Raw genomic sequence first — 72,089 nt, 5'->3', positions numbered from 1 at the left:
CTCTTGAATCTGGGAAGCAGAGGTTGCAGTGAGCCAAGATCATGACACTGCACTCCAGCCTGGGTGACAGAGTGAGATTCTCAAAAAAAAAAAAGAGAGAGAAAGAAAAATGTCCCAGGCAGAGGAAAGCTGCCTGTGGGTGAGGCTAGAAGGTGAAAGTATGGTCTGTTTGAAAATTTGAAAGTCAGTCAAGCTGCATGTGAGGTGGCAAACAACCATTCCAGACTCTTGGATTCAAGTTAGAGTAACTGTATTCAAACTAGTTTATATTGAAAGAGGAAATTTTGATTCATGCCAGTGGGAAGTTCAACATAGCACTGTCTTCAGGCACAGCTGGATCTAATGCTTGAAGTGAAAATGGGCTCTCTCTGTGTGTCTCTGTCTTTTTCTCTCTCCCCTTCTCTTTCTCTCTATCTCTCTCCCCTCCACTCCCCTTTCTCTCTCTTCTTTCTTCTCTCTCTACTCTTCCTCTATCTCTTTTCTATCTCCTCTCCCCCTGCCATCTCTCTGTTCTCTCTCTCTCTATCTCTCACTCTCTCTCTCCCCCCTCCCTCCCCCCACCTTTTTGATCCTCCCTTTATGTTTTGGCTTTGACTGATTCTGGACCTACCATCTCCTGCAGTATATAGGTTGTCTTCATTTGGAAGAGGAGATAGCTACCACATCTTCTCAATTCCAAGACCCTAAAGGCAACATACCACCTCCCCTTCCACCTCCTCCTGCAAAAAATAAAAAATTCCAATGAACAGCTGCCATTTTTAGTCATGTGCCCATTCCTGAGCTAACCACCATGACCAGAAGAAGGTGGGGTTATAATTGGCTGTGCTGGGGTCACAAGTGTCCCTGTGGTGATTGGGGCAGGATGTTTTAAGTGGCAGCCCACTGGAGCCACATAATTGATGTGAAGGTGGGGAGAAGTCCCTCAAAGGAATGTTCTGGATCAATAAAAACCACAGATATCCATTAAAGCCAGAGGTGAGCCTGGAGAGGTCAGCAGAACTGCTCAGGAGTCCTGCTCCTGTGTCCCGGCTGATGCTGCCAGCTGAGCTCTCCTCCATCCCACCAATGCTCACATGGCCCCTCAGAGCCAGCCTCCTGTGTGAGCTGCCATGCTCCTCTATGTCCACATCTCAGTTGTGCTTTGACTTCATGAACCAAACTCTGCTGGTCCCCAACTTCTCATGCTGCCCTGCCCTTGCCTGTGTTCCCATCTTGGCTCCACCTGCTTGAAACAGCGAGTTGATCTTGGGACCTGGATGAAACCACTGCCTCCTCTCCACCGTGAGGGTGTCACCAAGATCTGGGGTCAGGAGAATCAGGAGGTCAACTCTCCCAAGAACTGCCTATGGGTGGCAGGGCCTCAGACATGGTCCACGTGTGGAGAAAGACACCAAGGCTTGGAAGGACAGCAAGGATAGGACAGGGCCCCCAAGCTGGGCGTGGGAAACCAAAACAGAAGCCCAAAGCTTGGGAATAGACCAACTCAAGAGAGGGGATAGACAGGTAAGGGAAGAGACAAGCTTCAAACAACTAGGACTGGATACGACACGTCCTAGATTCTGTGGCAGTATCTTCACTGGGGTTCACATTTCTTCTTCCAATGCTTACTTGCTCTGTGGCCTTGGAAGTCACTTAACCTCTCTGAGCCTACTTTCTTATCTGTAAATATCAATTTCATGGGAATGTTGAGAGGATTAAATGAGATGATATATGTCAAGCTGTTATGACAATGACTGGCTGAGAGTAAGAGCTCTACAAATTTTGTAGTGTTGGTTAAGATAAAGCTAGGTGTCAGCAGGGTACAGTGGCTCACGCCTATCAACTGAGCACTTTGGGAGGCTAAGGAGGGTGAATTGCTTGAGCTCAGGAATTCGAGACCACCTTAGGAAAACTGGCAAAACTCAGACTCTACAAAAAATACAAAAATTAGCTGGGTGGTGGCACGTGCCTGTAGTCCCAGCTACCCAAGAGGCTGAGGTGGTAGGATCACTTAAGCCCAGGAGATAAAGGCTGCAGTGAGCCAAGATTGTGCCACTGCACTCCAGCCTGGGTGACAGTGCCAGACCCTGTCTTAAAAAAAATTAAAATTAAAATAAGATAAAGCTATGTGCTATAACAGACAGACCACAAAATCTCAGCAGCCTAGCATAAGAAAAGTTTGTCTCTCACTCAACATGGTGGCGCTCCTGGTCACATAGGGTTCCATGGGGTCACTCTGGGACCAAGGCTCCTTCAGGTCTCTCCTCCTCTAGAATCCTTCCATACTATGGGTGATAAAGAGGGCGCCTGCCTTGATCCAGAAGTGAGATGCACCACTTCTTCTCACATGCCATTGGCCAGGACTGGTCACCTGGTCCCCTTTGGTGCAAGGAAGGCTGGGAAATTGAGTTATTGGCTGGGCAGCCTCTTTTCAGCAACAATTCTCCACTGTAAGAAAGGGGAATATAATTCTTTGGATGGTCAGCCATCTGCCTCTGTCATAATTATTACTGTTTTCTCTCTCTTTCTCTCCTTCCCCAGAAATATTAGTTCTGCAACTGCATCGGGCATGAGCTTGGGAAATGGGCGTATGTGTATTCTAAGGCCAAGGGCTGGGGAGAGTTAAAAGCCTTAGATGCGAATGACAAGGAGATGACAGCTGGCCCCAACAGTCTCTTCCCCTGCCACAGAGACGTGCTGGTGAGGAACAGAAAGGAGAAGACCCCAACTGACAAGCCCAGCACGTTCCTACCAGTAAGCAAACACCAGATGCTACATTTCCCCATCAGTTTCACGGCAACTCCTCCTGAGCTGTAAAACAACTAGATTAAACAATTCCCAGGTATTGTTAATAGCGTGCTTAAAAATGAAGTCGATTTGACAGTCACTTTCCTCTGATGGAAAATATGGGGGAGACAATTATATCTGTTCATAACTCATTTAAACCCTCTTAATGCTTCTTGATGTGGGGCTCATGCCTCCTGCCAAGGTGGGCTGATCTTCCCTCCCATGTCAGCAGCCTCCTTCAGAGTCTGGGAACCAAGCCAATGAGAGCTCAGTTCCCAGCTGTGCTGTGTAGCAGCAGAGGTGGGTCACTTCATCTCTTTGAAGACCTATTTCACCTGGGAAAGGATATCTACTTCTCCACACTGTTGGAAGGAACCAGATGTAGCCCAGTGCCTTCTGCTAGAGAATAGTATCTATCATTATTTGGCATCACTGGGCCACTGAGTCATAGGTTTACATTCTGAGGCCATCTCACTGCTCTGAGTAGGACAGCCCTGTGGTGAAGAACACCAGATCTAGCATCAAACTGACCTGGGTTATAGCTCAGCTCTGACAATAAACAGCTGTGCAATCTTAAGCAAGTAACTCAAGCGCCTTGAGCCTCAGTTTCCTTGTCAGAGTTATGAAATAATAATAGGACCTGAGTCATGTGATCATTGTGAGAATAATGCGTACAGAGCACTTAGCACCGTGCCAATAAGCTCTAAACAAATGCCAGCCCTCGCTGTTGGTGTTGCTTTTCTAAGGACTAAGGAGGTTTTATCCCCCATCCACAGTCTCCCCTCCTACCAGTTAACTGTAATTCTCATTCTTGATTCTTCACTGAAGCTGCTGATTGGCAGGTTTGGGAGGTGGAGTTTGGAGGAAATCTTTATTTAAACCAGTGATGTCCAATCCAGGTTGCATCTTAGAATCACCTAGGGAGCTTTTTTTTTTTTTTTTGAGACAGACTCTCACTCTATTGCCCAGGCTGGAGTGCAGTGGTGATCTCAGCTCACTGCAAGCTCTGCCTCCCAGGTTCACACCATTCTCCTCCCTCAGCCTCCTGAGTAGCTGGGACTACAGTTGCCCACCACCACGGCCAGCTGATTTTTTTTTTTTTTTTTTTTTGTATTTTTAGTAGAGACAGGGTTTCACCTTGTTAGCCAGGATGGCCTTGATCTCCTGACCTCATGATCCGCCTGCCTCAGCCTCCCAAAGTGCTGGGATTACCGGCATAAGCCATCACGCCCAGCCTACCTAGGGAGCTTTTTAAAAATCCTTGTATTCAGGATGCAGCCCAGACCAACAACATCAGAATCTCCAGAAGCACAACCCATGGGTGTTTAAGCCCCGAAGTGTCCCAGTATGCAGAGTTGAGAACTGCTTAATAAGCATTATTTCATGCTAATTTGCATATACAACATCAACTGCTCCAACAATTGTTGGAAATAGACATGAACTTCCCCTTTCTGCCCCCATTTAATGCAGGAGGAAACTGAGGCACGTAGTGGTGAAGGTACATAAATGGTATGATTGAAATCACCTTTGCAAAGTTATAACAGTAAGAGGAATAAGACATAGCTGATTCCATCTTGCTTCTAACACCCAAGCTGTCCTTGTTTATTCCTAGGCATAGGCCAAGCTAACTTTGGGAATAATTTAGTTTATAGTTTAACCTTACAGCAAGGATGAAAACAGCCCTTCCCCAAACCACCACTGCTTGTTCAGGGACCAAACCATCTTTGTAAAACTAATGAAAAGCCACAAGGTTAGGACCATGGGAGGGTTCTGAACTCTGCTAAACTGTAGACATAGTTAAGTGATAACCAGCCATTGCTCCAGAGTTCACAAGATTCATAACTTCCCCATTTGCTCCTATGGATAACATTGCTATTGTAAAACCTAAAATTGGTGTTTGAGGTACATTTCAGACCCTGCACTTTGATGGACCAGCTGGTGCTAGACATTACCATCTAGACTGGTAAACTGACTCAACTAGTTTTGCAATCCTACCCAGGAAAGAAAAACAGCAAGAAGATAGCTTCAACCCCTTGTGATTTTATCCCTGACCCAACCAATCAGCATTCCCCATTCCCTAGCCCCACTACCTGCCAAATTATCCTTCAAAAACCCTGAATTTTCAGGGAGACAAATTTGAGTAATGACTCCCATCCTCCTGCTTGGCTGCCTTGTGATAATTAAACTCTTTCTCTACTGCAATAATGCTGTCTCAGTGAATTGGTTAATCTGTGCAGTGGGCAAGAAGAGCCTGTGAGGCAATTACACGATTGTCATCCCTATTCCGACAATGAGGAAACTAAGGCCTTCCAGAACTGTCCCCACACACCATGGAGAGGGAGCTGCATCATGGCATTTGTGGGCGAGTCACGGGGTAGCTGTCTTCCAGGGACCAGGAGCTTCCCATGGACAGCAGTGGCTTCAATGGAGGAAATACAAAAAGCTCCAGGGAATTCTTATGTGCAGCCTGGGAGGAAAACACAAAGGGGCTGGAGACCCACCTTTGCATGGGAAAACCTCAGCCAGGTCCTTCCTGCCTCTGTGCCTTGGGTTTGAAATCTAGCATGTGAAAGGGCAACTGCAAAGTGTGGCTCCAGCTTGGATTTTGGAACAGAAAAAAAAGAATGTTCGTGGGAAAATTGGTGAAATCTAAATAAAGTCTGTGGTTTTGTTGATACTATTGTACTGTAAGGGCCAGCACCCTCGGCCCCCTGAAGGTTCACTGAAAATCACTGACATGAGTCAGATTGATTAACAGAAAAAAAGGCATACACATTTATTTGATGTTGTATTAGTCAGGGTTCTCTAGACAAACAGGACTAATTGGATAGATGAATATATAAAGGGGAGTTTATTAGGAGAATTGACTCACACAGTCACAAGGTGAGTCCCGCAATAGGCCATCTGCAAGCTGAGGAGCAAGGGAGCCAGTCCCAGTTCCAAAACCTCAAAAGTAGGGAAGCCCACAGTGCAGCCTCCAGTCTGTGGCTAAAGGCCCAACAGCCCCCAGCAAACCACTGGTGTAGGCCCAATAGCCCAAAAGCTGAAGATCTTGGAATCTGATGTTCAAGGGCAGGAAGCATTCAGCACGGGAGAAAGATGGAGGCCAGAAGACTCAGCAATCAAGTCCTTCCACGTTCCTCTGCCTGCTTTTATCCTAGCTGTCCTGGTAGCTGATTAGATGGTGCCCACCCAGATGGAGGGTGAGTCTGTCTCTCCCAGCTCACTGACTCAAATGTTAATCTCCTTTGGCAACACTCTCATAGATATACTCAGGAACAACACTTTGCATCCCTCAATCCAGTCAAGATGGTTAATCCAATATTAACCATCATATTTGTGCATACAGATGAGCCCTCAGAGTGAAGACCCAAACACCCGGTCCCTGTGAGATTGTAACAGTGAAAAGCAGGCCTACCATGGCTAACTCCATGCTACTCCTAACCTCCCCATTTTCCCTACAGTGATATCTTTTAAGTTAATTGCTTGTGCTTATCTCTGCCTATAGGCCAAGCTATCTATGGGAGGAATTTAGTTTATAGTTTAACTTTACAGCAAGGATGATACTATTCCCTTCCAAAAACTAACCCCCAAGGAGATAAGGAGGGTGTACACACAAGTGTCAACGTTACATTAAAGATTTATAGGAGAATTGTGACCTAACCTAAGACAAAGAAATTTCACAACCCCTTGGATCCTTGCTGCCACCCAGATGTCTGTGATCATCAGTCACCTCTTAACCTCAAACCCCTCCCTCTTCCCCCTTCCCCTAACATGAAAGGAGCCCGAGATTGGTATAAACTTAAGGTGGTTCTTTATGGCACTGGTCCACCATCTTCTTGGTTTGCTGGCTCTCTGAAATAAAGTCCCCTTCCTTGCCACAATGCTGTGTCTCTTGACTTACTGGCTGTTGTGCCATGAGCAGGATGAGATTTGGGTTTGGTTACAGGATGAAGAAGTTTTATATCATCCTAAAGTTATAGAAAGAAAGTGGGCTTATCAGAAGTGTGTGAACCAGAACAAATCCATCTTCTATAGGAGCTGGATAAAATTAGGCTGAAACCTACTGGGCTGCATTTCCAAACGATTAAGGCATTCTAAGTCATAGGATGAGATAGGAGGACATCACAAAATGTAGGTCATGAAGACCTTGCTGATGAAACAATGTGCAGTAAAGAAGCCGGCCAAAACCCACCAAAACCAAGATGGCGATGAGAGTGACCTCTGGTCATCCTCACTGCTGCACTCCCACCAGCACCATGACAGTTTACAAATGCCATGGCAATGTCAGGAAGTTACCCTATACGGTCTAAACAGGGAAGGCATGAATAATCCACCCCTTGTTTAGCATATCATCAAGAAATAACAATAAAAATGGGCATCCAGCAGCCTTCAGGGCTGCTCTGTCTATGGAGTAGCCATTCTTTTATTCCTTTACTTTCTTAATTAACTTGCTTTCATTTTACTCTATGGACTCGCCCTGAATTCTTTCTTGCGCGAGATACAAGAACCCTCTCTTGGGGTCCCAATCGGAACCTCTTTCCTGTAACAGGCTCAGAGCATGGCAGAAAACAGGCTATGGTGGTAAATCAGGTTTCAGTGGCAAGGCAGATTATGGAAGGAGAAGTGGAGGAGGCATGGCTAGCAAAGGTGGCCTTGTTATATAGATGAAACCACACAGACAGCAGCCCCCACAGAGAATAAATGGTAAATGTTTCTTCTTTTTTTTTTTTTTTTAAGATGGAGTCTCACTCTGTCGCCAGGCTGGAGTGCAGTGGCGCGATCTGGGCTCACTGCAGCCTCCGCCTCCCAGGTTCAAGCGATTCTCCTGCCTCAGCCTCCTGAGTAGCTGGGAATACACGTGTGCACCACCATTCCTGGCTGGTTTTTTCTTTTTTTTTTTTTTTTAATTTTAGAAGAGACGGGGTTTCACCATGTTGGCCAGGATGGTCTTGATCTCCTGACCTTGTGATCCGCCCGCCGCCTCGGCCTCCCAAAGTGCTGAGATTACAGTCGTGAGCCACCGCGCAGGCCAGATGCTTCTTTCAGATCTTTAAGGTGTCAGATTCAGTTGCTCTCTCCTAGATCCAAACCCGGAAAGACCTGGTTGCACGAATGGGGACCCTCTACAGATGCAAATTTCCACCACAAAAGACAGCTTTGCAGGGTCATTTCAGTCTGCTGATCCTGCATTAATAGCTCTCAGCTGCTATACTAAGACCTTCCTTTTGTAATATCTCTGAACACTCAGAACTCCTTCCAAAACGGTGAGAAAATAAGTTTCTGTTGTTAAAGCCACCCAGTCTATGATACTCTGTTCTAGTGGCCTGAGCTAACTAAGACATGCTCTTACCTGTAGGGGGTGGGGGGGCTTCTGGAGGAGGAGGAAAAGGAAGACAAAGGCGGAAAAGAGGGAAAAAGCAGAAAGGGAAAAGGAGAAGAGAGCAACGGAAGAGAAAGAAGAGGAGGAGAAAACACAAGAAGAAAAGAAAGAGGGGAGACCAGAGCTTCAGCCCCACCAGGACTGGCTCTGAAAGTTGTTAAAACATTGAAAACCTCCTATAATAGTTGGTCAAACAGTTGTCTCAAATGCCCCCCCTCCTCCCTGGCCAGCCTGTCCTCACTCCAGGCCCCACAGTTCTTCCCTCAAGAGAGCTCCAGGCCAGGTGCGGCGGCTCACGTCTGTAATCCCAGCACTTTGGGAGGCTGAGGCCAGCAGATCACCTGAGGTCAGGAGTTCGAGACCAGCCTGACCAACTTGGAGAAACCCCATCTCTACTAAAAATACAAAATTGGCCAGGCATGGTGGCACATGCCTGTAATCCCAGCTAACTCGAGAGGCTGAGGGAGGAGAATCACTTGAATCCGGGAGGCAGAGGTCGTGTTGAGCCGAGGTCTTGCCACTGCACACTCCAGCCTGGGCAACAAAAGCAAAAAGCCTTCTAAAAAAAAAAAGAGAGAGAGAGAGTTCCAGACCCTGCCCAACCTCATAGTTGTCTTTCTCCTGTTATGGGCATATACTGTGCCAGTTATAAATATTGAGACTGTCACACCTGGCCTGACTCATCACCCAGAACTCCTTAGGTTGCAGCCTTAGGTTGTCTGACTTTCTTGGTCCTCTGGTTTCTTGTCTCTAAAATCCTGGAGTTCTGAGTGTTCAGAGATTTTACAAAAGTAAAGGTCTTAGTATAGTGGCTGAGGGCTATCAATGCTGCTGGTGGTGGCTGAGTGCAGTCGTGGCCACCAGGGAATAAATAGTTAATCTGTGCCTCCTGGCTGCTGTGCTGATTAACACTGGCATTTGTTATAACCAGGTATAACCAGGAGGAGCTGGGTAAGGGAGCAGCCCCTAGGGCGGGGGAGCAGGATGCCCAATGGCAACATGAATGGACCCGTCCCATCCGGAGCACCATAGAGTCTAGGGGTCTCAGCCTCCATCAGGGCTCTTCACGTCGGAGGTTGGGGTCTGGTGATCAGAGGGGAACTAGCACTGGGTCACAGGGCAGAATGTGGTCCACCAGGACGACGGGTCATGGGAGGCTGAGGTCAAAGCTGGAATGAGGAACACTGGCCAAAAAAACTGAGTCAGTGTCCAGTGATGGGGAAAATATAAACACAGGAAAGTTTAGGGGAATGTTTAGGGCCAGGGTTCCCCAGACCCTCTAGATTCAAAGTCCAGAGCTACATATCGTGTGCCTCCCTCCCTCATGATATTAGCCATTTACCAAGCATGTTCTAAGTGCCAGGTGCCATGTGGCTGTTCTGCCTTCATGTATATCTCAGCCGGTTCTTATAGAAGATCTGGATCTGTAAAATGAGCTTTGACTCATTTTACAGGTGCAGAAAGTTGGGTAGACGGGATAAAGAGTAACTTCCTTGAGACCAAGTAGAGGAGCCGAGATGGAAACCCAAGTCTGTCTGACTCCCAAGCCCAAGCTGCTCGCTTAAAAATCCTAAAATCTTCCCTGCTGAGGGCTAACCTGGTTCAGGGTGTGGGCAGGCCTGCTGGGAAGCTGGAAGATCATCAGTTTGGGCAGCTGGAAAGGGCTGGACAAGGTGGGGGTGGGGCTGCTGGTCCTGGTGTCTATCCTGGCACCTGGAGATGGACTGCCGACTTCTCCAAGCTCTGGATACCAGGTGGTGGGGGCGGAGGAGAGGGGCAGGTGAGAAATGGCAGGGGGCCACATGAGGGGTGCTGGCCCCTGGAGACAGTTGGGTTGACAAACGTCATGACAATGTGACAATGTCAACAGTCATTTTGTCTGCCACCCTGAGTTCCAGGCTATACCATGACTAACAGGGCTACAGGTGGCATGACAAGTCAGAAAATTGTTAAAGATTGAAAATCACCGTAGCTGGAGTGGCAGTGTTCTGAAATCATTACTTCTCCATTGTGGGAGTAAAGAGAAAGCTTGTGCCCAGGTCCTGCACCCAGGACCCACCAAGGGCATCAGCCCCTTCCCCCGCTCCCCCACCTCCTCATCCACCCTATTGCCTCCAAAACCCTGAAGAGGCCTGAGCCCCTGACATTCTTTGAGGCTCCTGACATATATTTAAATATTAAAAAATAAAAGGGTGCCCAAACAATCTCACAAGAGTCATGGCACATCTTGAATGAACATATTAACATTTTAACCCCCTCAGGGGAAAAAAGGCAAAGCAATATAATTATACTTTTCATAAGATAATTATGAGGGTGCTAAAATATTACCAATCGTGTGTTCCCTATGGGCAGTGAGGTCCAGGGATGGGACATAAATTTTAGGTTTTAGAAAAAATGACTCTTTCAAACCTGTGAGTGGATCTCTGAATATAATGATGTGCAAAGCTTGTTTGGACATGAGGTCAGACATCTAAATTGTATTTCTTTAACATAATATGTGTGTCTATTCGCACATCCACATCAGTATTTATTATGTGCCAGAACTATGTGGCACATGATAGAGGTATTTAAATTGTAATGTATTAGGCAGGGTACAATGGCTCATGCCTGTAATCTTAGCACTTTGGGAGGCTGAGGCAGGAGGACCACTTGAGCCTCAGAGTTCAAGACCAGCCTGCACAATATAGAGAGACCTTGTTTCTGCAAAAAAAAAAAAAAAAAAAAAATTAAAATTGGTAGGGTATAATGCTGTGTGCCTGTAGTCTCAGCAACTCAGGAGGCTGAGGTGGGAGGATCATTTGAGCCTCAGAGTTGGAGGCTGCAGTGAGCCATGATCGCACCACTGCACTAGAGCGAGACCATGTCTCTGAAATAAATGAATAAGTAATTAAAACTTTTTAAAAATCCACTAGATGACATGTGGAGAAAAAAAAATCAGTGACACATTTACATCTTATAACCAACTTAAGGATAGGTATTGTCTTCACCCCCATTTTCCAGATAAGAAAACCAAGGCAGAAAAGGGCTGAATAACCCTGCTGGAGCCGCTGAATGGTGGAGCTGGATGTGAACGCAGGGTATCTGGCTGTAGGTGTGTGTTCATATCCCTTATGCTCAGTGCACCTTTCGGTCCTTTGGGAAGGCAAGATCTAAGCCACATGGGCCTCCTGTTCTCCCATCTCCATTACAAATAGAAATAGGCCCTACGGGTGAAAAGTATGCCTCCAAAAAATGCTTGCTTCATTTTGGCATCTCTATCAGCAGCACACCCTGAATTCATCTTTACCCCGCCTTCCTCTTCCTCATCCTGGTGAGAGAATATTCCAAGCTGTTCCCAGGGAAGGCAGTTTTCCAATCACCCCAGTCCGTTAAGAGCTCCTGGCTGTTTGTTGTGCTTTAAATGCACATGCCAGGCTGAGCTAGGACTCTACAAATTCCTGTTCACTCACCAGATGGGCCCTGTGGATGAGAACTAATTTGGCTTGTCACAGCCCCCAACTTGGGGACCCACCCAGAGGACCTCCATCCACCTCACTGCCTTCCTTCAGGGACCCAGGTCAACATCCTCCACGGAGAGCTCTGTCTCCCTCAGTCATGCCTATTCTGTCATTCCGTTGTTTTCTTTGTAACACTTACTGAAATCTAAAATGTCCCTATGTGGTCAGGTACAGTGGCTCATGTCTATAATCCCAGCACTTTGGGAGGCTGAGGCAGGCAGATCACTTGAGCTCAGGAGTTCGAGACCAGCCTGGCCAACATGGTGAAACCCCGTCTCTACTAAAAATACAGAATTTAGCTGGGCACGGTGGCACATGCCTGTATTCCCAGCTACTTGGGAGGCTGAGGCACGAGAATCGCTTGAACCTGGGAGGTGGAAGTTGCGGTGAGCCGAGATTGTGCCACTGCACTCCAGCCTGGGCAACAGAGTGAGACTCTGTTTAAAAAAAAAAAAATTAAATAAAGAATAAATAAAATGTTTCTATGTATTTACTTACCTCCTTAGATATCTATTGTCAGTCTCTCTCCATTAGAATGTAAGCTCAAAAAAAAAAAATTAAAATAAAAAAAGCTGTACCGCAGCCCCTTGTAGGTACTCAATATTTGTTGAATGAATGAATGCTGAGGTCTCAGTGTCAGTGACATTTCTGGGGAAAACAAGAGGTAGTCGTTCTCTGGGCCCACACTCTCCAAAAATGCCACCTCTCCAACAAGTTTTAAGTGATTATGTTGATACAACTGTTGCTAAGACTGCAGTGAAAAAACCTTAGGGCAGTCACTATGGAAACAAGAATAAGTCTATTTAACACTGAATTGGAACTTCAGTGGTCAGACCATGAGAAAGGAGGCTAATAAAATCAATCTTTGGGTTTTTGTTTGTTTTTTAGAGACAGGGTCTCACTCTGTTGCCCAGGCTGGACTGCAGTCGTGCGATCATAGCTCACTGCAGCCTCAAACTCCTGGGCTTAAGCCATTCTCCTGCCTGAGCCTCTGAGTGGCTAGGTCTACAGGCACATGCCATGATGCCTGGCTAATTTTTAAACTTTTTGTAGAGACAGAGTCTCACTATGTTGCCCAGGCTGGTCTCAAACTCCTGGCCTCAAGCCATCCTCCTGCCCTGGCCTCCCAAAGTGCTGGGATTGCAGGCATGAGCCACAGCACCTGGCCAGAATAAGCTTCTTGACATGCTCACTTCCCATCAAATAATAGCCCAGGCCCTGGACTCCTGGCCCTTAACACACCCTTACCCCTCATGCAGGCCCATGCTAGATTCTGCCCATATGCCCCACTGTCAGAAATGACCAAATAGCCAAGGGAAAGGTGAGCTCTGTTTATGCTGGGCTGGATGGATGTGGGGAGGAAAGAGCCAATCTCCTGAGTGGCTACTATATGCCAGGCTCTGTCTGACTTAGAAGTCTGTGCCTTCAGCATTTTGGACTTTCGTCCCCGTAACCATTGTAATCTCCACTGTACAGATGAGAAAACCAAGCTCAGAGAAGCCTCAGAATTCACCCAACTCACACAGCGAGACTGGGGGGACCCTGGCCCTCCTGGTGCCCAGGGCTGCCTCACACTACAATTGCCGAGAGAGAAGAGGTAGATCTCCCTTTTTGTTACACGACCGTATTCATTTTGAATCACTGCTATCACAAATTACCACAAATGTGGTGGCCTAAAACAACACAATTGGATTGTTTTATAGTTCTCAGGGTCAGAAACTCTGAAGTCACCTGTGCTCTAAAGAAATTCTGAAGGCACCTGTGTTCCTAGAGGAGGTTCCAGGAAAGAATCTGTTTCCTTGTCTCTCCAGCATCCACAGGCTACGTGCCTGAGCTCATGGCCTCTTCCTTCATCTTCAGGAGCTGCTGTGCAACATCTTCAGCCTCTCTCTCTCTCTCTCTCTCTCTCTCCCTCCCTCCCTTCCTCCACTTCTGTCCTCAAATCTCCAACTCTGACTCTCCTTTCTCCCACTTATAAGGACCTCTGTGATTACACCTTCTGTGTAATCAATTATCAATTATTTGATAATCCTGGATTATCAAATAATCCAGGATAATCTCCTCATCTCAAGATCCTTAATGTAATCACACCTGCAAAGTCTCTTTAGCCTCATAAAATAACACATTCATAGGTTCCAGGGACTGGGAGATGCACATCCCTGGAAGACCATTATTCTTTCTACCACAACGATTTTGCACATCCATCATCCCAATCCCGATCACAGACGGGGAGGTGAAACATAGGGGTAAATATTGGTCCTACTCTATTAAAAAAAGGATCCACACCTAAGAGTGGATCAGATAAAGCACAGGCATGGGGCTGGAGCGGGGAGCCTTAAATGACATCCGAGACCATTACGGAGTGCTGGCAACATACAAGGCACTGTTTTAAGCTCTCTCTGTTAGCTCAGTGCACTGTCAAAACAACTCTTTGAGGTAGGTGCTATTGTTATCCCATTTTACAGATGTGTCAACCAAGGCACAAAGCAACTAAGGAACTTGCCTAAGAACCAAGGAGCAGCTGGAGAGTGGTAGAGCTGGGATTTGAACACAGGCTCAGAGTCTGACCCACTATGCCTCGGAACTGGGACCTCCCACAAATATCAACCCACACCTGCAGACAGTATTTATTTTCACAAAGCGCTTTTTGTGATACTGCAGCTTCCATTTATTGACGGCTTATCATGTGCTGCCTGTAGGGCTGTGCTAAGTTCTTTTCATGCACTGTGTCACCTAATCCTCCCCTACAATCCTGGCTACTAGGATCCACCCCTCCTTGTACTAAGGAGATAATAGATGATCACAGGGTGAAATAAGCCATAAAAGCCTCAGACTCTAAAACCCGGGCTGTTACCACCACAGCTCCCCTGACAAGCAGTGGGTTGCCAAGCATCAGGACAGGCCCCAGGCTGGTAGGACTGTAGACCCCCACCCCACCCCTAGAGGCTGCATTGCCCTTCAGCAGTCATCAAGGGGGCAGGGGAGGCAGCTTCAATAATGTATGACACCCGAGAGATAAAGCCTGTCCATAAACGCTGCTGGCAGAGCTCATCAATGGTGCATGGGGGTTTTATGTTTCCCAGCTCTGATGAAGGCAGTTCCTGCCTTGCCTCGGGCCAGCATAAAGATGTGACCTGCAAAGGTTGCATTTATCTCCAGGGAGGGCCTCCCCCCACCTCAGTGGATGGGGCTGGGAGTGCCACAGAGGCATGTAAGCAGTTTCTCCACCGGCACTCCCTACCCACGCTCAGCCAAGCCAGCACAGCCTCATGTCAGTTTCCCATCCTGGGCCCTACACGCCCTAGTGATTTAAAACTCTGAATAGAGGCTTCAGCTTCTGGGATGGAGTCCCATGGCCTTTGGTTTGGAGGTCCCTGGGGGATTAGGATTAGGGTCCCCTGCTTTTCAGAACAACAGTTCTAACCCAGACCTTCCTTTATTCCTTCATTCACCACAAATGCATTGAACCCCTACGGGTGCCATACATTGCTCTAGGTACTAACGATGAATGGTAACCGAGACTAGGAGCTTCCCTTAGAGAACAGGCCAGAGATGAGATGCACAGCACCAGAATCTTGGTGCCAATTTTCAGATGAAGAAATTTAGGAGCAGAGACAGGGCATCCCCAATCAGGGTCACATAGTTGATGAATCACAGAGCTCGTCTCAAAACCAAGATCCTTGCTCTCTCAGCCCGGGCATCTTTTCTTTTAAAGGTGATTGATTTGAAACTCCTCCAATGATTGAGAGCCAAGTTTGGACATCACAAAATGCCTTAAAAATAGATCTTAGGAGGGAATTACATGCGAAGGGAAAAAACAAACTCAGCATGGGTCCTGGAACATGGTAAGCGCTCAAAAAGCTGTTTATGGAAGGAAAAGTAAGAGGAAGGGAAGGAGGGAGAGAGGCGACTTAATTTCAGATGTGATCATGTTTCCCCGCTGAAAGAGACAGTGAGGCTGACAGTTTTATTGTTCAATTGTTTCGTATGGATTTTGAATAAAAAATAAATTGGCTTCTTTTAAAGAGGACAATCCTGAAAGCTTTGAGGACGGTGGTGAATCATGTGTGACTGCTCTTGGCTTTCTTCCTGCAATGGGAACTGTTTGCAGCCAGTGAGGACTCAGAGCATTTCCAGGGAAGGCGGAGGGGATGATACTAGATCTTCAGGCCTGGATCTGGAGTCCCAGGGGAGGAAAGCTATGCTAGGGGAACTTCTTTACTCTCTCTAGGTTGCTCCTTTGCAAATAACTGCCCTGAACTGAGGATGCCTATCGAGTTGACATCCCCTCTGTCTGATCCTTTCTGAGACCTACTGCCCACTGGGATCCCGGGCCAGTTGCTTCCTCCCATCTATAAAATGGGTATCATAAAACCTCCCTCCCTGGACTGCTGTGAGAATTAAATGAGATGTTTGCATGGAGTGTGCCTGCCTCAAACTAGGTGCTCAACATCACAGACACATGATGTAGCAAACACGAATTCAATGGTTCTCCGTGGAAAGCAATCATCTTTACCAAGAATAAGAAGGAATAAATAAAGGTTGTGGGGACTCCGGGAGTACTGAAGGAAACTAGCTCACCCTGAAAGTGATGGAAGCTATGAATTCCCTTCTCAGGAAAATCCTTCCCATAAAGAGCCATTTATAATGTTTTTGGGGGGAAGGAGGTCAAAAGTAAGCCCCAGAAGTGGGCCAGAAGTGGTGGTTCATGCCTGTAATCCCAGCACTTTGGGAGGCCAGGGCGGGAGGATCACTTGAGGCTAAAGTTCAGTACCAAACTGGACAACATAGCAAGATTCTGTCTCTACAAAAAATTCAAAAAACTAGCCTGGTGCAGTGGCACATGCCTGTAATCCCAGCTACTCAGGAGGCTGAGGAAGGATTGCTTGAGCTCAGGAGTTTGAGGCTGCAGTGAGTTATGATTGTGCCACTGCACTCCAGCCTGGGTGACAGAGCAAGAGCGCCATCTCTTAAAAAAAGAGAAGTAAGGCCGAGCACGGTGGCTCACGCCTCTAATCCCAGCACTTTGGGAGGCCAAGGCTGGTGGATCACTTGAGGTTAGGAGTTTGAGACCAGCCTGGCCAACATGGTGAAACTCGTCTCTACTAAAATTACAAAAATTAGGCGGGTGTGGTGGCACATGCGTATAATCCCAGCTACTGGGGAGGCTGTGGCAGGAGAATCGCTTGAACCTGGGAGACGAAGGTTTCAGTGAGCCGAGATCATGCCACTGCACTCCAGCCTGGGCAACAGAGCAAGACTCTGTTTCAGAAAAAAAAAAAAAAAGAAAAAAGAAAAAAAAAAGTAAGCCCCAAGAGACACCAGGAGCTAGAATAGGAAACACAGAACTCAGGATTCTTTCAGTTGTACTTAAACCAAGTTAAAAATGTTTAATATATTAGGGGTAATTGATTGGCACATGTAACTTTCAAGTCTGCCTTCAAGCATAACTGTATCCAGATACCAAAGGATAGTGTCAAAGACCTGTGTCTCTGTGTTGCAGTCACACTCACGCAACTTCTCCTCTCTCAGCGTGGCCTACAGCATCTCCAAGCTTTTTTCCTACCTGCCCAGCAACCACAATGGGAAGAGAACCTCTTTTCCCATAGGTCCAATACAAATCCCAGCACTGGCTTTTATTGGCCTGACTCGGGTCACATGCCCATCCCTGAATCAATCACTTCAGCTAAGATGGGTGCTTTGTGCTAACTGGTCAAGCACAGGTCACTCCCCATCTCTTGAGACCTGGAGGCGCCCCACCTGGGCCAATAGGATTTAGCGATAAAGCAAATTTCTCAAAGGAAAATCAGGGCACTGTTTCAGAAGGTGGAGAAATGGCTGCTGGCAGGCAGCGATGGCAGAGAGGGACCGCACCTCGAAAAAGCTGTCAGCCCCAGACCGCAGTGCACAGGACCTTCTTGCCTCCTTGCCTTCTTGCCTGCTGCTACCAGCTTTCAATTCATTCTCCAGCTCCAGGTCCTGACGTGGAGGACGCCAGCCTCTCCTCTATTTCCCATCCACCTGTGGAGGAGATACTGATCATCGTCCGTTTCTGTGCCTTGGAGACAAGCTCCCCTTTCACCCCCCAATTAATTCAATTGTGTCACCCTGTCCCTGTTGATCTCAGGTGCTCTGGCTTCATCCCTGCCCAACTGCGGGATTGTCCTTCTTGCCTTTGTCCTCCACTTCTGACACATCCATGTTCCTTGGACTTGATGATGTTTGACCTCAGCATTCCCTCCACCTCTGGCACTTACTGACCACTTTGGGAGATCATTCCCCCAAACATGCACTGAGATGCCACCTTGGCCAAACACAACACTCTCCTCACCCAGCCCCCGAGGAAGACTGATGACCAGCCCCTCCTCACCCAGCCCCTGATGACCAGCGTTGGCTCAGGGTGTTTGGAGGCCCCAGGAAACAGCCTTACTCAGAGCAGCAGCTCTGCTCCAAGTCATTGCTTTTCTCTTCTTCCATTTGTCACTGGGAACATCCTCACCCAACTTATTTTAAAAATTTCTGATAAGCTGATGTATTAGTGAGGGTAACACTAGCTGAGGCAACAAATAAATCCCAAAACTTTAGTGGCTTACTATAATAGAAGTTTTGTTTTTCCTCCTATATTTAACAGTCTGACGTGAGTGACACTGGACATTGGTGACACTGCATTCCAGATGTCAGTAACCTAGGCTCCTTCCACCATCTCCAGGGACCTCAGACTCCTCCACATCCCATAGGACATGCAGAAAGATGAAATAGACAGCCTACCTCTTAAAGGTCCTAACCCCAATGTGACCACTATCAGGTCCAATGGTGAATTTGTTGCCGAACACCAGAGGTTCTGCCTAGGTCTATTTGCTTGCCACACAGAAAGTCAATCACTGAGACAACAAATATTGCCAGGGAAAAAAGGCTTTAGTGGGGGTGACACCAGCCAGGAGACGGGAGACCAGTTTCAAATCCATCTCTCCAACTAACTAAAGTTAGGGATTTATATAGGAGCCAGTCAACAGGCAGCAGGTCAGATGAGGGGTCTGGCGTATCATAGTGCCCACATGTAAGAAAACAGAAATTAGGGAGGGGTAAGAAAGAGGAGTTGGTCAACAGGCAGCAGGTGCATCTCATTGTCTGGATGCTGTGATAGGGGAAGTTTCTGTTCCTTGATACTATCTAGGAGGCCTAATGGTCACTTTCCTGAGAAAGGAACTCAGATAAAACAAATGTAAGTTTTCAGGCTTCAGTTCTATGAGGAAATTGAGCTTGTTTCATATCTAGTTGTATGACCATACCTGGAGCAAGGGAGCCTGCAGAATGAAACAGTCACTTGCTATCATACCACATGATGCAGAAGAAGCGCATGTTTTCAAAAAGTAGCTGGCTATCTCTGCTGTAGTATCACCATTTTATTATTAGTCATTCACCACAGGTAAATTGCTTTTTAAATTGATTTGTGTTGTGCAGAGTCTCCGTGTGTCAACACCCACTGTTCAGTTTCCCAGTTATGATCATGGTATGAACCAACAACGAGTAGCCTGCAGCAAATCAGAGCATTGCCAGGCTCCAGCGGGATGAATCCCCTTGAGTTTTGAGTGGTTGGACTCTGAGGCATCCCCACACACAAAGAGTTTTTGCAATGAAGCCAGGTCAAGAGAGATTTCAATTCTACATGGCACACAAAAGACTTCAGTTGACATTAGTGAGTGTCCAGAACATCCCTTTCAATGGCTCATGAAAATTAAAACTCTGAAACCCAGTCTCCCATTTACAAAGTCTGGTAAAAGTGTCATTCTGAGTGTACAGATTATAGAGGCTACACTGTGGGGATGCAGAAAGAGCATGCCCACATTCAATGATCACACAAAGCCAAGCATCTCACAGGTTTCCCCTAAAAGTGTAAGGTCATGGAGATGGCCTTCCTTCTCTGGCCAGACTTTAGACGGTCACCTAGAAAAAGTAGCAGTAGTACACAGAGGTCAGGAAGCCAAGCTCTAGATTCCCAGATCTATCTTTTGTTCCTTCTTTGACCTTGAACAAATTACCTAGCCATGCTGAGCTTCAGTTTCCTCAACCAACAAGTTGGAATGATAACGTCATGTACCTCCTGAGATTGTCGTAATTATCCAATGCTTGCAAAGTGCTTAGCACAGTGCCTGGCACATAGAGGGTGTTCAGTAAACATTAGCTGTCGTTATCAGGAAGAGTTCACCTTCTGAAACAATGTTATCTACTGATGACACCACCTGGCTTTGCAAGGTGGTGGTTCAGGATCCGTTAAAGGATCCAGTTTTGGAGGACACTGGAAGACTCATTTCTGAGGTCCTGAATGGAGAGAGGCCAGGGAGCCGATGGCGCTGACTGAACCCTATTCCAAAGAGTACAAGCACCTAGCCATGGAAAACGCCAATCCTGACTGCGATGAAGTCAGAACCAGTCTTGGTATGAGGACAGGGCAGGGACAACTCCCTTTAGACCTCCAAACTAGATCTTGAGACAATAAGTCAAACAGGAACGGGAAACGTGCAACTTACATATCTGTCCCAGAGCTCGCTCGCTTGCTGTCTCTCTCTCTCTCACACACACACACACGCACACACACACGCACACACTCACATGCACACACACATGTGCAAGCATGCACACACACACACACACACACACAGCAAGCACTATTGTAGCAATTCCACTCCTGGGAATTTGTCCATGGAAAAATCACTGGCACCGGGTGCAGTGGCTCACGCCTGTAACTCTAGCAGTTTGGGTGGCCTAGGTGGACGGATCACTTGAGCTCAGGAGTTTGACACCAGCCTGGGCAATAGGGCGATACCCCATGTCTACAAAACATACAAAAGTTAGCCAGGCATGGTGGCGCATGCCTGTAGTCCGAACTACTTGGGGGGCTGAGGCAGGAGAATCACTTGAGCATGGGAAGTGGAGACTGCAGTGAGCCGAGATTGTGCTATTGCACTCCAGCCTGGGCAACAGAGCAGGACCCTGAAAAAAAAAGAAGAAAGAAAGAGAGAGAGAAAAAGAAATCGATCATGAGCTCACATTTTGGCTAAATAAAGAAAAAGAAAAATTATTAGATTAGTGCACAAAGATTTCTGAATAAGGGTATTTACAATGATGGAAAACTGGAAGCAATCTAGCTATCCAACAATAGAGGATCTGTTAAACAATAATGCTAAGCCCATAGTATTATGCACCCATTAAAAAACATGATGCTGATCTCTATTAATATGGAAAAACATTTCTGATTCAGTATTTAGGGGGAAATCAGATTGAAACAAGGCTCTTGGTTTAAAAAGCATGTATGCAGCATTTACTAGGTACTAAGAACTATACCAAGGACTTTGCATGTATTACCTTAATTTAATCCTCACAACCCTGTGATGCAGAAGCCACGTAATGATAAGGCCTATGAGGGAAGAGGGTGGAAACAGGTCCTCGATGGCATCTTTGAGCTGTGCACTACCTGAGAATGCCTATATGTTTTTATTACAAATAAAAAGGAAATAAATAAATCCCTATCTCTTTAAGTGAGTGTTAGGTTTTCCTGTTCATTGCAGCCAGACACAATCCTAATTCATACAATTTGTAAGTGGCAAGGATAGGATCGAACTACTCCTACAAAGGTGACAATCTGGGGCTGATAGCACAAAAGGAGATAGGAGAAGACCCGACTTTTCTCTGGGCTGCGTTGGTCCAATGCATTCTTCCGCAAGCATGCAATGTCTCCACTCCGCCTTGCTCTGTCATAAATACCCTGTTGTTGCCTTCTCTCACTCCAGTTGTGCTACTTGGCCTGTTCCCTGGACTAGACCCAGGAGTCTAGGGGAAGCCAGGACACTCCCCGGGGTCATCATTCCTCTCTGAACTCATGGCTCAGTCAGGTTCATTGCCAGAAAGACACTTTGCATCTCTTCTGCTCATTGCAATTCAGTCACGTCAGAGCAGCCCACAGGATCTGAATGCAATTTTCTCATTGAATTACGCTAAATCCTTCAGGGAAGGAGGCAAAATTATTTAAAACCTATAAAAACTAAAGCAACATTCTGGCTCTATATTTTAACTTTCTGATTATTATTTAGAGTTAACCTTTTCTGCTGCTAAATCACAAACCCATTTTGCTGTATATCAGGCAGCATGGGCCATAAGGCATGGGGAAAAAAAAAAAAACAGCCAGGCAAAGAATAGACCTGGGGGTTGCTCCTTGGCGCAGGCAGATAATAGAAATCGAGGTGGCATTTTGCTCTTAGAAATCAAAAGTATCAGGAGGTGATTCATTGAAGCAGCAAAAGAAATGAGTTGTAGCAGCGTTGTTATAAATATTAGAGCAATAGATTAGGGATGAGGTGTGTTTCTGTAGAATAATGCACTGACTGGGAAGTGAGAATTTATGAGTCGGGCAGATGCGGGATGGAACCCTGTGCCTGGGATCTCAGCAAATTATTTATTCCCTTTGAGCTTTAATCTCTCCATATATAAAATGAAGAAAAAAATAACTTATTCAATTAGGAGGTAAGTACTATTGTTTATTCTCTCTTTTTTTTTTTTTTTTTTTTTTTTTGAGACACAGTTTCGCTCTTGTTGCCCAGGCTGGAGCACAATGGCACGATCTCAGCTCATTGCAACCTCTGCCTCCCAGGTTCAAGCGATTCTCCTACCTCATCCTCCTGAGTAGCTGGGATTACAAGCATGTGCCACAACGCCCAGCTAATTTTTGTATTTTTAGTAAAGACAGGGTTTCACCATGTTGGCCAGGCTGGTCTCGAATTCCTGACCTCATGTGAGCCGCCCGCCTCAGCCTCCCAAAGTGCTGGGATTACAGGCGTGAGCCACCGTGCCCGGCCTATTCTCATTTTTTAAATGATGAAGGCAAGGCATAGGGGAGTTAAGTGACTTACCCGAGCAGTCAGAAATGGCAAAGCTGAGGTCTGACCTAAGGCAGGCAGCTGCAGAAACAACGTACCTGTGCACGGTAAATAAAGTAATAAATAGAAAGCACTTATGATGGTGTGTGACATATAGCAGGCACTCAATACATGCTGGATGGATAATTTGTATAAATTGGTATTTATAGTCAAGTGTAGATGTAATTTTTATAAATATGTTTTATCAATAATTTTATCAGTAACCAGCCTAATTCCTATTTATCATTTTTCCAAAGAAGCCTATAATAAATCCCAAAAATAGGTTGGATGCCCCTGTGATGCTCTTATAGCACCCTGTATTTTTTCTTCATAGGCATTTAAAGGCAATTAATTATTCTTGTGATTAACTATTTCAAATGCAACTTCCACTCCAGTACTGTGGGTTTCATGAGGGCAGAGACTGGGCCTCTCCAGCAACTAGCATGGTGCCTGGTATATGAAGTATTTGTTCACTCAACAATAACTAACAACTGTTTACTGTTCTACGCACTGGAAACAAAGTCCCTGCCCTCTTGACTCTAGTGAAGGGAAACAGACAGTAAATAAACAAACTAGTAAGCACCTGGTATATCAAATGGTGTCTTTACCAAAGGCTGCAATAACAAGAGTACTATAGACTCACTGGCTTAAACAACAACCATTTATTTCTTCTGGTTCTGGAGGCTGGGAAGTCCAACACCAAGGTGCCAGGAGACCCAGTGTCTGGTGAGGACTCTCTTCCTAGTTTGCAGAGGACCATCTTCTTCTTGTATTCTCACATGACCAAAAGAAAAATTATCCCTCTTGTTTCTCCTCTTACAAGGTCACTAATCCCATTCAAGAGGTCTTCACCCTCATGACTTAATTACCTCCTAACTCCTAATACAATCACAGTAAGGGTTAGGATTCCAACATTTAAATTTGAGGGGACAAAAACATTCAGTCCATAACAAATGGTACAAGTTTTGAAGAACTATAAATTAGGGGAAGGGAAAGAGATATTCGGGAGCAGGGGAACATTTTATACAGAGATGGCAGAGAAGTTCTTTTGATAAGATGGCCTGGTTAGGCAGACAGATGAGAGAGATGGTGAAAATATCTGCAGAAAGAGTTTTTCAGGCAGAGGAAACAGCAAGTTCAAAGGCCCTAAGGCAGAAAAGTGTTTGGCATGTTGAAGGTCAGTGTGACTGGAAGAGAATAGGTTTTGATTTAAAGAGTGGAGGAGATGAAGTCAGAAGGGAAACTAGGGACAGACAATAGATGAATAATTGTATGAAAGAACATTCACAGACAAACATCAGGAGACCTAGACAGTGCAGGGTTGGTGGGCTTTGGAACACTGATGAGCTATAAGCAATTACTGCGAAAACAGAGCCTCTGGCCTGAAGAGGGATAGGACATGGCCACAGTCTCCCAATATTCAAAGGGCTGCCAGGGAGGATATCATCTCACTTCATTTGGGACAATTCCAGGGCTAGGCGGGGATCAATGATGGCTCTAACATGAAGGCAGATTTCAGTTCAAGAAAGAGACAAATATTTAAAAGTCACGGCAGCCAGATTTTTGCTTCTGAAAAGAGGTGGTAGATACACTTTTCCCTTTTCTTTCCACTAAGTACAAATAAAAACCCTGGATATCATACATAAAACAAATATGAGTAGACTTTGAAAGGCAGGAAAAGGAAAAGCAGACCAGCTGGGAAACTTGGGGCCCAAAGAACAACACAGTAGTTAGTTCCCTGGGTGTTTCCATTCTGCTTTTTTTGTTTGTTCGTTTGTTTGTTTTTCTGTTTGTTTTTGCCTTGTATATCTCAGGCTTAGAGTTAAAGGATAGAAACCCAGAAAAACCAACAGTCACAGAAAAGAACAAGCACTAACAAAAGCTTGATCTCTCCAGCAAAAGAACCAGAAACAGGGCAGCCTCATATGAGAGAAAACTTTTAGACAATAACCACTCTATTGCAGCAAAACACAACAGAAAATAAACAAACAAACAAAAAACATGACTGCACCACCACCCATACCAGCAAACACCAAGTGGGGAGCCTACACATACATGCTTGCAAAGATAGAAAAAGGCACCCAGCCCCAACATTAGGGTGGTATCAGAAAAGTCTGAATGAGGATCCAGGACTTTCATTCTTGCTGGCCAGTTTAGTGAAGCTGTCCCCTCCATGATGTCGGTGGAGGTCACTGAGGGAGCCTAGACTTCCACTCACACCACACAGTAACCAGGCATCTCTCCCTTTACCTACCGGAATGTTGTCCCAAGAGGCTGAATGAAAAGTCAAGTCATTTCTGTCAGGAACAAGAACATTCCCACAGCTGTGTCCATAGAGACCACATAGGGAACCAGAATTCCACTTCCAGGCAGCAAATACAGTGAAATCCTGCCCTCCCACCAGGTGTCAACAGAGGCCAAGTGGGGAACCTAAACTTCTGCTTCCACCTGGTAGTAATTGGGCAGCAACCTCACCTCTGCTGCTGGAGAAGTGTCAGGTAAAGCAAATGAAAACAGAAGGCCTACGTAAGATCCAGAGCCTCTCATATTACATACAATAAAATTGTCTAGGATTCCAAAGAAAGTTATACATCTTACCAGGAATTCGGAAGATCTCAAACTAAATGAAAAAAGGACAATCGAAAGATGCCAACACCAAGATGACATAGATAATAGAATTATTTGACAAAGATTTTAAAGCAGCCATGATAAAAATGCCTCAGTGAGAAATTACAAGCACAAAGGAAACAAATGAAAAAAATAGATAGCCTATGCAAGGAAATAGAAGATATGAAGAAGAACCAAGTAGAATTTTTACAACTGAAAAAATGCAATAACCAAAATGAAAAGCTCAGTGGATATCCCCAACTGCAGAATGAAGGGAACAAAGAATTAGTAACTGGGAGATAAAAACAATAGAAATTATTCATCTGGACAACAGAGAGAAAATAGACTGAAAGGAAATTAACAGAGCCTCAGGGACTTGTGGAACCATAACAAAAGATCTAACATTTATGCCTTTGGTGATCTGCAAGGACAAAGGGGAAAGAACAGGGTTAAAAAACTATCTGAAGAAAAATGACTGAAAACTTCCCAAATTTGACACACAGGAAAAAAAAAAGATAAATTTACAGATCCAAAAAGCTGACGGAATCCCAAACAAGATAAATCTTTAAAAATCTATGTGAAGATATATCACAATTAAAATACTGAAAACTAAATCAAAAAAAAAAAATCTTGAAAGCGGCAAGAGGAAAACTATGCCTTACATATAGAGGAAAAACAAATTGAATGATGCTAGATTTCTCATTAAAAACTATGAAGACCAGAAAGAAGTGGCACAATAATTTTCAAGAGCTGGAACAAAGATTTATCAACCCAGGGAATATGCCCTTCAGGTGTAAAGGAGAAATCAAGATATTCTCCAATGAAGAAAAAGTAAGGAAATTTGTCAACAGCAGACCTGCCTTAAATGAATGACTGAAGGAAGTTCTCCAAGCCGAAACGGAATAAATGAATCTTAGAATATTCTAAAAAAAGAGAACCCACAAGAAGCAAATATTGTAACACTGATATGAATCCAAATGTATGTGCAGGAAATATTGAAGATTGTATTATGTTATAGATTGTATTATAAACAGAGAAGGCAAAAAGATGTTTAAAAAAGGACAGGTTTGGCAGGCACAGTGGCTTATGCCTGTGATCCCAGCACTTTGGGAGGCCAAGGCGGGTGGATCACCTGAGCTCAAGAGTTCGAGACCAGCCTGACCAACATGGTGAAAGCCCATCTCTACTAAAAAATATCAAAATTAGACGGGCATGATGCTGGGTGCCTGTAATCCCAGCTACTCAGGAGGCCAAGGCAGGAGAATTGCTTGAACCCAGGAGGCGGAGGTTGCTGTGGGCCAAATGGCACCATTGCACTCCAGCCTGGGTGACAGAGCAACACTCTGTCTCAAAAACAAAGAAACAAACAAATAACAAAAAAAAAAACAAACAAAAAAAGGACAGGTTTCTATACTTTACTCAGACTGGTAAAATTATGATTCCACTGGTAGATTGTGATAAATTATGTGTATATAAATTAATACCTAGAGCAACAACTAAAAATGCTACCCAAAGATACTCTCAAAAAGACTGTACTTCAATCAAAATGGAATTCTGAATATTATTAAAGTAACCTACAGAAAGGCAGGAAAAACATATAAGACAGAATGAAAAATATAAAACAAAACCTAAAATGGCAGACGTAAGCCCTAACATATCAACAATTAAATTAATGTAAATGGAATAAACATACCAGTTACAATACAGAGATTGGAAGGGTGGATTGAAAAATATAACCCAGTTATATGCTGCCTACAAGAAACTTGCTTTGAACATAATGATATAGGTAGGTTGAAAGTAAAAGGTTAGAAAAAGATATATCATACAATCATTAACCAAAAGAAAAGAGCAGTGGCTACATTAATTTCAGTCATATAAAGTAAGATTTCAGAACAAAAAAAAATTACCAGAGACAGAAAGAGGCATCATATAATGACAAAAGGGCAATCCACCAAGAAGACATAGCAATCCTAAATGTGTATGTACCAAACAAGAGTTACAAAATATATGCAATAAAATCTAATAGAACTGAAAGGAAAAATAGAAAAATGCACAATCATAGTTGGAGACTTCAACACCCCCTCTCAAGAACTGATAAGAAACAACTAGACAGAAAATCAGCAAGCCTGTAATAAAACTCAAAACCACAATCAACCAATGTGATTTAATTGACAGTTATGGAACATTCCACGTAAACATAAGAGTACATGTTCTTTTCAAATGCCCATTAAAAAAACACACCCAAATAGACCACATTCTCAATACAGAATATGTTCAAAGAGTTCATATACAGAATATGTTCAAACTAGAAATCAGTAACAGAAAGAAAACAAGAAAATCTCCAAACACTTGGAAACTAAACAACACACTTCTAAATAACCCATGAATCAAAGAGAAAGTCTCAAAGGAAATCAAATAGTACAGTGAACTAAAAGAAAATGAAAATACAGCATCTAAAAATTTGTGGAACACAGTTACAGCAGTGCCTACATTAGAAAAGAAGAAAGGTATCAAATCATTAATCCAATTTTCTATACCAAGAAACTAAAAAGAAAAAGAAGAAGAAGAGCAAAATAAATTGAGAGAAAGCAGAGGTAGAGAAATAATTGCTATGGTTTGAATGCTTGTGTCCCCTCCAAATCTCATGTTGAAACTTAATCCCCACTGCACCAGCATTATCAGGTGGGGCCATTAGGAGGTGACTGGGCCACGAGGCAGAGCCCTCATGAATAAAATTAGTGACCTTATAAAAGGGCTGGAGGAAGCTAGCTACTAAGCCCTTTTTGGACCTTCCACCATTCCACCATGTGTGAACACAGCATTCATCCCCTCCAGAAGACACAGCAAAAAAGCCAGTTGGGAAGTGGAGATAGGGCCCTCACCAGCTCGCCAGGCACCAATCTGCTGGCACTTAAATTGATCTTGGATTTCTAGCCTCCAGAACTGTGAGGGATAAATTTCTGTTTTCTATAAATTAGTCAGTCTCAGTTATCTTGTTATAGCAGCCCAAACAGACTAAGGCAATAATGATGAGCAGAAATCTTAAAAATTGAAAGCAGAAACGCAATAGAGAAAATCAATGAAACAAAAAGCTGATTCTTTGAACAAAGATCAGTAATTTTGACAAACCTCTAACAAGACTGATAAAGTAACATGAGAGAGAAGACACAAGTTACAAAGATCAGGAGAGAAAGAGGAGATATTATTACAGATCCTGCAAACATCAAAAAGATAATAAAGTAATACTACAAACAACTATACATACACAAGGTTGGCAACTTAGATGAAATGGATCAATTCCTCAAAAAGTAAAACTAGCACAGCTCACCCAATATGAAATAGATAATCTGAATAGCCCTATAACTATCAAGAATATTAAATTTACAATTTTAAAACACCAAAGAAAAAGAGTCTCCAGGCACCAATGGTTTTAATGGAGAATTCTATCAAATGCTTAAAGGAAACTAACACCAATTCTACACAGTCTCCTCAAGAACACAGAAGAGAAGAGAACACTTCCCAATTCATTTAAAGCAGTTAATATTAGCTTGGAACCATCACCAGGTGGGGTTTATTCCAAGGATGCAAAGTTGACTTAATATTCAGAAATCAATGAGCATAATCCACCATATTAACAGACTAAAGAAAAATTGCATGGTCATTTCAAATGATACAGAATTTGACAAATACATAGTAATTTGTTAAATATCAAATAATAAGTATTAGACAAAATTCAACAACCATTCATAAAACCTCTCAGAAACATAAGAATAGAAGGAAATTTCCTCCAAGATAGAGTTTCTTCAAAAAAAATCTAGAACTAAAATTGTAATGGCAAAATACCAAATACTTTTCTCTTAAGATATTACTCAACATAGTGCTGGAAGTTCTAGCCAGACCAATAAAGCAAAAAAAAAAAAAAAACAAACAAACAAAATAAATGGCAGACAGATCAAAAAGAAAGAGGTAAAACAGTCCCTATTGGCGTATAACATGACTTGTCTACATCAAAAATATCAAGAAATTTACCAAAAAACTCCCAGAACTAGTAAGTGGATTCAGCAAGTTCATAAGATGCAAGAAAATTTTCCAAAGTCAACTATATGTCTATATAAATATGCGGACACCACAGTCAAAAATACAACACCATTTGCAATCATTCAACAACAACAAAACTATTGGGTATACATCTAACAAAATATGTATAGGATTTGTATGCTGAAAATTGTAAAACACTGATGAAAAGAGTCAAAGAAGATGTAAATAAATGAAGAGATACACCATATCTTATTCATGGATTGGAAGATTCAGTGTATAAAGATGCCTATTCTGCCCAAATTGATACATAGGTTTTGTAATTCCTATCAAAATCCCAGAAATACTTTTTTGCAAACATGGTATATACAAGACTATTTTAAAAGTCTCATGGAAAAACATAAGGAATTAGAATAGCTAAAACAATTTTGAAAGAAGAAGAAAGTGAGACCAAACAGTGTACATGATTTCAAGACTTATTCTGTAGTTCCAGTAATCAAGACTGTGCATTACCGGTGGAGGATTACAAACAGGGAACAATAAAACAGAAGAGAGAACTCAGAAATAGACCCTCACAAGTTTGCCCAACTTGTTTCAACAAAGGTACAAAAGCAAGACAATAAGGAAAGATAGCTTTTTCAACAAATAGTGCTAGAGCAACTGAATATTCATAGGTTAAAAAAAAAAAAGAATCTTGACCTAAGTCACAATTTATACAAAAATGAATTCAGAATGGATCGTAGACTTCAAGGTAAAATGTAAAGCTATTAAATATATAAAACAGGAGAAAATCTTCAGGATCTAGAGCTATGCAAAGAGGTCCAAAAGCACAATCCATAAAAGGAAAATTGATAAATTGGTCTTAACAAAATTAAAAACTTTTTCTCTGCAAAATATCCTGTTAAGAAGATGAAATGACAAGCTACAGACTGGAAGAAAATATTTGCAAACCACATATCTGACAAAGAACCAGCATCTAGAATGTATAAAGGGCTCTCAACATTCAAGAATAAAAAAGTATGCATCCAATTACAACATGGGCAAAAGGCATGAACCATTTCATCAAAGAGGATATGGAAATGGCAACAAGCACTGGAAAGATGGTCAAAATAGTCAACTACTAGAGAAATGAGAAACCCACAATGAGATATTATGACACATCTGCATGAATGACTGAAAAAAATATGATGACAACACAAAATGTTGGCAAGAATGCAGAAAACTTCAACTATGCCTATATAGTTGGTAGGACTGTAAAATGGTACAACCACTGTGGAAAGCAGTCTGACATTTTCTTACAAAAGTAAACGTGTAACTACCAGATGACCTGGAACTTCTCTAGGCATTCGTCTCAGAGAAATGAAGACATATGTTCACACAAAAACCTGAGCATGAATGTTTGTAACAGCTTTATTTGTAATAACCCAAAACTGGAAATAACCCAGATGTCCTTCAACTGACGAATGGTTAAACAAACTGTGGTACATCCATAACTTGCAAAACTACTTAACAAAAATAAATAAATAAATGAATATATGAACAAATAAACTTTTTTTTTTTTTTGAGACACAGCCTCACTCTCACCCAGGCTGGAGTGCAGTGGCTCAATCTCAGCTTACTGCAAACTTCGCCTCCCAGGTTCCACCAATTCTCCTGCCTCAGCCTCCTGAGTAGCTGGGATTACAGGCGCCCACCACCACACCCGGCTAATTTTTGTATTTTTAGTAGAGACGGGGTTTCACCATGTTGGCCAGGCTGGTCTCGAACTCCTGACCTCAGGTGATCAGCCCTCCTTCGGCCTCTCAAAGTGCTGGGTTTACAGGTATGAGCCACAATGCCCAACCATAAATGAACTATTGATCCACTCTGTTGAATCTCCCAGATGAATCGCCAGAGAACTATGCTGGGTGAAAAAAAGCCAACCCAAAAGTTACATACTGAATGATTATACATATACATAACGTCCTTGAAATGACAAAATTATAGAAATAGAGAACACATTAGTGACTTCCAGGAGGTAAGGAGGGAGTGGAGGTGAGAGGGAAGTGGATGTGGCCATAAAAGGGCAGAAGAGACATCCTTGTGGTGATAATAATATTCTGTGTCTTGACTGTATCAACGTCAATATCCTAGTTGTGATACTGTGCTATGGTTTTGCCACTGGGAAAGTGGGGTAAAGGGGACATAGCATCTTTGTATTATTTCTTACAACTGTGTGTGAATCTACAGTTATCTCAAAATTTAAACATTTAATTTAAAAAACGGATGGGCCAGCTGTGGTGCTTTGTGCCTGTATCCCAGCAACTTGGGAGGCTGAGATGAGAGGTTCACTTGAGCCCAGGAGTTTAAGGCTGCAGTGAGCTATGAGCACACCACCGCACTCCATCCTGGGTAACAGAGTGAGACCCTGTCTCTTTTTTTTTTTTTTTTTTTTTTTTTGAGACAGAGTCTCGCTCTGTTGCCCGGGCTGGAGTGCAGTGGCGCAATCTCGGCTCACTGCAAGCTCCGCCTCCCGGGTTCACGCCATTCTCCTGCCTCAGCCTCTCCGAGTAGCTGGGACTACAGGCGCCCGCCACCGCGCCCGGCTAATTTTTTGTATTTTTTTAGTAGAGACGGGGTTTCACCGTGGTCTCGATCTCCTGACCTCGTGATCCGCCCGCCGCGGCCTCCCAAAGTGCTGGGATTACAAGCGTGAGCCACCGCGCCCGGCCGACCCTGTCTCTTTAAAAAAATAGAAAAACTGTCCAGGCACAGTGGCTCATGCCTGTAATCCCAGCACTTTGGGAAGCCAAGGCAAGCGGATCACTTGAGGTCAAGAGTTCAGGACCAGCCTGGCCAACATGGTAAAATACCATCTCTATTAAAAAAAATATATATATATACAAAAATACAAAAATTGTCCAGGCATGGTGGCAGGTACCTGTAATCCTAGCTACTCAGGAGGCTGAGGCAGGAGAATCACTTGAACCCGGGAGGCAGAGGCTGCAGTGAGCTGAGATCATGCCACTGCACTCCAGCCTGGGTGACAGACCAAGACTCCATCTCAAAAAAAAAAAAAAAAAATGAAATGAAATGAAAAATTTAAAAAAACTGATAGTAGCCAAACCTTGAACTAGTGTAAGAGAACATCAGAACACAGACACCCAAGCTATGGATAAAACCAAAATAAACTTGAACGTTCCCCAGATGCTCCCTCCACCCAGTAGAAAAGAAAAGATAAAGTGGAGTGCAAAGAAGAGGTGTTCTAGCCCCAGGGGCCATAAACAGTTGTTATAATCTCTCACTTGTCCAGGCAAAATGAAATAAATGACAATGGCGGTGAAGAAGAGTGGACAGCATTTAGAACGTACTGGCCCCCAGGGAGACTGAGTGTCACCTCATCTCATCAGGTGGGGCACTGCAATCCCTCCAGTGAGTTTCAGCAAGGGGCATCAGCCACAGCCATGCCTTGTGATGTCCAGGTCTTCAGCACCGCCCCCCCCAGAGATAAACAACATTGGCCTACACCTTCAGGAGCCAGCTGGATGTAGTTCTGACTCTTATCAAAACACCTAAGCTGGCAGGGTGCAGTGGTTCATACCTGTAATCCCAGCACTTTGGGAGGCCAAGGCAGGTGGGTCACCTGAGGTCAGGAGTTTGAGACCAGCCTGGGCAACATGGTGAAACCCCATCTCTACTAAAAATACAAAATTAGCCAGGTGTGGTGGGAGTGCCTGTAGTCCCAGCTACTTGGGAGGCTGAGGCAGGAGAATCGCTTGAACCCAGGAGGTGGAATTTGCAGTGAGCCAAGATGGCACCACTGCACTCCAGCCTGGACAACAAGAGCGAAACTCCATCTCAAAAAAAAAAAAAAATTAAATTTAAAAAACAAAACACCTGAAGTGCAACTCTAGCCTCAGTAACCTACGAACTCTCTAAAATAATATTGCTGTAAGTCAATCACACTCTTCTTTTTCAAACCTAGCATTTGTACTTAAATCAAGATAGCAATCATACAAGCAAGATCTATCCACCTGGTAACTGAAAGAAGAAATCCCTGTTACACTGTAAGAGAGTGAAAGGGCCCAGGACTCTCAATTAATTCTGTGGTCACTGCAATTGGTTCAGGGATGTGCATATGGCCCAAATTGTTCAGAAACAGGCTTTCATTCAAATGTTAAGCCAGGTGCGGAGGCTCACACCTGTAATCCCAGCATTTTGGGAGGCTGAGGCAGATGGATCACTTGACGTCAGGAGTTCAAGACCAGCCTGGCCAACATGAAACCCCGTCTCTACTAAAAATACAAAAATTAGCCAGCCTGCAGTCCCAGATACTTGGGAGGCTGAGGCAGGAGGATTGCTTGAACCCAGGAGGCAGAAGTTGCAGTGAGCCAAGATTGCGTCACTGCACTCCAGTCTGGGAGACAGAGCAAGACTCTATCTTGGAAAAAAATAAAAATAATAAAATGTTGCCTAAGAGCTTTTTTATTCTGCTCCAAGAGAGTTTGTCTGAAGACTAAACCAAAACAGAGAAAGCAGAGCTCAGTGACAGAGACAGACACTGAATCTAAACATCATCTGGGATCTGGATCAAGATGTGCCCGAAGCTATCCCTTGACTTTTCTGTTACATCAGCCAACAGACTCCCTTTCTATCTAAGCTGCTTTGGTTTCTTTCCTGTCACTTGCAACCAAAACAGTCCTAAATGACAGAAATGGGCTGTCACATGGTTTCCCGTTGCTGTAGGTGTGCAAGCCCAGGTGGAATGACCATCTATGAGGGATGCAGTAGCAAAGTTCTGACTCTAATAGGAGGTGGGAGAGCAGACTTCCTGTAGTGTATTTTCTTATTATTAGAGATAACCTTCCACGACCTTCTTGGTGTGGCTTTAGAACTATTTATTACATAGCTAAGGAGAGTGCCGCCATCGCCCAGAAGGATAAATCACCCCAGAAGCATTTGCTTTTCCTGGCCAAGTAAGATCCTGCCTGACAGCTGATCGTGGCCTGTGGCATCCTGCATGACCCAGCCACTGCTCACCTTTCTGACCTCACCTTCTCCCCCTGTTGCCCACAGTCATCTTTCTTCTGCTAGTCCTTGAATAGAACAAGTGTGTTCCCACCTCAGGGCCTTTGCAGTCACTGTTCCTTCTGCCTGAAATGCTTTTTCCAGAGACCTTCCCATGGCTGGTTCCCTCTCACGTAAGCCTGAAGTTTACCTCCTCAAAGAGGCTGTCCCTGATTGCAAAATCTGAATTACCCGCCTGGATACTCTCATGCCAGGCACTCTCTAGTCCATTACCATGTCTTTTCTTGTTCTCTTTTTTCATTTTTTTTTTTCGAGACAAGTCTTGTTCTGTTGCCCAGGCTAGAGTGCAGTGATGCGATCATGACTCACTGCAACCTCCTCCTGCCCGCAGGCTCAAGTGATCCTCCAACCTCACCTTCCCAAGTAGCTGGGACAACAGATGCATGCCCAGCTAATTTTTTTTTAATGTTTTTGTAGAGACAGGGTCTTGCTATGTTGCCCAGGTTAGTCTCTAACTCCTGGGCTCAACTGATCCTCTTGCTTTGTCCTCCCAAAGTGCTGGGATCTTATTTTCTTCACAGCACATAACAGTCTGAAATTACCTTAAATTTCACTTGTTGATTATCAGTATCTCCCCACTCCCCCAGAAGAATATAATCTCCATGAGAGCAGGAGGCATCTGTTGTGTTCACTGCCATGTCCTCAGAACATAGTGGAAGAAAGAAAAGAGGGAGGGAGAACAGGCTGCGTGCAGTGGCTCACACATGTAATCCCAGCACTTTGGGAGGCTGAGGCGGGTGGATCACTTGAGGTCTGGAGTCTGAGACCAGCCTGGTCAACATTGTAAAACCCCATCTCTACTAAATATAAAAAAATTAGCCGGGCGTGGTGGCAGGCCCCCAGGGAAACTGAGTTTCACCTCGTCTCATCAGGTGAGGCACTGCAATTCCTCCAGTGAGTTTCAGCAGGGCATCAGCCATCAGTAGTAGTTCCAACTACTCAGGAGGCTGAGGCAGGAGAGTCTCTTGAACCCAGGAGGCGAAGGTTGCAGTGAGCCGAGATCACACCACTGCACTCCAGCCTGGGGGACAGAGTGAGACCCTGTCTCAAAAAGAGAAGAAAAAAGAAGAAAGAAATGAGAGAGAACAGAAGCAAGGGAAAGGTGCTTGGATTGGGACCTCTGCCCAGCAATGCCTCTCTTTCCCCTGGGGACCCACTAAAGCAACCTGCAGTGGTTAGAGGTTCCCGGGTGGTGCTAAGCCTCAGTGGGCCACATAGGTAAGCAGCTCATTAAAGCACGTTTCGTTGACATCTGCATTCCTTCTCTCATTTTCCCTATTCCTTCACTATGCTTCTGGAATCACCTCCTAAATGAAGTGACTGCTCCCAAGTCTTTGTCTCAGGTGTCGCTTTCCAGCCAACCTAAATGAAGACACACTTAGGCAGAGCAATAACAAGGACACGAGTGAGAATGCTCACGGCAGCCTTCCAATTGGTAGCATGAGGTGCGAGCTGACCAAGGTGCCCTAAACAAGGGGAATACGTGCTAAGAAGGAGTCAGATGGAGTCAAATAAAGCGGCAAAAAGCAGCATAGAAAAAATTCCTAACACATAGCAGGGGAAAGAGTAAAAGCAGGTTGAGAGCTACAGCATGACACCATTTTTGTAATTAAACACACAAGCGTGTGCCTAAAAATCAACATTCTGTATTTCTCCAAAGTACACACTTATTTCAAAACACATTTAAAATATGTTAGAGCGGCTGCCTCTAGGGGAGCAATGAAATGGGAAGAGAGATGGGAGATTAAAAAGTATATATAATTAATCGTTGCCTGGACTGCTGCTGTCAGCGTGCCACAAGCGAAGGAGTGTGGCTAAGTGGCCTCTGTGTAACTGACGTCCGAATATAAAAATTAAAAACTATTGATAACTCGACTGGGTGCAGTGGCTCATGCCTGTAATCCCAGCACTTTGGGAGGCCGAGGCGGGCGGATCACGAGGTCAGGAGATCAAGACCATCCTGGCTAACACGGTGAAACCCCGTCTCTACTAAAAATACAAAAAATTAGCAGGGCGTGGTGGCGGGTGCCTGTAGTCCCAGCTACTAGGGAGGCTGAGGCAGGAGAATGGCGTGAACCCGGGGGGCAGAGCTTGCAGTGAGCCGAGATTGCGCCACTGCACTCCAGCCTGGGCGACAGAGCGAGACTCCATCTCAAAAAAAAAAAAAAAAAAAAAAAATTGGTAACTCAAACCCATCCTCTCTTCAGATAAATAACTCCCACTCACCTTTGGCATCTCAAAACACGGACCGCATCCTGGTGGAAATTGTCTCTGGCCTCCCTGACTCAGGCACAGCCCTGCTGTGTGTCCCTCCCATGCCATGCATCTCTGCTTCAGAGCCACCATCACAACTGCAGCTTCATATTTGCTCCTGTCATTTCTTGGTCTGTGTCTGTCTCCTCAACTCAACTCTAGCTCCAGGAGGGCAGCAAACACATTTTCTCTCTCTCTCTCTTCTCTTTTCCTATCCTCCAATTTCCCAGCACCTGCAGTAGCACTGGACACCCGCAGATTGTAGAGCACATAAGTGCGTGCGTGAAGACAGTCATGAGAAATCCAATCATCATGGCCACATACATGCTGTGCACACAAGAGAGTCACACAAATCAAACCACATATACAGTCAGAAAACATGTGACGGGCCAGGCATGGTGGCTCACGTCTGTAATCCCAACACTTTGGGTGGATCACTTGAGGTCAGAAGTTCGAGACCAGCCTGGCCAACATGGTGAAACCCCATCTCTACTAAAAGTACAAAAAATGAGCCATGTGTGGTGATGTGCACCTGTAATTCCCAGCTACTTGGGAGGCTGAGCCAGGAGAATCACTGGAACCCAGGAGGTGGAGGTTGCATTGAGCTGAGATCACACCACTGCACTCTAGCCTGTGTGACAGAGCAAAACCCTGTCTCAAAAAATAATAATTTTTTTTAAAAAACATGTGGGAGCCACATCCACAACACACACTTAAGGCATAAAAATACGCAGGAAATATGCCCAGGTGGTCGTGTGCTTGGGGATCTATACCCAGATCTTGGGGATCTGGGCAGATGCCCAGACACAGTTTCCACCCCCCGTCAACTAACTCCGGTCCTGCCCACCTCCTCCCAATTTCTGGACCTTCCCCAGGGGTCCCAGCCAGCACCCCCTCCCTGGGCAACAAGCTCCCTCCAAACTTCTAAAGACCAATTTCACTTTGCATCCTGACTGGTCTTTCCCTTTATGAAAATTCCTTTCCAACTCAGGCCCATTTTGCAGGTATCCTCTGGGAACCCGTCCTTCCCTCCTGAGAATGTGCCCACAAAGTTTCCAGCTTAGCTGGAAAATGAATGGAGCTGCCTCCAGCCCACGCACCCCCACATCAAAGGCCAGCCTGCTAGTACCTATGGGGCTTTGGCAGGATAAACAGATAAAAGGCAGACTGCTTTGTCATTTCAGAAAATGAAAACGAAGGGAGCTGGTAAGGAAGGGACAGTGGATAAAGCTGGAGGCGTTAGAGAGAGGCTCTCAGGAAAGCCATGGTCCAGAGAGCTGGAAGCTTCCCTCTCCCACCTTGGAAAAAGAGCTCACATGCAATTGTTGTATATATGTTAGAGGGTTGTAACTATGCATTTAATTAGAGCCCACACCCTAAACAGTAAGCACTAAGGGGGCAGAATCTTATTTGCTGTGTCCCCAATGCTTTGCAGTATCTAGAAACACAAAGAGTGCTCAAGGACTTGACCAGGACAGAAGCCTGTGGACATACGTACCTTGTCATCAGTGTTAACACCCAACGTGACAAGGCAAGGGCATTAATGTTTTTATCCTATTTAACCTTCACAACTCTGTTGTGAAGGATCAGAGAGGTTTGTTCATTTGCCAGAGGTTACACAGCTCGCAGGAGGCAGATGCGGAATTGGAAAGCAAATATTTTCTTCCTCCTCCTCCTTCTCCTCCTCCTCCTGCTTCTCCTCCTCCCCCCTCCTCCTCCTCTTCCTCCTTCTTCTTCTTCTCCTTCTTCTTCGTCGTCATCTTTGCCTTCTTCTTCTTCTTTCTTCTTCCCCTTCCCCTTCTTCTTCTAGCATTCACTGGGCATCTACTAGGTGCCAGGCTCCGTGTTAGAGAAAAAATGTTGAGGCTGGGTGTGGTGGCTCACGCCTGTAATCCCAGTACTTTGGGAGACCAAGGTGGGTGGATCACCTGAGGTCAGCAGTTCGAGACCAGCCCGGCAAACATGGTGAAACTCCGTCTACTAAAAATACGAAAATTAGCCAGGCGTAGTGGCAGGCCCCTGTAATCCCAGCTACTCAGGAGGCTGGGACAGGAGAATCACTTGAACCTGGGAGGCAGATGCTTCAGTGAGCCGAAATCGCACCACTGCACTCCAGCCTGGGCGACAAAGTGAGACTCCATCTCAAAAAAGAAAAAAAAAACAATTGCACACAAAGAGCATTCGCCTGTGATCTGAATGAGGTGGTATTTGAAGAATTGGAAATCCAGTCATCACTTGGTATCGGCAGGATACCAAAAGCCATGGATGCTCAAGTTCCTTATATAAAGTGTGGTAGTATTTGCATGTAACCCTTGCATGTCTTACCATATACTTTAAATCCTCTCTAGATTCCTTATAATACCTAACACAATGTAAATGCTGCTTAAATAGTTGTTATACTGTACTCCTTTTTGTTTATATTATTTGCTATTGCTGTACTGTTATTTTGTATTTTTTTCTGAATATTTTGTTGCTCTTCTTGTTATTGTTGCTGTTGTTGTTGTTGTGTTGTTGTTTTGAGATGGAGTCTTGCTCTGTCATCCAGGCTGGAGTGCAGGGACGCGATCTCGGCTCACTGCAACCTCTGCCTCCCAGACTCAAGCGATTCTTCTGCCTCAGCCTCCCAAGTAGCTGGGATTGCAGGCGCCCATCACCATGCCCAGCTAATTTTTGCAGTTTTAGTAGAGACAGGGTTTCACCATGTTGGACCAGGCTGGTCTCGAACTCCTGGACTCAAGTGATCCTCCTGTCCCATCCTTCCAAAGTGCTGGGATTACAGGTATGAGACACCGCGCCTCGCCTTTTTCTGGATATTTCTGATCCACACTTCGTTGGATCCACAGATGTGGCACCATGGATACAGAGGGTCAAATGTATGTAAAATGACTGAAAGAAAATTGGATACGTACATGTGATGGGATTAGGGATTGGGTACATATGTAGGGGAGCATGTAGGCAGTGAGAATGAAGAGAGAGAAATTTTAATTATTATAATTATTATTAGCAAATACTTATATCATGTTTACTATGTGTCAGATGCTGTTCTGTGAACTCAATTATGCAGTTAATAGTTTCCCAGCAACCCTGTGAGGCAGGAATCATTGTTGTGCTAATATACAGAGGAGAAAACTGAGGCAGGAAGAGGCTGAGCAACTTAGGGCAGTGGCTGCCTAACGCTTTTGGGCTTTAACTGTGCCTTACAGACATGAATATAGACACACTCAGAGAACTTCTACTTGTCTAAACCTGAGTTCCCATCTACCCCAACAGGTTGAGAAGGAGGGAAGAGAAAGGCAGGCTAACAAAACTGGTGCTTGCCTGTTTCCTTGGCTACAGCAAAGCATCCAAGAGGCCCAGGGATCCAGCGGACCTCAGCTCGACGTGAGCTCAACATGATGTGCCTGGATGCAGAGAGTCACAGGGGAGATAGGAACCCAAACCTGCCTTTGCCATGTGCTTGAGGTGATGGCCTGTTCTGGTCAGAACAAAGGGGAAGTTCCTTGGTGCTGGCCTGTTTAACTCCTTGGGGAAGCTCTGAGGTGTTCATGTACTTATCCCATAAAGATGAAGATTGTGGTCAAGAATTATAGATAGAAACAATCACCTTTACTAATTTCCAAGCTGCACCTTCTCCAATCAATACCATTCATGTTGATACTCACTCAAAGTATGGTCCTGGGATCTTGATAGAAATGCAGACTTGGCCGGGTGCGGTGGGGCACACCTATAATTCTAGCATTCTGGGAGGCTGAGAAGGCAGATCATGTAAGCCCAAGAGTTCGAGACCAGCCTGGGCAACATAGTGAGACCTGATCTTTACAAAAAACATTTTAAAATTAGCCAGGTATGGTGGCACACGCCTGTGGTACCAATTACTTAGGAGGCTGAGGCACAAGAATCACTTGAGCCCAGGATAAGCAGGTGGCAGTGAGCAGAGATCATGCCACTGCACTCCAGCCTGGGTGATAGAGTAAGACTTTATCTCAAAAAAGAAGGAAGGAAGGAAAGAAGGAAGGAAAGAAGGAAGGAGGGATGGAAGGAAGGAAGGAAGGAAGGAAGGAAGGAAGGAAGGAAGAAGGAAGGAAAGAAGGAAGGAAGGAAGGAAGGAAGGAAGGAAGGAAGGAAGGAAAGAAAGAAAGAAAGAAAGAAAGAAAGAAAGAAAGAAAGAAAGAAAGAAAGAAAGAAAGAAAACATGAGGAATCTCAGGCCTCATCCATAACCCATGGAAGCAGACTCTGCATTCTAAGCGAGTTCCTCATGTGATTGTCTACACATCAAAGTTTGAGAAACTCTGGTTCAATGAAGGGGTTCTGACACCATTGAAACAGGAGCCCCATGTTGTTATTCATTAACCCAATTACACCTGAATATTCGAACTATTTCCAACATACCAAACAACTTGATTGAACTGTGAATAAAGTACTGACAAAATCAAGAATGCCCATGGTCTTCCTAAATCCTCCATGGAGTATTTCAGTGTTTTTTATTTCTTCTTATGGGGCATGCTAAAGGAATTCCCAGAATTTTCCAGGGTAAGCCAGAGAGAGCATTCAAGAAGGAGGGCGTGGCTTTCAGTGACATGAACAAATGTCCAGTAGTTGCTGAACCATGTCCATTTGAATATTTATTTATTTTTATGAGATGGGGTCTCACTATAGTCCTCTGGCTGATCCTGGACTCCTGGCCTCATGTGATTCTCCTACGTCAGTCTCCCAAGTAGCTGGAACTACAGGCACACACCACTGTGACCTGCTGTCCACTGGACTTTTGAGCAGAGAGTCACTGGTAAGAGCAGGCAAGAGACAGATGGAGTAGGAACAAAAGGGAGAGGATGTAAAGACCTTTTTCCAGAAGTACAAGTGACCAGGCAAAGTTAAGGAAGAAGGGATGATGGGCAGTTTGAGGGCTGTTGTTGTTGTTGCTTCATTTTTGGTGGGCTTTGTGAGATGGAAGGGGCTTGAGCGTGCATATGTGTTGACTGGACAATCCCTATGAGGAACAGCGTGGTTCAACTCAGCAACATTACAAATGCAGGTGCCTTGTGACCAGGAAATTTGACTTCTGAGGCTTTAGCTACAAACACAATGGCACATAGGAAAGGTGATGTGCATGCATCGGGATATGCACAGCCACCTCCTTCAAAATTACAAAAGGGCCGGGTGCGGTGGCTCACGCCTGTAATCCCAGCACTTTGGGAGGCCAAGGTGGGCTGACCACTTTAGTTCAGGAGTTCGAGACCAGCCTGGCCAACATGACGAAACTGCGTCTCTACTAAAATACAAAAATTATCAGGGCGTGGTGGTGGGTCCCCGTAATCTTACCTACTCAGGAGGCTGAGGCGGGAGAATTGCTTGAACCTGGTGGGCAGATGTTGCAGTGAGCCAAGATCACACCACTGCACTCCAGCCAGCTGACAGAGCGATACTCCATCTCAAAGAAAAAAGAAAGAAAAGAAAAAATAAATTGCAAAAGATTATGAAACCCCACTGCAAAAATTACAGCAGTGAAAGAAATCTGACCTAACTGACTCCATCTTGCTTCTAACTTCCAAGCCACCCTTGCTCACTCCCGGGTGGAGGTCAAGCTAACTCTGGGGGGAACTTAGTTCACAGTTTAACTTTGAAACCAAGATGATAACAGCTCCTTCCTGAAACAGACCCTCTCCTTGTGTGGGATCAGACCACCTCTGTAAAACAAATAGCCACAAGGCTAGAAATTGTGGCTCAAGAGACACACAGCCAGAAGCCATAAGATTCCTAACATCCCCAATTGCTCCTATCAATAACATCACAAATGTAAAACCTAACATTGGTGTTTGAGGTATTTTTCAGACCCTGCATTCTGATGAGCCAGCTGGTATCACCCAAACCCATAACCCACACCAAGAAACTGGTTCAACCGGCCTTGTGGCCCCCACCAAGGAATTTAGTGGAAGAAGATAAGCTCTGACGCCCTCATTTCATCTGTGACCCAACCAATCAGCATTCCCCATTCCCTTGCCCCCTGCCTGCCAAACCACCCTTAAAAATCCTAGCCTCTAAATCTTGGGGGCGGCTGATTTGAATAATAATAAACCCCTGTCTTTCTGCTTAACCAGCTCTGTGTTTATTAAACTCTTTTTCTATTGCAAAAATCTGCTGTGTTCATTGCATTATCTTTTCGGGACAGCAGCAAAATGAACCCATTGGACAATCTAAAGGTCCATCAGTAGGGGCCTGGTTAAATAAACTGTAGTAAACCCACCCAATAGGGGGCCATGGAGTCATAAAAGAGCCGAGGGAGATCTTTATGTATTGATATGAAATGATCTCCAAGATATATAAGGTGGAGAAAAACAGGGTACTGAACAGGGTGTAATGCGTCTAGATACACATGGGATTGCTGGTGTGCCTCGATATCTCTGGAATGATACACAGGAACTGGCCATTCTGGTAGCCTCTGGAGAAAGGAGTTGGGTTGGGAGGACAGGGGTAAGAGACAGAGACTCACACTTTTCAACCATTTGATCATATCACTGTATCAATCAACTATTGCGGTGAAACCAAAGACCATAGCACCTCAGGCTGGGCTCAGCAGGGCTTGAGTGTAAGGCACAGTTAGAGCCGGCTGGTCTGCTGTGTAGGTTCATGTGTCTCTGTCTCCTTGCTCCCTGAGGCACGGAGAGGGCCTAAGAGCAAAAAGCACACGCAAAACAAGCAATTTCTCTTGAGACCTAGACTCAGATCTGGCTTGCTGTCACTTCCACCGATGGCCAAAACAAGTTCCAAAGTTAGGACTGAGAAGCATGTCTAGTGGGAGGAACTTCAAAGGTACATGTATATAAGAAGAGAAGAAGAATTGGGACCACTAATTAAATACACCAAAGGTACTCCATACATATATTATCTGTCTGGAGATAGATATTATTCAAATGTAAAAAGAGAATACATAGACAAACGCATACACACATGCTCACATTAATACCTAATGAGAAGGAACCAATGGGGTGGGAGTGGAGAGAGACTGAACATGTCCAAGAAGAGATCATCAGGGCTGGGTGTGATGGCTCACGCCTGTAATCCCAGCACTTTAGGAGGCCGAGGCAGGCGAATCATTTGAGGTCTAGGAGACCAGCCTGACCAACATGGTGAAGTCCTGTCTCTACTACTAAAAATACAAAAAAAATTAGCTGGGGGTAGTGGCGCATGCCTGTAATCCCAGCTACTCAGGAGACTGAGACAGGAGAACTGCTTGAACCCGGGAGGCAGAGGTTGCAGTTAGCCGAGATCGCGCCACTGCACTCCAGCCTGGGCGACAGAGCAAGACTCCGTCATAAAAAAAAAAGAGACCATTAGGAGCAGAGCCCTTGGGTAGGGGCTGAAGAAGGGGTTGGAGCTATAGCCAGGTAGACTCGGAACAGGTCGAAAGATACCTCTTCTACCATGAGAGGAAGAAAGGATGAAAGCACGGGTACAGGCTCATACAACACATTCTCCATGCAGCAGCCAGAGTGGCCTCTTAAAAGTATGAAATAGATCATGTGGCTTTCCTGTTCAAAATGCTCCAGTGGCTTCCCACTGCACTTAGAGAAAACCTAAAGTCCTTATCATGGCTTTCAAGGCCCAGCATGGTCTTCCCACCTTCTCCAATGCTTCCTCCCCCATCCTTCCTCTCACTGCTGTGCTCCAGGCACACTGGCCTTCTTGGTTCCAGCCTCAGAGTCTTCACCTGCTGATATGGTTTGGCTGTATCCCCGCTCAAATCTCATCTTGAATTGTAGCTCCCACAATCCCCACATGTTGTGGGAGGGACCCAGTGGGAGGTAATTGAATCATGGGGGGCTGGCTTTCCCGTGCTGTTCTCCTGATAGTGAATAAGTCTCATGAGATCTGATGGTTTTATTAAGGGCAGATCCCCTGCACACGCTCTCTTGCCTGCAGCCATGTAAGACATGGCTTTGCTCCTCCTTTGTCTTCCGCCATGATTGTGAGGCCTTCCCAGCCATGTGGAACTGTAAGTCCATTAAACCTCTTTACTTTATAAATTACCCAGTCTTGAGTATTTCTTCACAGCAGTTTGAAAATGGACGAATACACCCTTGCTGCTTTGTCACTTAGAACATGCTTCTCCTGGTGCTTCAAAAGACTGGCCTTTGTGTGCTGTTCAGGTCCCACCTGAACAGTATATCCTGCTAACTAACCTGCCCAAGAATGGCCACCATCACCCCTGCTCCAGGCACTCTGTATCCTATGTTTCTGTCCTGCTATCTTTCCAGCACTTGTCCCTGCCTGAACCACCATGTTAATTAGTTCACTTGTTGTTGTTGTTGTTGTTATTGTTGTTGAGATGGGCGGGTCTCACTACATTGCCCAGGCTGATCTCAAACTCCTGGCCTCAAGAGATCCTCCTGCCTCAGCCTCCTGAGTAGCCGGGACTACAGGCACATACCACCACACCCAGCTCTTTTTTTTTTTTTTTTTGGAGAGATGAGGTCTCACTATGTTGCCCAGATGGTCTCAAACTCCTGGCCTCAAACAATCCTCCTGCTTCAGCCTCCCAAAGCATTGGGATTACACTCATGAGTAGTTCACCTGTTTATTATGGCTTCCCCATTCAAATGCAAGGTCCATGGGGAAAAGGACTTTGTCTTTCCCATTTACCACTGAACATTGGCATCTAACGCAGAGCCTGGCTCATAGTACGAGCTCCATTAAAATACATCTGTGTATATGAATATATGTATATGTATATATGTATATACAAATGAATGAAAAGGGACAGGCAATTGACTTTTCTTCTAGTCATTTATATTATCTCTGCAAACTAGGAGATAAGATCATTTGCTAAGAGGGAAGGAGGAGCCCAGTGTTCTGGCTCATGCCTGTAATCCCAGCACTTTGGGAGGCTGAGGCAGGCAGATCAGTTGAGCTCAGGAGTTTAAGACCAGCATGGCCAGCATGGTGAAACCCCCTCTCTACTAAAAATACAGAAATTAGCCTAGGGTGGTGCTGCGTGCCTGTGATCCCAGCTACCCAGGAGGATGAGGCATGAGAATCACTTGAACGTGGGAGATGAAGGTTGCAGTGAGCCTAGATCACACCACTGCACTCCATCCTGGGCAACAGAGCAAGACTCTGTCTCAAAAAGAATAAGAGGGAAGGAGGAGATGACGGGTAGGAGTTGAGGAAGAAAGTGACATCTGTTATAGGCAATAGCAATGTAAAGGTTAGGGGTTTCTAGGAAACACTGAGGCACAACAGAGGTTGGAGACTGTGAAACGGTAGCAAGTGCCCATCTAAGAGCTTTGATGGGATTTTTCCCTGGCTGCCTGTACAGTGCAAATAACAGGGCAAGTTGGAGGTCGTAATTGGGGTTTTCCAGGAGGGTATGTGGTAGACTGGTTGCTGTAATGGCCCCACTTATTCCTGCCTCTCTTTATCCATGTCCTTCAGCAATGTCCCCCAACCCGAATTGAGGATTAACCATTGGACTTGGTTTGACCAATGGGATTAAAGAAAACTTGACACAGGCTGAGGCTTTAAAACGTGCTTGTGCATTTCTCCTTCCTCTCTCACTGCATTGATTCTGCCACAAGAACATGTGCAGGCGAGCTAAGGCCACCATCTGGTGGCAGAAGCATGATCAAGCCCAGGGGAAATATGCCCAGCCAGGCTAGACCAGCCAGAACTACAACTGACCCTCAGATTCATACACAAGCCTAAGTGGTTATTTTAAGTCACTAACTTTGGGGTGATTTGTCATACAGCATTAACAGGACAATAGATGACTGATACAGGGGACAAGATAAAAACAAGGAGGTAAAGAGAGAGCATTGATGAGTGAGTAGGTGACACTAAGCAATTCTCTTTCTACCACATTATACAAAAAAGGTCTCCCAAAGCATTAGAAAAGATTCACCCCAGATGTTCTAGGCTGGTGGAAAATGAAGAATATTGGGCTTGGCTCTGGCAGATTTCCCCAAATGCCCAGGTGTGAGGCTGGCTGGGAGAACAGTTCCTAATGGCTCTGGAGTATGTGACACATGAGGAGATTTTGGACATTATCCCACCTGTGATGGTTAATACTGAGTGTCAACCTGAGTGGATTGAAGGATGCAAAGTACTGATCCTGGGTGTGTCTGTGAGGGTGTTGCCAAAGGAGACTAACATTTGAGTCAGTGGGCTGGGAAAGGCAGACCCATCCTTAATCTGGATGGGCACCATCTAATCAGCTGCCAGGGCAGCTAGAATATAAAACAGGCAGAAAAACATGAAAAGACTGGACTGGCTTAGCCTCCCAGCCTACATCTTTCTCCTGTGCTGGATGCTTCCTGCTCTCGAACATGGGGCTCCAAGTTCTTCAGCTTTGGGACTCGGACTGGCTTTCTTGCTCCTCAGCTTGCAGACAGCCTACTGTAGGACCTTATGATCATGTGAGTTAATACTATGTAATAAACTCCCATATATATATATATATCCTATTGGCTCTGCCTCTCTAGAGAACCCTGACTAATACACTGCCTAATCCTGGCAGCAGCCCCAGGAAGTAGATGTCCCCATTTTACAGGTGGGAAAACTGAGGCTTAAGAGGGAGTGGTACTTCCTGGAGTCACACAGCTGGTGAGAGGGAGGCAGGGGTTGGTCAGCCTAGGGCAGTCCGATTGCAAAGCCTATGCTGTTTGCACCATAGCACACAGCCTCCTGAGAGAGGGTGTCCATGGGGAAGGTGACCCCCAGCCCTGCCCCCCTTATCATGCCACCTCCCGGGACTCAGCTCCATCCTTCCATGCTCTAATTGGCCTGCTGAGCATTCAGCCTGTTAGACCATCCTTCTTTGTTTAAAAACACTTCAATAGATGAAAGGAAACTCAGCAGTTACCTCTGCACACAGATTTAAGTGCACATATTGGACAATCTTTGCAGATTTAATTGTCTATAAAATTACTCTGTATGCAATTCCCATATGGATCTTCAGCGCCTTGCACCCTGCAGACTTCTTAGCTGGTTCCCACTCCCAGGCTGCAGCACAGCTCCTGAATGGGTGTCACGCACTCTGGAGCCAGCCGGGTTCAATACAAAGCTGGGCTACCTGCCAGATGTGTGGTTTCAGTAGCGATCAAATAATCCCAGGACTCAGTTTCCTCATCTTTGAAGGGAGCATAATCACAGTAACTTGTCAGGAGGCTGGGAAAATTCAATGAAATAAGGCAGATAAAGTGCTCAGTGCTGTGCCACACACACACACGCACAGTGTGGTAGCTAACTTCTGAGATCTTAACCCATATTCTTCCCCCTCAATTTTCTGGAACGCTTAGTCTCCCTGCTATCCCTCCAGCCCTGCCATGCAGTCATGCACCTATGGATTCAGGACAGGTGACTGAGAAGAAGAAATGTCATTCAAGAAACAAGGCTTTTGGCTGGGCACGGTGGCTCACACCTGTACTCTCAGCACTTTGGGAGGCCGAGGGGGGTGGATCACCTGAGGTCAGGAGTTCCAGACCAGCCTGGCCAACATGGCCAAAACCCCATCTCTACTAAAAATACAAAAATTAGCCAGGTGTGGTGGTGGGCGCCTGTAATCCCAGCTACTTAGGAGGCTGAGACAAGAGAATCGCTTGAACCTGGGAGGCAAAGTTTGTAGTAAGCCGAGATCATGCCACTGCACTCCAGCCTGGGTGACAGAGTGAGACTCCATCTCAAAAAGAAAAAACAAAATGAACAAAAAAATACAGAAAGAAAGAAAACAAACAAGGCTTTAAAGCCTCAAAACACTGAGCCCTGCTAAACCCCATGTACAATGTGTATGCCATAAGGAATAGATTGAAAAAAGAATAGATGAAGATCCGATGCCTCAGCTAGAAAGCATCCTCCTGCAGGGAGGAGAAAACCCAACTTTAGCTAAGACAATAAAAGAAATTAATTGGTTCCCATGACCGACAGGGCCGTGGGAGAGCAGCTTTAGAGGTGTTGACTCGGGAGCTCAACAATGTCACCATCTCCTCCCAGCTTTCAACAGAGGCTGCTCCAAACTAAGACTGGATCCCCTTATGGAGACAAGATGGCCACCAGAGGTTTCCAGGGTTGTCCTCAAATAAGAGGTGGAGTCTGGAGATAGCTCCTCCCAAAAACTGCAGCCAGCATCATCTCTCATCTCATCGGCTCAAACCGGGTCACATGCCCATCTCTGAACCAATCATGGGTCACGTGCCCATCACTGAACCAATCAGTGGAGGAATGAGTTGGGCTAATTGGGTAAATCCAATAAGGTCTCATTCCTGGGGATGTGGGTCGCTCCCCACCAATTGCTGAGGGTTGCCATGGGTAACGAGGGCTTCTTAATTGATGTATTCAAAGTACGAAGTTTATGCCGCAATGAATAGACTGGAAAAAGAATAAACAAAAGGCTTCCTAAAAGTTATCTTGCCCCATACTGAATTACTCCTTTCTGAACAATTTTTATGGGACACACTTCATTCATTCAATAATTATTTCTTGAGCAGCCTCTGGGAGGATCTCATAATCAAAGCAGCTATGAAATATATCATCGTCTGTTTTAGAATATGACATCCAGAAAGTGGCATCGCTCTCTAAAAAGGTCCGGGCAACACAGAGTATCAGAGGGCTGTCGCCTCCAGTAATGATAATAAGAGCTAACATTTATGAAGAAGTTACTATCTGCCAGGTACTATGTTAAGCATTTAACTCTTTTAACCTCATAATAGCCCTATGAAAGTAAGTCCTATTATTAACCCCGTTTTATAGATGATGAAACAGAGGAAAAGAGAGTAGAAGTAACTTGCCAAAGATCACACAGCTATTTAGCAGCAGATGAGTATTTGAATCCAAGAAAGCTAGCTCAAGCTCACATGCTATATGGCCTCTCCTTCTATGGTACCATGGAAATTCACATGAGACTTTTGACGGGGATATTCACTCATTCACTTGGCAAACATTTATTAACTATGATATGCCAAGCAATCCCTAAGCCACTTAAAATGTATTCATTCATTTGTTTCTTCAACAAGTGTTTTTTGAATGCCTGCTTTGTATCAAGCACTGTACTTCGTGCCAGGGGACACAGTGGTGGACAATCCTGACACAGCTCCCAACTTCATGAAGTGTGCAGCCTTCGATCCCTGGTGAATTGTATTAAGATGTGAAAAAGCTCCAGGCTGTCATGCATGTTGTACAGTGTGCACACTGCACAATGCACCCAACAGACGGGGTGAGGGAGGGCTGAAGTCCACCACCTCAGTCTCCTTATCAAATCCTATGCTCTGACGCTGAGCTGAATCTGTCCAAAAAGATGTCTTCTTCTATGGCAAAGTTGTGTTAGTGCAAGCTGTGCCCATCCAACCAGCAAATGGTGCTTGCTCTAATTTACACAAAGCCACCATACAGGAAAATCTATGACCCTGTGAAAGCTGCCTCCACTCCCACCTCCAACTTACAAGTCAAAGTTCTGGTTTGGTTGGTTGGTTAGTCTTTGGAAGACTTGCTGCTAAACAATGCCTCTTGATTCCATTGTCGGTTCAGTGGAGAATTTTTTATTTGAGCCCAGGAATTATGTCTGCTGCATCTTAGCTCCAATGAGCTGGTGCTCTTGCAGACTGCTGGATGGTGAATGCTTCTTCATGAGGGTTTGTGATATGGTTTGGCTGTGTCCCCACTCAAATCTCATCTTGAATGTAGCTCCCATAATTCCCACGTGATGTGGCAGGAACCCGGTGGGATGGGAGATAACTGAATCACGGGGGCGGTTTTCTCCATACTGTTCTCCCAGTAGTGAATAAGTCTCATGAGATCTGATGGTTTTATAAGGGGACACCCCTTTCTCTTGGTTCCCTTTTTCTCTCTTGTCTGCTGCCATGTAAGATGTGCCTTTTGCCTTCCACCATGATTGTGAGGCCTCCTCAGCCACGTGGAAATGTAAGTCCACTAAACCTCTTTTTCTTTATAAATTACCCAGTCTCAGGTATGTCTTTATCAGCAGCGTGAAAAAGGACTAATATAGTTTGCATCTGAAGATGTTCATCACTCCCCCAGGAACCTCAGGAAGAACCAGAAGCACTGGAGTCCTCAGAGGGAAGAAACTTCCCAGTTAATAGAGTCAAGGACCCACCAACTAAATCCAAGTTCCGGCTATATCCATCCCAATCTCAAGAAGAGTTATTGCAGCAGAGACCAGAATAGAAGCGGAATGCAAGCCCTGCCCAGGGATGTGTGGCAAATGCTGTCAACCTGCCATTTGCATCTCCTCTGCCCCCTTTGCCATTGCTATGCACACTGGCTCCCAATGTGCTTTCGTCCCAACAGCCAGCACCTGCACCTCTTTGCCGGTGGGGACCTGCCTTCAGGCTGCTGGAACCCTGTTTGCCTGTGCACACGAAGAGCCAGAAGTTGCCAGGAAGCCACGTGAAATCCCTTAACCAATGGGTGCAGGGGAATCAATAGACTGGCTGCCTTTACCCAGGGCTGGGACAATGAGGAGGTGTCACGTGCACTGTCGCTGGGGCTTCCCTTGGGACTGAGCCCAAGCTTGGCTCCGTGGAGCCTCACTTGATACCATACCCTGGCAGAGCCTCCTCTTTCTCTTCTCTTTCTCAATTCCTCACTCCTCTTTTTATTTTCCCTGGAAATACTTCCTAATAGAAATCTGACGCACAAAATTTCCTCTAAGGGTCTGATTCAGGGGAATCAAATCTAGAATGGGAACCAAAGGGAGTTGGCCTGGTCATGCATACTGACTGTCCCTCTCCCCAGCTCCTTTCTAAGCCTCCTCCATAATTTCAGGAGACATATGCCAAGCACCATTTGGGGCTGGGCTTGGGCCATTGAACTCAATCCATTGGCTCCCTCTGGAATCAATTGCTCACATTTTTTTTTCCAGACCTCCATGAAAAATGATTTGCAAAGTTCTCTCTCCCTGTCTCACTCCTTTCCCTCTCTCTCCCTCTCTCCCTGGTTAAACTTGGGTAATGGTGTTCAAGGACTCCCTGGGATGTTTCTCTAACTGACAGGTTTATGGGGCAATAGCTGCTGATGTTATATGTGTCCTCAGATAGGCAGGTCTCTTTATACTGTGTGTGTCCCCATAAAAATGATTGGTTTTAACTTGTTATTCTAATATTGCTGTGATTGTAACATTGGAGCCGACAGTCTCCAAAGGAGATCGGTATCGAAGTCTGATAAATAGGAACAGGGCAGTTCCATCGGTCTGTGAGGCAGGAGGACCAGGCTGGTGGGCTGCCACCCACCGGCAGATAGGGGCTGAAGGCCCGTTGTTTTTATGTTATTATAAAGATAAAAATTAATAAGTGATAGCATCATAAATAATCAAAACTGCCTCCTAGGCTAGATAAAACCAAAGGAAGCTCACTGTGGCCTGAGATGAAGGGAGATGACAGAGTCCAGAGGAATGCAGATAGAAAAACATGGAGGCAAAGAGAGGGAGGGGCAGAGAGGGATACATGGGTGTGGAGATCAATAGGTATAAAAGAGACAGGGAGACAGGGACATGTGCCAGGCAGACAGGTGCAGGGGAAATGAGAGAGAGGCAGAGAGAGGCACACCGGCAAAGCCCAAGACAGACACAGAGACAGAGGCCCACAAACACTCAGAGCCGGAGACCCAGGCAGATGTGGAGACGAGGAACAGATGAGATGCCACAAATGAGTTTGAGACAGAGACACAGGAGGAAATAATGAGAGAAGCATGAAAGAGTGACCAGGCTAGCAGATACACAGACAGACAGAAGGACAGACCGACCGGAGGCCAGCAATCACAGGAACAGAGAGGATACAGTGAGAAAAGCCAACCAAAAGACAGAAATGAGCAGATGTGGAAAAGGAGGAGGAAGAGAGGAAAGAGAATGGAAATTGAATCAGGCTGGCAGGCAGGGGGTAATGACCTGGCCGGACCAACCCCGAAGAGTTCAGTGGAAGAGTCGGGGCTCAGGAACTAGACGACCTGGTACCATCATGGTTTTGCCACTGACTGACATCAGGCATGTTCTTTCTTAGCCTTTTTGAGCCTCAGTTTTCTCATCTGTAAAATGGGACAACACACAGAGACAGCATCAACTTCGGCCCCTGGGTGGTGGTCCCTAGCATCTTGGCATGCCTCTTGTGATAGGAAGCCCCCGAGGTGGCCCCCAGTGACCCCCACGACCTGGGGTTCATGCCCTCATGCAGCATCCTAAGTTGGGGCCAGAGGCAGTGACTGGCTTCTAACCAATGTCGAATGTGGCAAAAGTGATGGGATGCCACTTCTGAGATTCCATTACAATGCCTGTGAGTTCCATCTTTCTAGCAGTGTCTGTCTCCGGAGCTCTTGGGAAGAGGAAGTTGCTGTGTTGTGGGATATCCTATGGAAAGGCTGGGGGAAAAGAAAAGCTGTCCCCAGCCAACGGCCATTGAGGACCTGGGTCCTGCCAACCAACAGCCATGTGAGCAACCTTGTGGTGACTGCCGCCCAGGATGACACCTTGATTGCAGCTTCAGGAGAAACCCTCAGCCAGAGGATCCCCAGTTCCTGACCCAGACTAAGCTAATATTTGTTGATTTAAGCCTCTGTTTCAGGATAATTCATTATGCAGCAATTAATACCTGATACAGATTGCGGTGCCCAGAAGAGAGGTATGGCCATAACAAAAATGCAAAAATGCGAGTGTGCCTTCAGAAGGAGGCAGAGGCAGGGGCTGGAAGGACAGGAGGGAGTGTATTGCAGAAACCCTAACCTGCCTTGGACAGGCTGTTATTGCAATCTGGACTGTGAGGACACTGAGGGTGAGGGTTCAAGAGGAAAGAAGGAACATGTTATTGAGAAAGGGGGTCTCTTGTCAGTGACAAAAAATTCTGCAACCCTCCTGTCTTCAGGAACTTGGAAAGCAGGAAATGCACCCAAGGAACTGGGCCATAAATAAACTGTTGGAAGGTGACCCCGACTTCCCATTGCTGCTCATAGAAAAATGCAAAAGGGGACTGGGCTTGGTGGCTCACGCCTATAATCCTAGCACTTTGGGAGACCAGGAAGGGAGGATCGCTTGAGGCCAGGAGTTTAAGACCAGCCTGGGCAACAAGCGAGACCTTTCCTCTACAAAAAATAAAAAATTAGCCAGATGTGATGGCGAACACCTGTAGTCTCAGCTACTCAGGAGGCTGAGGCGGGAGGATTGCTTAAGCCCAGGAGGTCAAGGCTGCAGTGAGCTATGATCACACCACTGCACTCCAGCCTGGGTGACAGCATGGGACTGTCCCTTAAAAAAATAAAAATAAAAATAATTTTTTAAAATACAAGAGGACCTGAGTGGTCTTCTTTTGCATGATGCAGCTACAATCTGTATTCATTTCCTATTGCCCTTGTAATGAATCACCACAAACTTAATAGCTTAAAACAATGCAAATATATTTTCTGTCAGTTCTGGAGCCCGGGAGTCTAACGCGGGTCTCACTAAGTTAACATCAAAGTATCTGCAGGACTGTGTTCCTTCTGGAGGCTCTGAAGGCAGCACCTGCCTCTTCCATTGCATTGCCTGAATTTCACTGGCCAAAACACATCCATACTCAGCCTGACATCCAGGGAATATTTTCTTTTCTTTTTTTTTTTTTTTTTTTTTTGAGAGGAGTTTTGCTCTTGTTGCCCAGTCTGGAGTGCAATGGCGCCATCTCGGCTGACCCCTACCTCCACCTCCCAGGTTCAAGCAATTCTCCTGCCTCTGGGATTACAGGCGTGCATCACCACATCCAGCTAATTTTGTGTTTTTAGTAGAGACAGGGCTTCACCATGTTGGCCAGGCTGGTCTGGAACTCCTGACCTCAGCTGATCCATCCGCCTCGGCCTCCCAAAGTGCTGGGATTACAGGCGTGAGCTACCGCACCGGCCTGAATATTTTCTTAACAACTCTAATGCACCCCAGTCCCCCGAGTGCTCCTCAATCCTTAGCTACTCTCTCCCACTCCTCAGGCTAGGCCCCTAACCCAGGGAGTCCCTTCCTGAAGCAGCCATTCCCCTCCTGCTCAGTGGTAATAAAAGTTAACACTTGTTAAGCATTTACCAGTTGTTAAATGATTTAAATAAATTACCTCCTTTAATCCTCATAACAATTCTAGGACAATTGCTTTTCTCCATTTTACAGATGAGGAAACTGAAGTTCAAAGAGGTGACATAATTTACCCAAGATAACACACAGGTAGTATCAGAGGCAGGATTGGAACCCAGAAACGTGGACTCTAGGGTCTGGGATGTTAACCAGTCACACTCTTCTGCTTCCCCTGATGTGATGCACAATTTTATGACACAGGATTGACTGTTACCAGTGGAGGGCCTTGACTGCAAGTGGTCCAGGTCCTTGGCGTTATGAACAAAGAATTGTACAAAATGCACAAAGTAGCAGAGGAATGAAGTGCAGGAATGAAAAGCAGTGAAAGCAGAGATATACGAAAGTGAGAAAGCACTCCTCAGAGTGGGAGTGGGCCCCAGGAAGCTGCTCAAGGGTCCGGTTACAAAGTTTTCTGGATTTTTTTTTTTTTTTTTTTTGAGACAGAGTCTCGCTCTGTTGCTCAGGCTGGAGTGCAGTGGCAAGATCTCGGCTCACTGCAACCTCTACCTCCAGGGTTCAAGCGATTCTCCTGTCTCAGCCTCCCGAGCAGCTGGGACTACAGGCATGCGTCACCATGCCCAGCTTTTTTTTTTTTTTTTTTTGTATTTTGTATTTTTAGTATAGACATGGTTTCACCATGTTGGCCAGGCTGGTCTTGATCTCTTGACCTGATGATCCGCCCGCTTCGGCCTCCCAAAGTGCTGGGATTACAGGTGTGAGCCACCTGGCCCGGCCGTTTTCTGGGTTTTAAGTACTTGGTTTGAGGTTCTTATCAGCTACCCCTTACCTGGATGAAGGATTTAGTCTGTGGCTAATTAAAGGCTGAAGTGAACTGATGCCCTAGGCAGATGAAGGGATAGTCCTTGCATGGCCTGTGGCCCAATCAAGTCACTCTCCTTTTCCATCTGAGACATGGCGGAAGGGGGAGGGCTGTAGGGAGCATAGCCTTTCATCATTTGTTACTTGGCGAAGGGAGATGGAGTTTTCCCTTTTGGTTTAGCTTTAGGAAGTTGGCGTCAATTGGCCTCAGGTTCCTGGCCCCCAGACCCAGGTGTTTTCCTTTGGATCCAGCTTTGGGAAGTCAGCATGCATTGGCCTCAGATTCGCCACACCAGAAGACCTTGGTGTTTCCTCCTGCCTCACTACCTCCAAGGATCCAGGGTCTACAACATTCTACAGTGGGCATTTGGGAAGACGCGTGGGTTTTATTTTGCTGGGTAAGCGCAGGCAAACTGAAACCGCCTTTGCAAAATTATGACTGAGACAGTGAAAGAGATTTAACTTAATCGACTCCATCTTGCTTCTAACCTCCAAGCTGTCCTTGTTCACTCCTGGGCGTAGGCCGAACTAACTTTGGGAGAAACTTAGCTTATAGTTCATAGTTTAAAACAAAGATGATAACAGTCCTTTCCCAAAGCACACCTCCTTCTTGCCTGGAGTCTAGACTGCCTTTGTAGGACTAACATTAGCCACAAGATTAGAAATTATGGTTTAGGAGTCATGCAGCTGGAGGCTGTAAGATTCTGACCCTCCCTAAGCTGCCCCTAAGACCAGTGCTTGAGATATTTTGCAGACCCTGCACTTGATGGATCAGTTGGCACCACCCAGATAGATAAACTGGTTCATCTGATTTTGTGGACCCCACCCAGGAACTGACTCAGCACAAGAAGACAGCTCCGACTCCCAGTGATTTCATCTCTGACCAATCAGTGCTCCCGGCTCACTGGCTTCCTCCCACCCACCAAGTTGTCCTTAAAAACTCTGCTCCCCGAATGCTCAGGGAGACTGATTTGAGTAATAATAAAACTCTGGTCCCCGGCACAGCTGGCTCTGCATGAATTACTCTTTATTGCAATTCCCCTGTCTTGATAAATCAGATCTGTCTAGGCAGCAGGCAAGGTGAACCCATTGGGTGGTTACAAAATTACTTCCCATCTCTGCCCCTGGGTTTCCTCATCTGTGAAATGGGGATACGAATATACGAATACTATTCCTTATACAAATTTTATGAAGATTCAAGGTAATGTATCCTACTACACAGCTGGTACAGGGCAAGCTCTCAACAGTGAGTAGCTTGTCTTACTAAAAATAGTGGCCCACAAGGAGTATGCAAGAATGAGGCAAAGCTTCTTTCCAGGATCACCACGTGTGTCCACCGCACTTCACCCTCTCCACCCCACCACCCCTCCAAAAAAACATCACAGCTGATCCACAGCCAGACATGATTGTGTCAACAGTCAACAGTGCTCACTTTCTGAGTGCCATAATCTGTTATGCTGACAGAGAAACAGCCTGTAGAGTGTTTCAAGCCCATTTGGCAAATGCAATTAATTTCTTCAGCATTAAACTGTCTTTTCCTAATTGTCCATACAGATGCCCAGGGAGAAAGGGACAGAATGACAAGACTATTCATGTCACATTGCCAGTGGTGAGCTGTTTTGGGGTGATACACAAAGCTGTCCAGTCACTGCAATGAAAACCAGATTTATGTCCACTATGGAGCCCCTCCGGCTGAGGAAATGTCCCAGGCACCCTCCTATGCATGAGTGTGTCTGAGGTGACACTGGGATGCAGCGACCTTACCTGCCAAGTGTCCTCTGAGCTTGGTGCTGCATTTGCAGGGAGATGGTGGATTCTAGGGCTATGTCATGCTCCTCCAAGCCTCGTGTTTTCACAGTGCAGGCACATTTCCAGCGGAGGCTGAGAGCCAGGCCTGACATTTCTCCAGTGGGAGGAGTCTTGCTGCCTCTCATTGAGCATCATATGTGCCTCTAGGAGACCATGACAGCTGACACCCAGAGGACCCCAGCCTCTCTAAACCCCAGGCTGTTGTACCCAGCTGTGCTTCTCTGAGTTCCCCCCTCGGCTTCCCTACTGCCACCTCCCTAGCCATTCCCTGGCCTTCTCAACATAGTGACACCCTGAGCCACTCATGATTGCCAAAACCAGCAAGCCTGGCTCAGCCCACAGGACCCCTCCCTGAAAACTGTCCTTCTATCCATCACCATATTATACCACATGACTCTGACACACAGGCACATAAGCCAACGAAAGCAGGTCAATCCAACCCTCTTTCTGTTTTCATGTGGACTCCTACTTGCAACTCAAACTGCTTAAGCTAAATGAGAAGGTAATTGCTAATGTGAATGAACTCTAGAAGGAAAGAGCTTCAGGCATAGCTGGATCCAGATACTCAGAAAAAAGTGTTATTGAGACCCTGTTCTGACTTTTATAAACCAAACATAGAATTCCTAAGCCCCCCAACCTACTGAACAGCCCCCTCTGGGACAAAGGGACCCCAGAGAAACCTGAAAATTTGAATTCTCAGCCATGACAGGAAAGGAGGTGCTATGGTTTGGATGTGAGTCCCCACCTAAATCTCATGTTCAGTTGCAATCCCCAATGTCAGAGTTGGGGCCTGGTGGGAGGTGACTGGATCATGGGGGTGGTCCTTCATGAATGATTTAGTACCATCCCTTTGGTGTTGTTCTTCTGATAGAGTTCTCACAAGATCTGGTTGTTTAAAAGTGTGTGGCGCCTCACCTCACTCTCTCTTTCTTCTTCTCTAGCCATGTGAAAGGCTGCTCCCCATTTGCCTAATGCCATAATTGGAAGTTTCCTGAGGCCTCCCCAGAAGCTGAGCAGATGCCAGCATCATGCTTCCTGTACAGCCTGCAGAACCAGCCAATTAAACCTCTTTTTTTAATAAATTACCCAGTCTCAGATATTTCTTTACAGCAATGAGAGAAAGGACTAATAGAGGAGATCGGACATGCTTCATTATACCCCCTCCCTTTTGGAATTTAGGCACAACGGATCAACATTAACATATATATATAAAATATATATTTTTAAAAATACATATTATTTATATATAAAATATAAATGATATATATTTTCATATTCTACATATATATATATATATATTTTTTTTTTTTAGATGAAGTCTCACTTTGTCACCCAGGCTGGAGTGCGGTGTGCAATCTTGGCTCACTGCAACCTCCACCTCCCAGGTTCAAGTGATTCTCCTGCCTCAGCCTCCTGAGTAGCTGGTATTACAGGCACACGCCACCACGCCCAGGTAATTTCTGTATTTTTAGTAGAGATGGGGTTTCGTCATGTTGGCCAGGCTGGTCTCAAACTCCTGACCTCAGGTGATCCACCTGCCTCAGCCTCCTGAAGTGCTGGGATTACAGGCGTGAGCCACTGCAGCCGGCCCAACATTACCATTAAAATAGAGATTATAGGACTTGACAAAACAGACTCTTTGGCAATAAGATAGCAAATTCCAAACTGACTCTAATATAGCATCACATAATAGGTAGCAGATCCTGAAGAAAATCAAACTATTTTGCCCCAAAATCTATTTGTTTGACATATTTTGAAATGGCCCTGCAAAGCTATTTTGTGGAGAAAATTTACATCTGTAGAGAATCTCCCTTAATACAGCAGGACTTTCCCGGATCTAGGAGAGATTAACTGCAGGACTTTCCCGGGTCTAGGAGAGATTAACCAAGAGTCTTACACTGTTTAAGATCTGAAACCATTACCTGGAGGCTCCATCTACATAGCAAGAACCTCAGTCTCCACAACTCCTCTTATCTTAACTCAGGCATTTCTTTCTACTGACTTCAAGTCTTTAGACACAATTTAACTCTTTCAACCAGTTGCCAGGCAGAAAATCTTTGAATCCACTTATGATCTGTAAGCCTTCACCTCAAAATATCCCATCTCTTTAGGCTGAACCAATGTACACCTTCCATGTATTGACTTATGCTTTTACCTACAATTCCTGTCTCACTGATATTTATAAAACCAAACTGGAACCCAACCACCTAGGTACACTTTTTCAGGACCTTTCGAGACTGTTCCCAGAGCCATGGTTACTCACACAGGTTCAGAATAAGCCTCTTTAAATATTTCACAGTGAATGAAATTGCAGTTAAGACCCAAGGGCACTGCTGGATTCCTCCTTGCCCCTTCATAGATGGATTTACAGAAGACTATTGGTCCCAGGTCATCTTCCTGCTGAGGCCTCATGCCACTTTACGGACAATGCAGGTCATGGTCTGCCTGATTTATGGATTCAGCAGTCACCTGGATTCTGCTTCTGCTACATTCCTCCTACCAGATTAGAGCTCCTGGAACCAAAGATTGCCAGGAGATGCCAGAGGTGTTTGTTGCACCCTTTGTGAGATATCAAAGTGCACGTGGTACAAAGAGCACTGTCATTGAAGTCAGACAGATCTAGGACCACAGGTGTGGTCATTTAGTTTCCTCATTTGTGAAATGGAGGGAATGATGCCTACGTTATAGGAAAATGTAAAGAATGAGAGGCGAGTGCCTAGGACAGTGCCTGGCACGCAGAAGGCCCTGAATAAATACATGTTGCATGAAAGGAAGGAAAAAAAAAAGGAAGGGGGGTGGGAGAAAACTAGCATGGTGATCAGCATATTTACTCAATATTTATTTACTCCATCCTTCCCCCTGCATCTCCCATTTTGCACATAGACAACTCAGCCACTTTCTGTAATTTTCCCAAGTTTTTTCCACTGTCCAGTCCTGACTCTACCCCTCCTTATCAGCCCCTGTCATGGATTACCCTGGAGTCACACACCCTGGCCCAGCCACCTGAGACACAGCTGCTTTGCTGCTGAGGAGAAAGTGAAGCACCCAGCCAGCTAGTTCTGAGCCATGAGAATCCCAGAGATGGCCTTACAGATGCAGTTTAACCTTCATCTCCATAGGCCCTCTTGTCCACCCTGGGAACCTGGGGAAAATCAGCAGCAAGTGCTCCCCAACACATCCCTTGAGCAGTGCCCACCTGTGATATCTGGCAGGAGGAGCCGTTGCTTCTGCCTACAGGATGCCCATTTTGTGCCAGGTTGCAAACTGGTGCAAGCTCAGTCCTGCTTACAGGTGTGTTTTGCTTGGCCTAAGAGGTGTTTAAATATTTGAGTAACTCACCAACATTTACATATCAGAAAATCTCACCTTGAGATCTGTTTTAACAATCTAAAGATTGGATTTAAACTCCCACATAGCCAGGTAGCTGCAGCCCCCTTTGGCCAGCCTGGGCTCCCGTTTGTCACAGTTTCCACCAGACTGGCCTCTTTGGGCATTAGTGTTTCTTGATGTAATAATAATAAATTCCAAATATCTATATTATCTGTACATATTAGAAAGGGAGAAATAAAATTGTTCCTATTTGTATATGACATGAGTATATATGTAGAACATTCCAGGGAACCTAAACACATACAAATAAAACTGCTAGAACTAACATGTGAGGTCAGCAAAGTTGTAGGATACAAGATTAACACACAAAGATCAATCGTATCTCTACATATTACAATGTACAAGTATAAACTAAAATTTAAAACATAATACCATTTACAATTGTTCATAAAAATGAAATGCTTAGGAATAAATCTAGCAAAATATTACAGGGCTTGTGTGGTAAAAGCCTCAAAGTGTGGATGAAAGAAATCAAAGAGGATCTAAATAAATGGAGAGACATACCATGTTCGTGGATTGGAAGATTCAACATAGTAAAGATGTCAGTTCTCCTCAAATGGGTATACAGGCTTAATACAGTCCCTATCAAAATTTCTGAAAGACATTTGTAGATATGGACAAACTACTCTAAAATTTATATGAAAAGGCAAACAAACTAGAAAACTTAAAATAATTTTGAAAAAAGAAGACTAAAGTGAGAAAATCATACTACTCACTTTTCAGATTTATTCTAGAGCTACAGTATTCAAGATAGCGTGATATAGGCAGAAAGACAGACACACAGATCAATGGAATAGAACAGAAAACCCAGAAATATCCCCTTACAAGTATGGGCAGCTAATTTTTGATAAAGGTGTAAATGTAATTCAATGGAGGAAGGATAGTCCTTTCAACAAACAATGCCGAAACATTTGGACATCCATAGGGAAAAAATAACAATAAAATTCTATGAAAGAAGGGATTTTACTCTGTTCTGTTCACAACTCTACTCTGGGCACCTAGAAGAGTAATTGGCCCTTAATAAGTGCTTGATAAATAATTATTGAACGTTGAACATTTTAAAAACTACATTTTTTCGCACTGTCTGTGTCTCAGGCACTATTCTAAATGCTTGACTCAGTTAATTTTAACAACCCAATGGGATGGCTCTTATTATTTTCCCCATGAGATAGAAGGGGTGTATTAGTTTGTTTTCACACTGCTGATAAAGACATACCCAAGACTAGGTAATTTATAAAGACAAGAGATTTAATTGGCTCACAGTTCCACATGGCTGGGGAGGCCTCACAACCATGGTGGAAGGCAAGGAGGAGCAAGTCACATCTTACATGGTGGCAAGGAAGAGAGAGCTTGTGCAGGAGAGCTCCTCTTTATAAAACCATCAGATCTCATGAGACTTATTCACTATCATGAGAACAACACAGGAAAGACCCATCCCCATGATTCAATTACCTTCCACTGGATCCCTCCCATGATAGGTGGGAACTGTGGGAGCTACAATTCAAGATGAGATTTGGGTGGGGACACAGCCAAACCATATCAAGGGGATTTTTGAAGCACAGAGAGGTCAAATAATTTGTCCAATATATCAGCATATAAGAGGTAGAGCCAATAGAGATCATTACTTTCAATGGCCAAAACCACAATTACTTTTGCACCACCCTAAATGCCTGATATGACTGAATCCTCCTTTGGGTGGGTGCATGACCCCCTTTCTTCTGATAAAGAAACTCAAGTTCAGAGAGATTGCATGAATTTTGGAGACCCACAGCTAACAGGGACAGAACCAAAGTTCCATCAAGCACCTGTCTGCAGCTGGGTGTGGTGGCTCATGCCTCTAATCCCAGTACTTTGGGAAGCTGAAGCAAGATCACTTGAGGCCATGAGTTTGAGACCAGCCTGGGCAATGCAGCCAGGCCCCATCTTTTAAAAAAATTTAGAAATTAGCCAGGCATGGTGGTGCACACCTGTAGTTCCAGCTACTTGGGAGGCTGAGGCAGGAGGATCACTTGAGCCCAGGAGTTTGAGGCTGCAGTGACCTATGATCCTTCACTATATTCAGCCTGGGCAACAAGACAAGAACCTGTCTCAAAAAAATAATCTCTCTACAGCCTGCCCAGTGGCTCATGACTGTAAATCCCAGCACTTTAGGAGGCCAAGGTGGGAGGATCACCTGAGGCCAAGAGTTGGAGACCAGCCTGGACAATATAGCAAGACCCCATCTCAACAACAACAGCAAAAAATTAAAATTAGGCCAGGTGCAGTGGCTCATGCCTGTCATCCCAGCACTTTGGGAGGCCGAGGCAGGTGGATCCCTTCAGACCAGGAGTTGGAGACGAGCCTGGCCAACATGGCAGAACCCCATCTCTACCAAAAATATAAAAATTAGCTGGGCGTCGTGGTACATGACTGTAGTCCCAGCTACTCGGGAGGCTGAGGCACAAGAATTGCCTGAACCCAGGAGGCGGAAGTTGCAGTGAGCCAAGATGGCGCCACTGTACTCCAGCCTGGGCAACAAAGCAAGACTCTGTCTCAAAAAAATACAAAATGAAAAAAATAAAAATAAAATTAGCCAGGCATGGTGACACGCACCAGCTAAACCTGAGGCTGAGGTGGAAGGATGGTTTGAGCCCAGGAGTTCAAGGCTGCAGTAAGCTATGATCTTACCACTGCACTCCAGCCTGGGCAACAAAGCCAGACTCTGTCTCTTAAGAAAAAAAAGAAAAGAAAGAAAAATCTGTCTGACCCCAGGACACCTGCTACTGCTTTCTGAAGCCCTGGGGGCGCGGTCCTCAGGCTAAGGCTCACAGCCACACTCCCCTCTCAGCAAACCCTCTTCTCCCCCTTATTTAGCTAAGAGTCTGCTTGGCATATGTGGCTTAAATACCAGGGATCCCAGAGGGGCGCAGTTCACCGAGCCAGCTCATTTATTCATTAATTTGCTTTCCATATTTCCAAACAGAACGCGACGGTTCCAGGCAAGGCAAATCAATATTGTGCTCCGCGATTCATCTTCATTCGCGCCACATCCCCGCGCTATCCCCGGCGCTTCTCGCCCAGGCTCCTGGTAATGGGTTCCTGGACGCTGACGAATAGGATTCTCGGAGGCAGCCACGCCACGTTAGCAGATTAAATCATTAATATCTGCATCGGTCATTTTTACCAGCCTGCCTTACCCCGAACTCCTCACCACCCCGGTGCTGAGTACACTGTTAGTGATGCAGGCAGACACGGAGAGGATGAAATTGCCACTTCTGGTATTTTATTGGTTGCAAGCTTCAAGATATTGATTTTCCCACTGCTTTCCTAAAATCAGGTATATTGCCCAGAGTTGCAGAAATTATTGAGATGAAGGCTGAATACGGACTTGCTGATTCTATCCACACCACTTGCCAGAGGCTCTTCTTGTTTTCCTCCAAAGGGGAGAAAGGTGGTTTCCTGAAATTTATGTTATAGTTACAATTTAAAATTGGGCACTTACTATTTGTCAACTAAGCATCATACAAGTGATCCTCAGGCCTTACACTAACCCAAAGAGCTGCAAACTATCATTGGCTGTCTCTTTTTATTCATTTTTATTTTGGGGGGGCGGGGTCTGGCTATGTTGCTCAGGCTGATCTCCAACTCCTGGCCTCAAGCAATCCTCCAGCATCAGCCTATCATTTACTCTTTTTCTTTTCTTTCTCTCTCTCTCTCTCTCTCTCTTTCTTTCATTTTTTTTCTTTTAGACAGGGTCTCGCCGTTGTCCAGGCTGGAGTGCAGTGGCACTATCTCAGCTCACAGCAGCCTTGACCTCCCAGGCCCAAGCAATCCTCTCATCTCAGTCTCCAGAGTAGCTGGGACTACAGGCCCACACCACCACTTCCAGCTACTTTTCAGTATTTTTTGTATAGACAGGGTATCACCATTTTGGCCAGGCTGGTCTTGAACTCCTGGGTTCAAACGATCCTCCCGCCTCAGCTTCCCAAAGTTGTGGGATTACAGGTGTGAGCCACTGCGTCCGGCCATCATTCACTCTTTCAATGAGGAAATGTTCTAAGATTTCCCCAAGATAACAGGTAACTTGAACTCAGGTGTGCCTAACTCCAGAGACTGTTCTTGAGGCACTACCTATACTGCCCTGCTACCCCCCATTCATTCTGATTGAGGGAGCAGGTAAAAAGATAAAAGATGTCAAGTGTTAGTAATTGAATGTTTGTGTCCCCCAGAGTTCATATTCTGATGCCCTAACTCCTACCTACCACCCTCCAACCCCATGTACCAGTATTTTATTGGTTGCAGGCTTCCAATATTTTTTTTCCTGCTTTTCTAAAACTAGGTATATTGGCCAGAGTTGCAGAAATTACTGAGGTCAAAATAATTCGTGGGGCTTTGATAGGTAATTAGGTTTAGATGAGGTCATGAGGGTGGGGCCCCATTATGGAATTAGTGTCCTTATAAGAAGAATCCAATGTCTTCTATCTCTCTCTGTCATGTGAGGACACAGTCAGAAGGTGGCCGTCTGCAAGCCAGGAACGGAGCCCTCTTCAGAAAGCAATTATGCTGACACCCTGATATTGGACTTCCTGTCCTTCAAAACTGTAAGAGACAAATGTGATTTATTTAAGACACTTGGTCTATGACATTTTGTCATAGACCATAGCAGCAAGAGCAGATAAAGACATCAGGACTGTCCCCATTGCCTGGAGCAGGGTTGGAAGTCAACACAAAGAAGCAGAGATGAGTGGGACAAGATACTAGAAACCAAGCAGAGTGTGTACTTGTGCACACTTGCACCTCCTTTGCCCATAGACAATGTCACAGACCTGAACTTCCCCACCCTTCCAGGAAGGAAAGAATTGAATGTATTTCTTCTGAAGTTCCGGAAGGTTTAACTTTATCTCTAAAGCAGCAGATAATAAATATTGAAGGCTTTGTGGGCCGTACAGTCTCCATCAAAACTACTCATCTCTGCCATTGTAGCACAAAAGTGACCACAGACAATAGGTAGACAATTGAGCATGGCTGTGTTCCAATAAAATTGGAACAAATTTTTGTTACAAAAACAGGCAGTGGGCTGGATTTGGTCTGTGGGTCATATCCTCTTATCCTGGAGGATGGGACTTTAGGATGAGACTTTATGTTTTAGTGACTTTCTTTTTAATTTTTGTGTGTACATAGCAGTGTTTATATTTGTGTAGTACAAGAGATTTTTTGATACAGACATGCAATATGAAATAAACACATCATGGGGAAAGGGATATCCATCCCCTCAAGCATATATCCTTTGTGATACAAACAATCCAATCACACTCTTTTAGTCATTCTAAAATGTACAATCAAGTTATTATTGGCTATAGTCAACCTGTTGTGTGACCAAATAGTGGATCTTAGTCATTGTTTCTAACCATTTTTTGTACCCATTAACCATCCCCACCCCACCCCCAGGCCCCCACTGTCTTTCCCAGCCTTTGGTAACCGTCCTTCTATTTTCTATGTCCATGAGTCAATTGTTTTGATTTTTAGATCCCACAAATAAGTGAGAACATACAATGTTTTTCTTTCTGTGCCTGGTTTATTTCACTTCATATAATGATCTCCAGTTCTATCCATGTTGCTGCAAATAACTGGATCGCATTCTTTTTTATGGCTGAATAGTACTCCCTTGTGTACATGTACCACATTTTCTTTATCCATTCATCTGTTGATGGACACTTAGGTTGCTTCCAAACCTTAGCTATTGTGAACAGTACTGCAACAAACATAGGAGTGCAGATATCTCTTTGATATACAGATTTCCTTTCTTTTGGGTATACACCCAGCAGCGGGATTGATGGATCATATGGTAGCTCCATTTTTAGTTTTATGAGAACCACCGTTGTCCATAGTGGTTGTCCCAATTTACATTCCCACCAACAGTGTACAAGGGTTCCCTTTTCTCCACATCCTCACCAGCATTTGCTCATTGTAGTTTTGATTTGCATTTCTCTGATGACCAGTGATGTTAAACATCTTTTCATATGCCGTTTTTGTCATTGTAGATCTTCTTTTGAGAAACACCTATTCAAATCTTTTGCCCATTTTTCAAAACTTTTATTTTAAGTTCAGGGGTGCATGTGCAAGTCTGCTATATAGGTAAACTTATGTCACAAGGGTTTGTTGTACAGATTATTTCATCACCCAGGGACTAAAGCCTAGTACCCAATGGTTATTTTTTCTGTTCCTCTCCCTCCGCCCACCCTCCACCCTTAAGCAGGCCCCAGTGTCTGTTGTTCTCTTCTTTGCGTCCATGTGTTCTCATCGTTTAGCTTCCACTTATAAGTGACAACATGTGGCATTTGGTTTTCTGTTTCTGTGTTAGTTTGCTAAGGATAATGGCCTCTGGCTCCATCCAAGTTCCTTCAAAGACATGATTTCATTCTTTTTTATGGCTGCATAGTATTCCATGATGTATATGTACCCCATTTTCTTTATCCAATCTGTCGTTGATGCTTTTGCCCATTTTTGATCGGACTATTAGATTTTTTTCCTATAGAGTTGTTTGAGCTCTTTATATATTCTGGTTATTAATCCCTTGTCACTTGGGTAGTTTGCAAGTATTTTCTCCTAAATTTGAGTAATTTCTGAGCTGGGGATGCTGACCTGTCTTGCACCACTCAGGGGGACAAAATGGAAGAAATGTCAGCACAGGGAGGGGAGTAACAGAGTCCACATTCACAGGGCCGGATGAAATGTAAAACCTCTACCATGGAGTAGAAGCCAAACTGGAGTCAACCAGGGTAACACAGCAAAGATAAGTCTAATAGTAATAAAATAAAAGCAAAAATCCTTGCAGAGTTCTACGAGGCACTCAGTATATTCTTCCTAACCCAATCCCACTCTGAGCTGCTCCTGCTCTTCCCCATGCACACTGGTCTCAGCCACAGAGGCCTTCCTCCTCCTCTTCCTCAAGCACTCAAGCTTGCTCTCACCTCAGAATATTTGTACCTCCTGTTCCCTCTGCCTGGAGCCCATACCCCTGGGCCAGCCTGTTGGAGGATGAGACACCACATGGAGAAGAGACAAACTGACAATCCATCCCAGCTAAAGCCATCCTATACCAGCAAGGATCTGGCCAATCTACCAGCTGACCACGAATGAGTCCAGTAAATATTGGACAAACCTGGCCCAGATCAGCAGAACAACCCAACAAAACTGTTAGAATAAATATTAGTGGTTTAGAATAAATATCACTTCATTTTGGAGTTCTTTCTTACACAGCAATAGCTAACTGATACAAAGGTTGTGCTACCAACTTGCTGTGTAACTAATACAAACATTTACTCTGTCTGCAAATTCCTTATTAGAAAAGCGAGAGAGTCAGAAAAGTTTTAGTCTTTCACTTGCTTTGATGTTTCAACAATATTCTTCATGGGTATACACTCACATTTTTCTTTTTTTATTGATACATAATCCTTTATATATTTATAGTGTACATGTGAGTATTTGTGGCATACATAGAATGTATAATGAACAAGTCAGAGTATTTGGGGTATCTGTCACTTTGAGTATTTATCATTTCTATGTATTGGAAACAATTTAAGTTTCTTCTTCTAGCGGCTTTGAAATATACACTACATTGTTGCAACTATAGTCACCCTACTCTGCTATTCAACATTAGAATTTATATCTTCTAACTGTATGTATGTCCCATTTACCAACCTGTCTTCATGTTCACCTCCCACCTGCACACTCTTCCCAGCCTCTCATACCTATCATTCTATTCACTACCTCCATACACACTTCCTTTTTCAGGAACTCTTTCTTCCCTTACCTTTTATGACACCGCAGTTGTATGGTTCTCCATGTAGTTTTCTAGCTTCTAACTCTCTGTTCCTTCCACAGCTCATTCTTCAGTGTCTGGCCATGAAATAATGAAATTACTCAAGATTTCGATCTCAGCCCTTATCTCTCCTCATTGTAAATCTCCCGAAGTAAGCTCATTCATACCCTTGGATTCATTGGCTAAACCTAGGATGCAAGTTTCCCTCTAAATCAGTCACTAAGCAGAAGTAGGATTATGATGTTTGGCTTAACTAATCATGGTCCATGATTCCTGGGGATCAATGTGCTCAGGAAGCCCAGCCTGAACACAGTGATCCTCCAAAAATGGAATATGACATTAAAGAAAAAAGGAGGAATGACTCTGAGGTGGGCAACCAGGTATGCCTGACTGCCACACTGGAAATGAGGCTCTCATCCTCAACCTCTCCGTCTCCCTATAACCTAATCCCTCACTAAATCCTGTGTATTCTGCTCCCTAACATCTCTCAAATCCATTCTCCTCTTTTGCTCCACCTCTAGCACCTATTCCAAGCCCATTTTATCCTTTCCCTGGATGAAGGCGATGACCACCCACTGGCCCCCTGCCTTAACCTGTGCTCCCTCCCATCATCTCTCCTTTAACCAGCAGCCAAAACCACCAACTGACCAAGTTACCTTCCTGCTAAAATTCTGACTTCTCATTGCTTTTATGATGCAGATCAAGATCCTGCATGGACTGGCTGCTGACAGAAGCCCCTCTATGCCCTCTCTCACTTTCTCCATTGCAGCTACACTGCCCTTGACTCGATTACTAAAATGGGCCATGCTTCCTCCCACCACACAGTCTTTATACATACTGTCTCCACTTCCTAGAATGCTCCCACTTCCACTTTCACCTACCTCTTTTTCATTCCGCCCATCTTAGCTCAAATGTCACCTCCTCAGGGCACCCTCCCTTGATCTCCTGACTGGGTAAAATGTCCCTATTACACACTCTTAGAGCCCTACATAACGTTGCTTCATGAATGTGTATCATTGTCCTCTTAAAGTAATGCAAACTATTCTTTGAGCAAGAAGAACAGAGAACAATCCTTCAACATAGGTTCAGTTACACTTGGAGGTGAAAAACTTCCTCAAGATTCACAGCTAGAAGAGATTTAGTAGAGATCTGAACCCAGGTCAGTCTGACTCCAGAGTCTGAACTCACTCCTATTCCTCAATGACCTTCAAACTGGATCCCATGGACTCCTGGATTTCAGCAGGAGTGAAGGCTCAGGGAATAAGGGAAAACCAAGCTTTGGGCTTGTTGTCCAGCTCTTTGCCCACATGATTCCCCCCAAAAATACATGCGTCCTTATTTTCTCTCCTTATCCACAGCCTTCAACTACACCATACACTTGAACCAATCTTGAACTTGGCTTCCTAAACTGTACTTGATTTCTCTGGTTCCTGATCCTATTTTTTGTCCGTGGCCTCCTGCCTGCTCCTTGAATTTGACTCTTGCTGCCACTTTTCAGCTCTGTTCTTTAACCTCCTTTCAAAACTTCCAGCTAGACTCACCCATTAAATAATAATCAGACTCTTCAGACTGATTTGTTCTTCTGACTCCTTCCTGGTCCAGCACCCAATGGTTGACACACACTCTTGGCTCACTGGGGTACCTTGTGACTTTTAATAACACTAATAACTTTGGCAGCTGATTTAGTCTTTCTCTTCACCCTCAAGTCCTTAGGGACTTTGATTTCCAATGTGAATGAACCCAAGTCCACATCTTCACCTCCCTGGTGCTTGACTTGCCCATCTCCAGTGGAGTTCACTTTCTTACCATTTCAATCAACCCACACCCAGGATCATGCTATGCTGAACTTCTGCTAGAACATAAATCCCAGCCTCCTACTTACCAACAGCAACCTCATATCATTTCAACAAAGCCCTTCAATTGCATTCTTACTCACACTCCCTTCCCCCTCCTCTTGAACCACTCTCCATCATTTATCCCCTCTCTCACTTATATCTTCAACCCATCCCTCTCACGCATCGTCACCATTCAATTCATGATACATTCTTTTCAGGCTAGTAAAAGACTAAATCCCTCCTGCAACAGATGCTCTCAGTGTCCCCATCTATAGCCCCACAGCTCTTACCATTTTCATCACTTTCATCCAACTTCCAGCTGCCATCTCCTGTCTTTACATGAGGACTTTATCTGGCTGCCAGAGCCTGCTTTCCCCATGCACATGGCCTGCTAAAGGTGCCTGGGAAATTAGTGCTTCCCCAATCCCCAAGGAACGGAAGCTCAACCAATGACTAAAATTGGTGGATAAATATATCCCAGCTCCCCAAAGTTAATGGGGAATTAACTTTGAATACACAGTCCATAGTGTCTTCCAGGGTTACCCAATAAAGTTAAGCTCCATATTCCCACATTCATCTTACTTGCTGACATATTCTTTACTGATGTCTCATTTCTTCACCCCCCACCCATACAAGTGTTTCCTGGGATCATTTCCAAAATAAACCACTTGCACTCAATTCTGTTTCAATGCCTGCTTTTGAAGGAATGCAAACACCTCCCGCAATCCAACAACTCCTCTGGGTCCTGCCCAATCTCTTGCTTGCCTTTCTTAGGCCAGCATATACACTATGTTCATCTCTCTCCCATTCACTCTCCAACCCACTACAGTCTCGTTTCTGCCTCCAGCTTTTTCCTAAATATATGGAGGTGTCTTCCCTTTTATTTGACCTCTATGCAGCTTTCAACACGTTGCCATTCTCTTCTCACAGCTCTCTCCCTTGGAAAGGACATCACTTTCCTGATCTTCCTACCTCTCTGCCATCCCTCATCAAGTTCTTTCTCAGCTCTTTGAAACTCCAACCACCCTTTACATATTGAGACTCCTAAATGCTCTACCACCCTTGGCCTTTTTCTCCTCTTACTCTGAGGTTATACACTCTCCTTGGATGACATCATCCAATTATGAGTCATAGTTGACTTTCCAATTGTTTAATCCATGCAGAGTACAATCCCAAGTGTCAGACCTCGACTCCAACTGCCAGTTGAATCTCTCCCGCATGTCCTAAACCCAAACCACTATCTATCTTTCCTTGCCCCTCTCTGGCTTATGTCACAACCACCCACACAGTCATCCAAGCCACTTGCAGTCACCTTAAACTCCTTTCCCTGCTTTACCGAGGATACCCAATTCACCACCCAGTCTTGTTGATTCATCCTTGTAAACATCTCTCCTCTCCAACATGACCTAGGCCCAGGTCACTGTCATCTCTTTCCCAGATTGCTGCCATAGCCTCTTTGCCAGTCTCTCTGCCTCCAGTAACCACAATCCAATAAATTCCTTCTGAAATACAAATATCAGCCCCTCCTTCTCTGCTGCTTACAACCCTTCAATGATCTCACTACCCTCAGGTAAGGTTCAAACCCCTTAACAGCCTTCCAGGACCCTTCCCTATATAGTCCCCTGCTACCTCTCCAGCCTCACCTCTCACCACTTTGCATGTGTTAGCCCAGTGGCTCTCAACCCTAGCTGAACAGTAGCATTACTTGGGGAGCTTTAAAAACACACCAATACCTTGACCCTGCTCCCCAAAATTATGATGTACATAATCAGGGATTAGTTGCAGGTATTTGTATTTTTTCAAAGCCCCCAAGTGATTCTAATTTGCAGCCAGAGCTGT

At 45.0% G+C, this 72,089-nt stretch overlaps 2 long non-coding RNA genes across 5 annotated transcripts; both read right to left on the bottom strand.

Annotated features, from left to right (window-relative positions):
• Nucleotides 1-20,412: 20,412 nt before the first annotated feature.
• On the bottom strand, nt 20,413-35,149 carry LOC129457559 (uncharacterized). The gene is made up of 3 exons (XR_008649303.2): nt 35,125-35,149; nt 22,551-22,615; nt 20,413-20,637 (listed from the first exon to the last, which is right to left on the bottom strand). It is a non-coding gene; the product is annotated as an uncharacterized lncRNA (long non-coding RNA).
• A 28,705-nt stretch (nt 35,150-63,854) lies between these two features.
• Nucleotides 63,855-71,340, bottom strand: LOC129457558 (uncharacterized). 4 transcript variants are annotated; one of them, XR_008649301.1, is made up of 5 exons: nt 71,140-71,340; nt 70,541-70,638; nt 69,957-70,064; nt 68,407-68,492; nt 63,855-64,052 (listed from the first exon to the last, which is right to left on the bottom strand). It is a non-coding gene; the product is annotated as an uncharacterized lncRNA (long non-coding RNA). The 4 variants fall into 4 exon arrangements; XR_008649300.1 differs by lacking the exon at nt 69,957-70,064 and adding an exon at nt 69,297-69,454; XR_008649299.1 differs by lacking the exon at nt 69,957-70,064 and adding an exon at nt 69,297-69,364.
• Between the last annotated feature and the right edge of the window lie 749 nt (nt 71,341-72,089).

This window comes from Symphalangus syndactylus, chromosome 11 (assembly GCF_028878055.3).
Source record: "Symphalangus syndactylus isolate Jambi chromosome 11, NHGRI_mSymSyn1-v2.1_pri, whole genome shotgun sequence".
Classification (NCBI taxonomy): Eukaryota; Metazoa; Chordata; class Mammalia; order Primates; family Hylobatidae; genus Symphalangus; species Symphalangus syndactylus.
This window is presented reverse-complemented; position numbering and strand designations above follow the sequence as displayed.